Below are 72089 nucleotides of genomic sequence, written 5' to 3' on the forward strand. Positions count from 1 at the left end.
AATTTCTTAAGTTATAGTTTTTTCCAGTTGAACAGAACACTTGGCATCTTCTTTCTCAGTTGGAGCCGAGCTCACTCGACATCTATTATTGCCGAGCATTTCCTTTGGAGCCGAGCTTACTCGGTATCCATTGTTGCTGAGTATTATTTCTTTGAGTGCCGAGCTAACTTAGCACCTATTGCTTGACACTCGACACCTTCATGTGCCGAGCAAAACTGGCACTCAGCACCTTCCTGTGCTGAGCAATTTTTAAGTGCCGAGCAAATTGCCACTCGACACCTTCTTGTGCCGAGCATAATTGACACTTGACAAATAGCTTGTGCCAAGAAATTTTTTTAGGTTTAGGATTGTGAGTTTAAATTAAATTTTATATTTCTCACATGGTATCAGAGCTTTGAGTCCCCACATCCACAGTGAGTTAGGGCATTTGTTTTTTCTTGAGATATTTGACATGGTAGGAGATGCAGGAAAGATATGGCAGCAACCACCATCCTTTAATGGACAGAATTATGATACATGGGCAAAGAAGATGAAAACCATTATGGTTGTAAATGATTTGTAGGAGTTTGTAGTTAATGGGTTCAATGATGTGACTAATCCAACTTAGTATGCTGCCCTTACAAATGCACAAAAGACTCATTTGAAGGAGTCAAGGAGGAAAGATGCAAAGGCATTAAGTCTTATTGAAGCAGCAATGACAAAGAAAATTTTTCCAAAGATTGCAATAGCAAATTATGCAAAGGAAGCATGGGATATCCTTGAGACAAACTTCAAGGGGACTGATAAAGTTCGCACAGTAAAGCTACAAAATATAAGGAGGAAGTTTAAGAACCTTAGATGAAGGAAAATGAATCAGTTGCCGACTTCAGTTCAAGAACCTCCAATGTGATTAACCAACTGAAGTCAAATGGAGAAGATTATCAAGAGTAGAGGATAGTGGAGTAGATATTAAGAAGTTGACCTTATAAATATGACAATTTGGTCATGACTATAGAAGAGGCAAAATACCTCACTATTTTGACAATGGATGAGTTGATGGGTACATTTCAAACCCATGAGCATGGGATTAATAGATCCACATCTTCTTCTTCTCAAGAGCAAGAATTCAAGGCTCAGTCAAATCCAAGAGGAAGGGGGAGAGGAAAAAATGGCTCAGGCAGAAACTCCAGAGGCAGAGGCTGAGGAAATGGAGGACAAAGGAATGTTGCAGCAGAAAGCTCAGGAAGAGCAGATGGAGCAAGTAGCTCACAAAATACTTCAAGAGGAGGTAAGAAAAATTACAAATCAAATAAGAGTAATGTAGAATGTTACTACTGTCATAAATATGGGCATTATGCAAGTGAATGCTGGAAGAAGAAAAATGATCAATCAGGACAAGCAAATGTGGCTGATGTTAATATGGGAGATGGAAATAATGCCACTGCCTTCATCATGTGTAATGTTGGTGAAGAAGGAAGCCCTGAGGTTTGGTAACTTGACAGTGAATGTAGCAACCACATGAGTGGTAATGAAACTTTGTTTTCATTCATTGACAAGAGTTTCAAATCAGAAATTAAGATGGGTAACAATGGAACCCTACCAGTTGTGGGCAAAGGATCTATTATGGTCCGCACCAAGAAAGGTGAGAAGAAAGAAATACAAAATGTGTATTTCACCCCTGGTATGAAGCACAATTTGATGAGCATTGGTCAGCTCATTCAAAATGAATACAAGGTGTTGATGGAGAATGATAAGTGTGTCATCCATGAAAAAGATGGGAGCAAGAGCTTACTTGTAGCAGTTCAAATGATAAAGAACAGAATGTTTCCCTTGAAGATAGAGACATGTTTCTCATCTCAAGTTGGTGCTGCACCTCCTACACAATCCGCTCTAAGGAGTGTGATTGAAGAACTCTCACGGCTATGACACTTTAGGTATGGTCATCTTGGCTATGTTGGTTTAAATTTATTGTCAAATAAAAGAATGATAGAAGGTTTGCCATGCATAGGAAATTCATGTGACAAGTGTGAGGCTTGTATTTTGGGTAAGCAACATAGGCTTCCCTTTAATTTTGAAAATTCTAGGAGGGCTAGATATCTCTTAGAGTTAGTGTATACTGACCTAGTCGGTCCTATGCAAGTTACTTCCATTGGGGGAAGTACTTATTTCATGACATTTATTGATGATTTCAGTTGTAGGACATGGGTGTATTTCTTAAAGAATAAATCTGAAGCATTTGATAAATTTGTAGAATTTAAAGCCCAGGCTGAAAGAGAATGTGGACACTATATCAAGGTCCTCAGATCAGATAGAGGAGGGGAGTATACCTCCAATTCTTTTGTAAATTTTTGTAGGAAACATGGCATAAAGAAAGAGCTCACAGCCAGCTATACACCACAACAGAATGGAGTGGCTGAAAGAAAGAATAGGACCATTGTTGAAATGGCAAGGAACATGATGAAAGAGAAAGGTCTCCCAACTGAATTTTGGGGAGAGGCTATGGCAACAACAATTTATATAATTAATAGGTGTCCTACAAAGGTAGTCTGTGATAGAATTCCAATGGAAGCATGGTCACGAGGAAGATGGACAGTTGAACACCTAAGGGTGTTTGGATGTGTTGCATATGCACATGTGCCTAAAGAGAAAAGGCAAAAATTGGATGAAAAAGGTGTGAAGTGCATCTTCACAGGGTACAGCTCAGAATCAAAGGCATATAGATTGTATAACCCATTGAACAAAAAAATGACTCTTTCAAGAGATGTGGAATTTCTTGAAAATCAATCTTGGTATGGTTCAATTGATGAGTCACCAAGCACTTCAAGTAAAGTGCCAATTATGAATAAAGAAGATGTTGATGAATAGCAAGAAGAAGGAGCAAATAGAAGAAAAGACAAGTAGATTCAGACATTGCTGAGCTCCTCTAGGCATGACCGAGTGTCAGTGCCGAGTATTAGTGAAGACTGAGTTAGTCGACAAAGCATCAACAGTGAAGATTTCGATCCCACACTCTCCTCCCTATTACCAAGAATGACCAAGAGTCTTATGGAGATATACCAAGATGAAAGGTATGAAGATTATGATGAGAGCGTTAATTTTGCATTATTTTCTCATAGTGATCCAATATATTTTGAAGAAGCTATTAAGGAGAAGAAATGGTGTAAAGCTATGGATGAGGAAATAGATGCTATAGAAAGAAATGAGACATGGGAGCTAATTGAATTGCCTCCTAAGAAGCAAGTGATTGGAGTGAAATGGGTCTATAAGACCAAATGCAATGTTGAAGGCAAGATTGATAGGCATAAGGCAAAGTTGGTAGTCAAGGGCTACAAATAGTAGTATGGAAGAGACTATGATGAGACCTATGCCTCGGTTGCAAGAATGGAAACCGTGCGTGCTATCATAGCAATTGCAGCTCAGCACAAGTGGAAGGTATTTCAAATGGATGTGAAATTCGCCTTCCTAAATGGTGTATTAAAATAAGAAGTATATGTGGAGTAGCCACCTAGTTATGAAGTTGCAGGTGAAGAACACAAAGTATATAGATTGAAGCGAGCTCTTTATGGGCTTAAGCAAGCTCCATGGGCATGGTACAGTAGGATTGACTCATATTTGATGAGCAACAACTTTAGCAAGAGCAATGGTGAGCCCACTCTTTACATCAAGGCAACAGATGATAATGTATTGATTGTTGTATTGTATGTAGATGAATTAATTTTTACTAGAAATGACAAGGCTCTAATTGGTGAGTTTAAAGAGGTCATGAAAAGTGAATTTGAAATGACAGACCTAGGTCTCTCGAAATACTTTCTAGGCATAAAAGTAAAACAAATGTATAATGGCATCTTCATCTCTCAAGAAAAGTATGCAGGGCAGATCTTGGAGAGACTTAAAATGCAGAATAGTAAGGCAGCCCCCACACCAACAGTAGTAGATCTGAAATTGAGCAAGGCAGACTCTAGCAAGAGAGTGGATCCAACACTATACAAGAGTATGGTTGGAAGTTTAATGTATTTGATTGCAACTCGGCCAGACCTAATGCATGCAATAAGTCTGATTTCTATTTATGGAAACATCAAAGGATTCTCATTGGCAAGTAGGAAAGAGGATCCTAAGGTATGTGAAAGGTACCAAAGGATTTAGAATTTTGTATACTACAAATGATGATTTCAAGTTGGTTGGTTACACAGATAGTGATTGGGTTGGAAGTATAGATGATAGAAAGAGCACTTCTAGATACATGTTTCATATGGGATTGGGTGCAATTTCATGGGCATCCAAGAAGCAACCTATTGTTGCTCAATCTATAGCAGAGGCTGAATACATAGCAGCAAATGCAGCAGCATGTCAAGCAATTTGGCTAAGGAGGATCTTGATAGATTTGAATGAAAGACAAGAGTTTGGAACCACAATTTATTGTGACAACATCTCATCAATTGCATTGTCCAAGAATCTAGTCTTCCATGGGAGAAGCAAACACATAGAAATCAGATATCACTTCATCAAAGAGTTGGTGGAGAATGGGGATATCAAGATGGAATTCTGCATTCAGAGCAGTAGCTAGCAGATATTTTCACCAAGCCATTAGACAGTGGAACTTTTGTACACTTAAGAGAGAGTCTTGGTGTAGTTGATTTGGATTAGTTGTGATTCTTGCTTGTTTGGCTCAGGACAAAGGGGGAGTGTTAGAAATTTAAATGTCAAAAGCCTGCAGGTTGTCCTCGAGCCCCACATCCATCTACCTTGTCAGTTTGCTTCCTGCAGGCATTTATTTTTGGTAGGTAAGTTTGAAATTTGAACGTTGAGAGGGAAAGAAAGAATGTGACAAAAAGGAATGTTTCTACATTCATTTTGTAGAGATCAAGCAGATCAGAAGTTGCAGAGGAGAGCAGAGCAGAAGAAGGAAGAAGAAAACAAGTTTGTGGCTGTAGTTGCACATACTTCCCCTATTCACTCTGTGAGTTTATTGTTGTTTGGTTTTGTTCTGTTGAAGTAGTGATTGCTCCAGGCACCTTTGTATGCAGCCATTAGAGTTGCAGGCTTAAAGTTTTTAAAGTTTTAAAGTTGTTTGAAGTTTTACTAGTTTAGGGTTATTTTAGGGTTTTCTAGTTGAAGTCAAATGCTCCCAGATTTTGTAATAGTTTATATCAAAGATTGAATAGAAGGCAAGCATGCATACTTGAATCCATTGCTCTTCCCTTATATGTTGCATTTGACAAGTTTGTTTTTTAAAAGCTTAAAGCTTTGGCTCTCTGGTTTTAATGGTGAAAGCATTCACATTGGAATTTCTTAAGTTATAATTTTTTTTAGTTGAACAGAACACTCGGCATCCTCTTTCTCAGTTGGAGTCGAGCTCACTCGGCATCTATTGTTGCCAAGAATTTTCTTTGAAGCCAAGCTTACTCGGCATCTATTGTTGCCGAGTATTATTTCTTTGAGTGCCGAGCTAACTCGACACCTGTTGCCTAGCACTCGGTACCTTCATGTGCTGAGCAAAACTGGCACTCATCACCTTCTTGTGCCGAGCAGTTTTTAAGTGCCAAGCAAATTGCCACTCGACACCTTCTTGTGCCGAGCATAACTAGCACTCACAAATAGCTTGTGCCAAGCAAAATTTTTAGGTTTAGGATTGTGAGTTTAAATTGAATTTTATATTTCTCACAAGGTAGATCTGAAACTTTTGGCTGATTTGGGAGTTGATTCATATAGATTTTCAATTGCCTGGACTCGAATTTTCCTCAGTATGTTCTCTACCTCTCATGTCATTATATATATATATATATATATAAAATCTATAGCCGTTAAGAACCCAAAAAAACAAACCAAAAAAAAACTAACTATAGCCGTTAAGAATGATTATCTATTTTCTTTGGGCAGATGGAAAGAGGGAAGGTGAATAAAAAGGGAATAGCTTATTACAACAATCTTATTGATGAGCTTCTTAAGCATGGTATATCTATATTCATATTTTTGTTGTATCATGGGAGATTATATTTGATTATTTTAAAGATCCAGACCAATGTTTCAATGAAGCAGAGAAATAACAGTCATGTAAATAACAGTATAGTAAAAATACATTAGATAAGATCTATGTATATATTGTATGCTCAGAATCTCTATGCTAAAATTATAGGAATCCGCCCATTCGTGACAATATACCATTAGGATCTTCCACAAGTTCTACAAGATGAGTATGGAGGTTTCTTAAGTGAAAAATAGTGTAAGTTATTTTGGATTCAGTTTAATTAGAAACATGTTTTAAGTTTGGATCAGTCTAAGTGATTTCTGTGATATTGTGATATTATAATGAATAAACTTATTTATTCATTAATCAAAACTTAAAATGTATTATTTTTATTGTTAGACTTCTAATCTTGTTAGTATTAATTTAGTCATCTTATCTTGTTAGCAAGAGATTAGTTGTATTTTAAGTGCAATAGTTCTAAGCTCATTTTGCTTAAAATTAGTTAAAAACAAGTGCCAATAAACTTATGTAATTCTTTACAAAGCTTTAAAACTTTAAAGTTAATTACAATATAATTTTAGTTCTAAAATTAGTTACAAATTAATTTTAGAACTAAAACTATATTTTAATTCACTTTAAAGTATTATGACAAATACATGCAATTACATGACACTTATTTCTAATAATGCTTGAAAATAAGATTTAAAATGAATACATCTGAGATGAAATTTCTATGCAATGAAAGAAATGTACTTTATTAACATCAATGTGAGTCTTATCATATGATTAAGACTTTCTTTTAATTTGTTGAATTGAAAGAACCATTTATTTAAAACTTCTTTCAATCATTTGTACCAGTGTAATAAAAACTATTCCATGCTGATAGATTTTTTATCAATCTGTGTCCAGAAAAGACTTCGTTAACTATGCAGATGTATGTTTCAAAGCATTTGGTGATAGAGTTAAGGATTGAGTGACAATAAATGAGCTGATAAGCATAAGTGTGTATGGATACAACTATGGAAGCTTTGCTCCTGGCCGCTGCTCCAAATCAGTTGGAAACTGCAGTGCTGGAAAATTGTCATGAATTTTTCACTCCATTTGTAAGGAAAATTTTCACCAAATATTTTTCCAAGAAAATAAAAAAGATCTTCGAGAAAAATCAGACTAACCAATGAGAAAGCTTAAAATTAATAACACAAAGTTCAATTTAATAAATAGTAATTTGTCAACCTTAGTATATGGTGTATACTTTTCAATTGACCTTGAACTGGAAAAAGAAACTAATGAAAAACAAAGCATCCATAACTTTAGTCTCCTACCTTAATGGCAGGCACTAACAAGAAGAGCTCACAAAATCTTTGTAGAGAATGACTGAGAAAAGCGAGGAAGCCAAATGAGAAATTACTTTCTCTACATCGAGTGACAAATCATCGTCGCCTGAAAGACATCCATACATGAAAAGAACTTGGTATTGAGTCTATAAGAACGAATTCAACCCATTGTTTCAATGACAAGATACTGATAAAATCTATGCCGATTTGTGTCTCCCCTTGATATGCACAATCGTTTTCCTGGCTACATAGATACTACATCTAAAGAAAGCAAGCAGTGAAAAACGTGGAAACACGTTTTTTATGCTACCCAAGTAATACGTCACATAAAACTGAAATTTCAAACACACTTTTGTCACATGCTTCCAATGATTCATACATGGGTTGATTCATTACCAAAAAGGGGGAAAAAAAATACTTGATACATGGCAGACATCGTCTGAGCTAAAGCTACAATCCATTTTAAAATCCAATCACCAATCCATGTTGGATACTGTTTACCACACTTCAAAACCTTATCATATTGACTGGTGGTTACCATTGATTGAAACCAGAGAGGCCATAATTGAAAATGTCAGAAACCTAATTTATATAATGCAATGAGGAGCATTTTAATACAAATTACATCATAATTATTCTAGTTAAGATGCTTCTAGTATATGGATAGACATTGCAGGGAAACACATTATTTTCTCGGGAGAAATGGTATAAATAGGTGTTTGAGGTGAAGCGAAATATCATTGATCAAGATGAAGATATCTAGCCTTTGGGTGGTTATGTTTTTCTATGTAGGAGCTCTATCCATAGCCAATGGTTATACCCACTTTGGAAAAAAGTCCTTCCCATCAGACTTTATTTTTGGACTTGGATCTGCAGCTTATCAGGTTTATCATATATAAACAATGGTGTTATTTTGCTGCGCTTGAGAAAAATGTGTTCTACTCATAGATTTATAATCTGGTTTTTTAATCTTGTCTTCTATTTTTCATCTCTCATCATAATGAGATGTGTTTTTTTTCTTCATATAGTATGAAGGAGCAGCTCATGAGGATGGAAAGGGTCAAAGTATTTGGGATACATTTGCTCATATTCCAGGTGTTAATTGAGGATAGGGAGATTACCACTTGTTAATTGAGGATAGGGAGTGTTAGTTTTGTTAGCTTTGGACAACTGTTTGTCCATTTGCTATTATTTAGCAAGTAATTGTTTTGCTAACTAATTGGTTAGATTAGAAACAAATATTTGTTAATTAATTGACCACTTTTGGAAACAACTAGAAATCGACTTGGTTAGGGTTGTTAAGTTGTTTTAATCATTCGTCGATTGTAAATCAATCTCAGCTGTTGGTTTACCAATAGGAGTAGTATAAAAGGAGGTCAGGGGGGCATTTGGAGAACATGAAGTTTGGAGAAACGTTTGCAGTGTTAGCAAACAGTCTTGCAGTGTTAGCGTGGGGATAGCAGTGGGGAATATCAGCGGGAGAAATTAGGAGGATGTCGAAATTCTGCCAGTAAGAGGAAAAGAATTTTGTATCTCTTGATTTGTCAAAGTTTTATATAATTTCTCATTTGTAGAATTGGTTTTCCTTTAGGGGTTTTTCCAAGAACAATTTGTCCAAAAATATTGTGTCATTGTGTTGCGCATTTCTTTCCGTATTTTATAAGTGAAGTTGCACTTGTGTTATTTTTTGATATTAGCTGGGAATTTATTTTCAGTAGTTTAATAATCATTTATGATAGGAGATTAATAATCAGTGACTGCAATAGTTAAATTTTTTCACATGGTATCAGAGCATTGTTAAGGGTAGAAGAGTTTTGCCCTAGGAACAAAATTTTGATCTCTTTAGATTTATTATTGCTTTAAACCCTTGAGATGGCTTCAACTAGTTTGAGAGATCAGGATAGATTGGATGGTGCCTCAAATTTTGGTGTCTAGAAGGCCAAAATTTCTTTATTGTTGGAAGAGAATGGTATCAAGGATTATGCTACCAATGTTGTACCTGTACCAACGGATGCAAAACAGCTTTCAGCATATAGGAAGGACGATGCCAAAGTGAGGAGGATTATCCTTGATGGTGTCAAGGATCATATTGTTCCACATATCGTAGAGCTAGATACAACGAAGAAGATGTGGGATGCCATTCTAAATCTATACCAGAATGCTAGCACCAATAGGAAGTTGATTCTCAGAGAGAAGCTAAAGAATACCCAAATGAATCAGGGAGAAGATGTCACAAGTTACCTCACTAGACTCAGACTTGTCAAGGATGAGTTACTAGCTGTTGGAGATAGCCCTAGTGATGACGAGCTAGTGAGAATAGCCCTAAATGGGTTTACTAAACAATGGAGTGTCTTTGTTCAAGTTTTCAGTGGACGAGATACTTTACCGAGTTGGGATTGACTATGGACTAATTTCACTCAGGAGGAGTTTAGACTAAGTCTTGTTAATGGGGCCAACAAGAGTCAAAAAAATGAGGTGGAACAAGAGAACGTTGCCCTAGCGGGTAAAGGGAAAGCAAAGAAGGGATCTAGCAAAGGATCAAATTCACAAGGTGAGAAGAAGAAGGACCTTTCTAAGGTCAAGTGATTTGAATGTCATGAGTTTGGACACTATGTCAGTGATTTCCCAGAGAGGAAGAAGGGTAAGAAGTAGGTGGCAGCTTCAGCAAGTGCAGAAGAACTCTCCAGTAGAATAGCAGATGAGTTTGCACTCATAGCTTTTATGGTTAGCTCAACCTCACAGTGTGTTTGGTATATAGATAGTGGGGCATCATTTCATATGATAGGAGTTAGAGATTACTTCTCCAGTTACAAGGAGGAGGACACCAACATCTAGATTTCTATGGAAAACTTGTCCAAACTCAACCCTGTTGGGAAAGGGACTGTTCAGTTTTAAAGGGAGAATGGAAAGATAATTCCACTTCATGATGTGTTATATGTGCCAGGCTTAGGTATGAATTTGATTTTTGTATCTATTCTTCAGGATAGGGGGTATAATGTACTCTTTAGAGGGACAAATGTATTGATTAAGCACAAGGATTGGAAATCACCTATAACTATTGGAGTTAGGAGTGGTCGCCTTTATAGATTGTATTTTGATACTCCTAAGGCACTTATGAGAAACAGTAATCCTAGAGATCTTGGATAGCTATGGCATAGGAGGATGGGCCATATTCATCATGGAGAACTTAGATTGCTTCGTGAGATGGTGACAGGTGTTCCAGAGGTGAGCACAGAGCATGACGATGTATGTAAGGGATGTGTGTTGGGGAAGTTTGTGAAAGAATCTTTTCCAAGGAGTGACACCAGATCTAAGGGTGTTCTTGATCTAGTACATTCAGATGTTTTTGGACCAATGTCGACGAAATCTCTCAGAGGATATGAGTACTATGTTACTTTTATTGATGATTTCTCTAGAAAGACCTGGATATACTTCTTGAAGATCGAGGATGAGATTTTTAGTCGATTCTAAGAGTTCAAGGCTCTTGTGGAGAACTCAAGAGGCAAGAAGATAAAGGTTCTTCAGTCAGACAATGGAGGCGAGTATAAAGGAAATGTCTTCCAGGAGTTTTATACTAGAGAAGGAATCAAGAGAGAATGGACTGTTCCTTACAATCCATAGTAGAATGGAGTTGCTAAGAGGAAGAACCATTCTATATCAAAGGTAGCAAGAGCTATGCTACATGACCAGGACATGCCCCGTTACTTATGGGAAGAGGCATGTAATACAATAGTCTACATCCAGAATAGAGTTCCACACAAGGTGCTAGGGAAGATGACACCAAAGGAGGCTTTCATAGGGAAGAAGCCAGATGTTAGTCACTTCAGGATATTCGAGAGTTTGGCATATTGCCACATTCCTGGAGATACATGTACAAAGTTAGATCAGACTACAGAGAGGGGGTACTTTGTTGGTTATAGTGAGACCTCAAAGGCATATAGGATTTTCAACTCAGGGACTAAAAGAATTATTGTCAGACAGGATGTCAAGTTCATGGAGGACAAGGCATTCAAGAGATCTAGAGATTTGCCAGCAGATGATTAGAGTGAGTGACCAACAGAAGCTCAAGTATAGTTACTAGTACGAGTGTAGACTCAATTAGTGAAGATTCACAGAGTATGGAGCAACAGGTGCAACAGGAAATGCATCTAGAAGACTTAGAGGTTGACATTTCATCGTCTACAGTTGACAGCGGCTACCAAGTAGTTTCAGATACACAAAGGGATACTCAGGAGTTTGTGGGAGCTCTTAGGAAGAGTACTAGACATCGAAGACAACCAACCAAGTTCAATGACTATGTGGCATTAGTTAGTCAGTTGGTAGATAGTGAACCTTCTAGCTATCAGGAAGCTACAGAACATCAGGTATGGTGAGATGCTATGGTTGAGGAATATTCTTCAATAATGAAGAATGATGTGTGGGAGGTAGTACCCAGACCAACAGATAGGGCTGTAGTTGGATCATGCTGGATCTATAAGATAAAGCATGGTGCAGATGGTAGCATTGAGAAATACAAGGCGAGGTTCATGGCAAAGGGGTTCTCTTAGAAGGAGGGAATAAGACATTTTCTCCAATTACCAAGTATACTTCTATACGAGCTGTAATCTCACTTGCAACACAAATGGGATAGAAAATCCATCAAATGGATGTCAAGACAACATTCCTTAATGGTGAGTTGAAGGAAGAGGTATACATAGAACAACCATAAGGCTTTGTAGCACACAACAAAGAGACCCATGTGTGCAGATTGAAGAAAGCATTGTATGGACTCAAGCAAGCTCCTAGAGCGTGGTATGAGCGCATTAATACATACTTGTAGAAAATGGGCTTTGTGAAGAGTGAAGCAGATGCTAACCTCTACTACTTGATGGTTGGGGGTGAGATTATCATTCTTGTTTTTTATGTGGATGACCTATTTCTTACAAGTTCAATAGGGCTCATAGTGGATTGCAAGAGGAACCTTGTAGAAGAGTTCGAGATCAAGGATTTAGGACTTATGCACTACTTTCTAGACATGGAAGTGTGGCAGACAGATGGGGATATTTTCCTTGGTCAAGGGAAATATTGCATTGAAATCTTGAAGAAATTTGGGATGGAGGATTGTAAAGCCATGTCTACACCCATGATCATGAATTGGAGGAAGGTAGATACAACTAAGGAGAAAGATGTAGATCCCACTTTATATAGACAGTTGATTGGTTCACTTATGTATTTGGTCAACACTAGGCTAGATATAGCATTTGTAGTTAACTCTCTTAGTCAGTTCATGGTTGAACCAAAGAGAATGAATTGGATAGCGGCTAAGCATGTGCTACGTTACTTGCGTGGTACAGTCGAGTATGGATTAGATATGTTTGAGGTGAAGGTATCAGGTTGATAGGCTATACTGATGCAGATTGGGCAGGAAGTACAACAGACAAAAGGAGCACTTCAAGGTGTTGTTTCAGCTTGGGATCAGGAGTTGTATCTTGGTTCAGCAGGAAACAAAAGTCTGTGGCTCTAAGTTCAACAGAAGCAGAATACATAGCAACTAGCATGGCAAAATGTGAAGCTATATGGCTTCGAAAGTTGTTAGTAGCCTTGTTTGGTCAGAAGGTTGAGACTACTATGATACATTGTGACAATCAGAGTTCCATCAAGTTGTCTGAGAATCTAGTGTTTCATGATAGGTCTAAACATATAGATATCATATATCACTTCATCAGAGATTGTGTACAAAGGGAAGTTGTTCATCTACAATACATACCTACAGAGGAGTAGGTAGCAGACATTCCGACTAAGGCATTGGGGAAGGCAAAATTTATCTTCTTTAGAGATAAGTTAGGTGTCCTACAGAACAACTTCCTCGCTAAGAGGGAGTGTTAGTCTTGTTAGCTTTGGACAGTTGTTTGTCCATTTGCTATTATTTAACAAGTAATTGTTTTGCTAACTAATTGGTTAGATTAGACACAAATATTTTTTAATTAATTGACCACTTTTGGAAACAACTAGAAACCGACTTGGTTAGGGTTGTTAAGTTGTTTTAATCTCAACCGTTGATTGTAAATCAATCTCGGCCATCGATTTACCAACAGGAGTAGTATAAAAGGAGGTCAGGGGGGCATTTGGAGAACATGAAGTTTGGAGAAACGTTTGCAGTTTTAGCAAACAATCTTGCAGTGTTAGCAAGGGCGCAGTGTTAGCATGGGGATAGTAGTGGGGAATATCAGCGGGAGAAATTAGGAGGTTGTTGAAATTCTGCTAGTAAGAGGCAAGGAATTTTGTATCTCTTGATTTGTTGAAGTTTAATATAATTTCTCATCTGTAGAACTGGTTTTTCCTTAGGGGTTTTTCCAGGGACAATTTGTCTGAAAATATTGTGTTCATTGTGTTGCGCATTTCTTTTCGTATTTTATAAGTGAAGTTGCAGTTGTGTTATTTTTTGATATTAGCTGGGAATTTATTTTCAGCAGTTTAATAATCGTTTATGATAGGAGATTAATAATCAGTGACTGCAATAGTTAAATTTTTTCATAGGGAGATTACCACTTTTTATTATTTATATTGCATGTACTATTTCCATTATTAATAGCATTTATCATCATTATTTAGTTTATTTTCCTTGTATGTTTATGGATTTGCAGGGAAAATTGTTGATAATAGTACCAGTGATGTTACTGATGATCAGTACCATTGTTATAAGGTTTGTATCATTGTGGAATGTGACAAATCAGAGGAAGAATATTGAAATGTTGTACTATTGTCTCTTCTTATTTAATGGGTTAGATTAAAAATAAGACTTGAGTATTGATTCATCTAATTAATCTTCTCAAGAAGATGTGAAACTTTTGGCTGATTTGGGAGTTGATTCATATAGATTTTCAATTGCCTGGACTCGCATTTTCCCCAGTATGTTCTCTACCTTCGATGTTGTTTTATATATAGTCATTAAGATTAATAAAAAAACTATAGTCGTTAAGATTAATAAAAAAAACTATAGTCGTTAAGAATGATTATCTATTTTCTTTGGGCAGATGGAAGAGGGAAGGTGAATAATAAGGGAATAGCTTATTACAACAATCTTATTGACGAGCTTCTTAAGCATGGTATAGCTACATTCATATTTTTGTTGTATCATGGGAGATTAGATTTGATTATTTTAAAAATCCAAGCCAATGTTTCAATGAAGCAGAGAAATGACATTCATGTAAATAGCAGTATAGTAAAAATACACTAGATAAGATCTATGTATATATTCTATACTCAGAATCTCTATGGTAAAATTGTAGGAATCTGCCCATTCATGACAATATACCATTGGGATCTTCCATAAGTTCTTCAGGATGAATATGGAGGTTTCTTAAGTGAAAAAATAGTGTAAGTTATTTTGGATTTAGTTTAATTAGAAACATGTTTTAAGTTTTGATCGATCTAAGTGATTTCTGTGCTATTGTGATATTACAATGAATAGAACTTATTTACTCATTAATCAAAACTTAAAATGTATTATTTTTATTGCTAGACATCTTATCTTGTTAGCAAGAGATTAGATGTAAATTATCATAATTGTTGAATCGTGTGGTATTTTAAGCACAATAGTTCTAAGTTCATTTTGCTTAAAATTAGTTGAAAACAAGTGCCATTAGACTTATGTAATACTTTACAAAGCTTTAATAGTTTAAAGTGAATTAAAATATAATTTTAGTTCTAAAATTAATTACAAATTAATTTTAGAATTAAAACTATATTTTAATTCACTTTAAACTATTACAACAAATACATGCAATGAAAGAAATGTACTTTATTAACATCAATGCAAGTCTTATCATATGATTAAGATTTTCTTTTAATTTGTTGAATTGAAAGAACCATTTATTTAAAACTTCTTTCAATCATTGGTACCAGTGTAATAACAAGTGTTCCATGCTGATAGTGTTTTAAACAATGTGTATCTAGAAAAGAATTCGTGAACTATGCAGATGTATGCTTGAAAGCATTTGGTGATAGGGTGAAGGATTGGGTGACAATAAATGAGCTAATAAGAATAAGTGTGTATGGATACAACTATGGAAGGTTTGCTCCTGGCCGCTGCTCCAAATCAGTTGGAAATTGCAGCGCTGGATATTCAGCTATTGAATGCTACATGGTCACCCACAATTAACTTCTTTCACATGGTGCTACTATTAAACTATACAGAGACAAGTATCAAGTATATATGCTAATTCAATATTTTATCCTAGTTTTACTTAATACGTCCTTTTCATTCATCAAATGGGCTTTGTTGATGTGTGTTTTATGACTCACCAAACAGTAGAACAAAATACCGAAATATCTTATCCTCTCTTGAATAAAGTCTTGTGTATGCTAAGATTGCTAGAAGATCATACAATGAATTCAAGGTTCCTTTAATGCTAGGTCTTGACTGTGGATAAGATCGGTGGTTGATGTGATTTTCTGATGATCACAAGGGGCCTTACATGTTTATTCATATTCATTTCAAGCCATACTGGATGTGGGAGCTATCTTAAGGTTTTGCAATGAAGCGCTTTTTTTTTTTTTTTTTTTCGGATTTTTACAGAATATGCAGAAATTAAAAAGGATGGGGTTCAGGAATTCTATTCTAATCCTAAGGGTAGTGATAACAAAAAATAGTATTCTAGTGGACAAATTCCTCAATTTACTGAATTCCACTTCGCCAAGTTATACTACAACTAAGCATGAACCAGTGCAATCTTCAAGGGTTATGCCAAATATTGTCATATCACCACATACACCATCATAAAGAACAATGTATACAAATGATAGAAGTTGAGCATATGCATGAAAGGGGTTCAGGCTAACTTTACACAATGAATTAGAATCACTAAAATGTCAAAAGTATGAACCAAAGGAATTCATCAATACACCATCATATTCTCCATTGTAATCACCACACATTGACTATGCTAAACTTAATCTACCTGAAGAAATTTAGGAGAACAAGCAAGCACTAAGACACATCAAGTATTCACCAAACTTCAATGAAAACTTTATTATCTCAACAGCTCATAGCAACAATCTCATAAAAATCTCCCTTTACAAATGAGAAATGAGGCCTTTATATAGGTCCTCGATTACAACGGATGGCCCAGATGATCACAATAATCGATGGCTGAGATCATGCCACATCAGCCCTAATTAGGGTTAGGGCAATGGAAAGGAATTCACATTAATGCCATAAGAAATCTACTACTGTAGTGGGTAATAAATGCCCACCATGCATGCTAATTTAAGAAGGAGTGGGGTGTAATAAATGATCCCTATGCACACCCACTCTGCATTTAATGCATCTATCCTTGATTTCTTTGCCTAAAAGATCAAAATCGATCTAATACTATTTCCAACTCCTCTGTACTGATGCTTGGTGCAGATTCTTGCTTGAATTATAGAACTACAATTGCTCTTTTTGCTTTTCCCAAGCTTTCATCCGAATCTGGTAGTAAGTCCTTAGTAGTGTGAAGATGGAGAAGTTCTCAAAATCATCTCTTCCATATACATTTAGCTGAAAGAATTCCTCTAACTTGACTTTTAGATTATCAGTTGTCATTTCCTCTTTCCCTAATCTTTATGATAACAAGGATGCAACTGCATTTGATATTCCTTGCTTGATGTTATCAACAATCTTTTTCCATCGACTGGATTCCCTGGTAAAGCTCTCAAACATTTCCTTAGCCATGATCACTACACTATACCATTGAATAAAATCATTGAAATCCCCCTCCTTGATAACTCAACCATCAATCAATTCTTTCTTTGGGGTATCCATCAGACTCTGAATGTCGGCAATCACCTCTTCTTGGTAAATATGCTCATCCGCCCATGATTCCTCCATGCATTGAATCCTAGAGACTGTAGCCAATGCCCTATTGTGCACTTGCACTAATTCTTCTGCATGTTTTAAGGCTACCTCCTGAATTCCTTCGATCCAAATTTTTGCACCCTAAGCAATCCGCTTGATTTTGTCAATATCACCTACCACTTCACTGGCAACACCTGTTGGAGGGACAAATGATGGACCTTCCTCTCTTACTGGATGAGTCTATTTATTGATGTACTGACATAAGGCCCGAATTTCTCTTTTCTGCTTTTCATACCCTTCTTCTACTTTCTTCAGCCTATCCTTCAAAGCATGTGTGGAGTCATCAAATTCTTCCAATATTTGCTCTCGGAAGGCCCGACCAAGATTTACTTCTGTAACATGATATTTATCTGGAGCAATCTGATTTTTCCCTTTGTCAATTGTGGGAGTCGCAATCTGCAAGATTCTAGATCCTGATTCTCCTATGATGAATTTAGTATATCTTTTTGCTTTCCCTTGTTCTTCTGATCAGTTTGATCAGTCCAAAATTTCTTGTAATTCAATTGCTAGATCAACCTCCTTTTGTTGATGCAATTGAATTCATTGCCTCAACCATTCTGGAATAAGTATACTTTGGTCCCCCAGAATTACCAATTGTTCTTTCCTTTGGACTGCTCGAATGTCAATCTCTTCTTCACCTCCTGGACTATCCATTGTAACCTCAAGAACTATAGCTTCGACACTTGGAAGATGTATTGCTACCCCTAGAGTTTCTTCCTCTAGTGGACCATCTCCATCATTAATCATTTCTCGCTCTAAGATCATAGCAAGACTTTGTTTTGTAGCAATATCTTGATCTCTCCCTCTTTCTTGCATGGATTTTTCATAAGCATTTATACTCAACCTATCATGAATTGGCCTATCCAAATTCTCTTCTTGCTCAAATCTCCTTATAATTGTCCCTACATCCTGCCTTTCAAAAGTTTCTATCTCTTGGACACTTGAAGTTCGACTTGGAGAAGAGGGAGCATCTCCATGTTTCTGCTTCTTATTTTGAGATTCTTAGATGACTTCCTCAATCCTAGGATGCTTTTCTTGAGTTACCTCCTTCCCTTTCTTGGTTCCTACATCTTCGGATGGAGTTCCCCTTTCTTCAATAGTCCCTTCAGATATTTGTCTTGATCTTTCATCCTTGAGTGGTCTGTGGCCAAGCAACCTATATGTGAATCTATTAGCTGGTGCAACTACTTTTTCAAGCTTACGCTCGAGCCACCACTTTGTAAAATCTAAGACTAGTTTTGAAAGGGTTTTGAGATCTGTAATTTCTTTCTTCTTCCAATCAAATGGTTGAGCTATCATTTCTAGATTGAATCCTTTTCGCATCACATTTGGGTCCTCCTCCATTTGATCAGGAACCTTGAATATGTTACATGTTCTAATAATGTTCAATGGTAGTCTTGAATGCAATCTTTTTCTAATCTCGTTCTCATCTACTGCATTTACCCAAAAGTCTTCAAGGTGAACCTTGTGTTGGTACTTTGACCCTCTTGCTGATGAGATCTTGTTGAAAGGATCAAAATCATTCCTCTTTGGATAAAGTGGAAGGCAAAAGAAGTGGAGCTCATTTGATGATTTCTCTGCAGCTTTTAGACATGGGCATACGTCAGATTTCCCTTTTCCTATGGAAATTGGAAACTGCAATCCCAACTTTTTCTTTCCTTTTTGAATCTTGTAATAGGCAGTAAGTTGTCGAGTAAGATCTAACAAGACCATCTTATCCTTTGGATACCTAGGAATTTTGTATGGCTCCGTCGAGAATCCTTGAACTTAGATGTACGAAAAGGTAGGAAACTGAATGAACCAGGCACCATATTCTTCAACCAACTTCATTGCACCCATTGAAATTCTTATATGTGGCCTCTTTTGTAGTGTTCTTACTATGCGCATGGAAAATATATCATTAACCCTCATGTAATCATCCTTTGAATACAAATGCAACTGCGGGTAACATTCGTGGACTTTGAGGTGTTGGCTTCCACTTCCAATTGGTCCTTTGCATCGTAGTCCATCATAATTTTTCCTCCATGCTAGCATGTAGATGACATAGGGGCTCATGTAAAATTTCCTTGTATGCTCTAGATTCATCAACTGCTCATTTAGGTTATCACTTATGAGCCCAACCCAATCTATTCTGTCACCTTCCTCCATTACCTGCTCAACAAAATACGACATCCAAGATTCAAACCTATAAGAATAAGGCATGCCAAATATGTGACTCAACATCATGACCATATCACTATATTCCCTCTGCAAGTCGGGCCATACTATTTCTCTAGGAATCTTGGAATGATGTGGTCTATTCTTTTTCAACCATCTTTTGTTGATTATTTCTTCACAAAAATTGATTCCAGATGTATAGATTCTCAGTGCTTGCTTTTGTGTTTTTGTGACCATCCTTGGATTTGAAGGAATTCCAAATGCTTCAAAAATGGATGTCGGAGAAAAATCTGCCAGAATATTTCATTCAGAATCTCGGATGGTTTTTTCTTTAGGACTGTAATGCTTTGTACATTCCATGATTAACTCTAGATGCTGAAAAGAAGGAAGGAAACCAGCTTCAGTGAAAATTCCACTTCTCACAATATTTGTAGCCAGGTGTGTTGGGTGATAGTAGTTATATCCAAGCATTCTCTAGTTAAAATCTTTCAAATCAAGGCAGCCAAGACTTGTATCTCCAATTTCTGTCCACTTTGACACAATTTTGGATTCAGGATAGAATCCTCTCCTTTCATTCTTTATCAATTGTCCTCATGTTTCTCTTGTTCCCCTAGGCTCTGCCATTTTCCTTTCCTGCAAAATAGAAAATGTACATACATAAGACTATGCAAGGAAAGCATTAAAAACAACAGATATGACTTGTCCATAAGACAAAGATTTTGGATTTTCGCCAAAATTTCCATACTCCTTTCAAGATTCACTTTTAACACTTCCGCGAGAAATATGAAATTCCACAACTCACTGCAAAGAAAAAATCCTTTCTGATAGGATTCAAAATCTTCTGACGTGAATTCCTAGAAAAGTCCTCAACAATTTCAGAAAATTTCTCAAAAAATCTGCTTCCTTGAACTCCTCAAATCTTACTCCTATTCTCGATTTGCTCTTCAAATTTTTGTGTGAGCCTGAATGAATGAGAGGGTTTCTTATAGAAATCATCCTTCAAAAAAGATGCCTTTAAAGCTGTAGACTAAAATTAGGCAGCTGTTTTACTTAACCATTAAGGTTTCCATTTTTTGTGCCACTTGTCGCCTTTTTGCTGCTTGATTCAAAAAGTTTCTATCTTTAATGCTCTTAACTTCATGATGAAGCTAAGTATTTCTATTTTGATTTTTTTTTATTAATTAAATATCAATTAAAAAAAATCAATATTTAATTAACTTCCATTTTTTAATGAAAAATCAAATTTATTTGCAACTTTTTCTCTTTTTTTATTTTTTGGGTTATTATTAAAAAAAAAATCAAATTAAATATTAGTAAAACTAATATTTAATTTTTTAATGTAAATCCAAAAAAAATCTTTTGAAGGAAAATCATTTTTTCGCGTTTCCTCTCGGAATCCAACTTTCACTTCATAAGAAAATTCATCCTTCCTCTAAATTTTCTGATTTTTTTGCAAAATTTTCAATTTTTCGCTTTTCACAAATTTTTAACCAATTTACAAGAGCGGGCTTTTTCAGAATTGAGGATTTTTCTTTTGCATCATATTTCCTTCACTCCTACTGACTTGCGCTTGTTGTTTTATGAAAGCGGGATTTTCAAGGAATGAAGGATAGAATCCTTCATCAAAATATTCCTCCATTTCCTGAAAAATGCGCTCCAAAATTTTAGGGAGCAGGCTTTTTAAGGAATGAAGGATAAAATCCTTCATTTCTTTCCTTCATTTCCTGAAAATTGCGCTTCGAAATTTTAGGAGGCGAGCTTTTTAAGGAATGAAGGATAAAATCCTTCATTTCTTTTCTTCATTTCCTTCCTTCATTTCCTGAAAATTGCGCTCTGAGATTTTAGGGAGCGAGATTTTTAAGGAATGAAGGATAAAATCCTTCATTTCTTTCCTTCATTTCCTTCCTTCATTTCCTGAAAATTGCGCTCTGTAATTTTAGGGAGCGAGCTTTTTAAGGAATGAAGGATAAAATCCTTCATTTCTTTGCTTCATTTCCTTCCTTCATTTCCTGAAAATTGCGCTCCAAAATTTTAGGGAGCGTGCTTTTTAAGGAATGAAGGATAAAATCCTTCATTTCTTTCCTTCATTTCCTAAAAACTGCGCTCCAAAATTTTAGGAAGTGAGCTTTTTAAGGAATGAAGGATAAAATCCTTCATTTCCTGAAAACTGCGCTCCACATTTTCAGGAACAGCTGGCATATTTCCTAAATGGGATTAAATCCTTGTCTCCTTCAGTCTTGCGCTCCGCAAAAGTTGGCAAAAGTTTAAAAAAAAAATAGAAAGGGGGCCCCCAGCTGGGGCGATGGTGACTGGCAGTCACAACATCTGGTGACTCCATGAGTGAAATGTTACAAGCATTTCAAGGATAAGACTTAATCCGAACTCAAAATCTCTGGTTTCTCTATCTTACATCATCAATAAGAGAGAAAACAAGCTCAAAAGGGGAGAATAATCATATATTGGATCAAAAGCACATTTACTCTGCGACAACCTGAGTGTTTGCAATTTATATTAATTCCATCTCAACAAGACCACTCAGAAATCCTAGGATTAATCATGACAAGTTATTGATTCCTCTTGACTTCAAAAGCATCCTTGACATTGCCCCACTGCCAGTCAGGCGTCCATAGCCCTGACGGAGTTGTCATTGTAAAACCAACGGAGATTGCTCCACTTTTGGTGAATTATTCTTTAGAACACCTATGGAGATTTCTGCGTACCCCCAAAGCCAATCTCATTATTTCATCATTTTTCTCTTTTTCTTTTTCTTTCTTTCTTTTTGAATTTGTATTTCATTTGTTTCTTTTCTCTTGTCTTGTAAGCAATGAAGCTTACCATGGGTTTAGGAGTTACAGTGGCACTCAAGCAAGATTTTAAAAATTTCACAAGTCATGACCTTTCCAAAGACACATAAATGGACTTAGAGCAGTAGTTAAGAGTGTGAAATATGTGGCAACCTTAGAGTTCATGCGTCAAGACACAATGTATGATTAACCTTTTGAGTCAAGTATGTTTTCTAACCTATTGAAAATATATGAAGGATAGTCGAGATTTTAATGCTCTTCATAACAATTATCCAAGAAATGAAATAAACAAAACTCGGTGAAGTCTTCAAATGAAGTAACCAAATCATGACACCACTCCACTTGCAAAAAGGAGATTCTCACAGCTATGAGCCACCTAGCAAAAGCCAAAACTGAAGCCAAACCAAAAGAAGAGAGAAAATTGAACCACCGAAGGAAGACAACCTAGGGAAAAAGAAAAAAAAATAAACAAGGGAAAGAAACCTAAACTACGCAAAGCCAAAACTCCTAACCAAGAGAGGGGAGACAAACCAAAATGCCCACCTAACTAAAAAAAAGGAAAAAAAAAAACAAAAACAAAAACACACCACAAAGGAAAACCTAAACTAACTATGTTAGAGTCTTAAGCTTGAATGCATTATCTCCCAAAATTTTAGAAATCTGATAAGGACCTTTCCACAGATTATCAAACTTATCATGTCCACCTTTCTTTTCATGTGCCTTATCCCAGCGAAGTACCAGATCTGAAATTCAAAATTCTTTAACCTTTGCCATTTTGTCAAACCATCTCTTAACAACTCCTTGATGTTTAGCAAACTTTTCCAATGCTTCGTCCCTCTTCTCTTCCAAGTGCAATAATTAGATCAAACGTGTCTGCACTCTATCTTCTCCTTCCATAAAATCTTGCATGAATCGTAGTGTTGGAATCCTCAATTGGATAGGAAAAATTGGATCTTGTTCGTAGACCAAATGGTATGGAGATGTCCCCAAAGAACTCTTTATTTTGATCCTATCCACCCAAAGTACGAATCTCAGCTGTGTATGCCAATCTCTAGGGTTATTGTCTAATAACTTCTTCATTGCACTCAATAGATTTTTGTTTGTTGATTCTGCCAATCCATTCCCTTGCAGATAGTGGTTTGATGAAAAGTTTAGTGTGATCCCATAGTCAAATGCCCAGTTTGAGAACTTCAACGATCTAAATGCTGGCTCATTATCACATACGAATGCATGGGGACATCCAAACCTGGTAATGATATTTTCTTCAAGAAATTTGATAACAACCTCTGTTGTACAATTTTTTAGTGATTGAGCCTCGGTCCATCTGGTGCAATAGTCTGTAGCAGTCAGGATATACTGGTGGTGTCCTGATGATGGTGGATTGATGGGACCAATGAAATCTAACCCCCATTTTGCAAACAGTTTTACTTCAATAATAGGTTGTAATGGCATAGCAGGATTTCTTTCATGTGTCGCAACTATCTAACATGTGTGACAAGTCTTCATGTGTTCACAAGTGTCTTTAAACAAGGTTGGCCAATAATACCTTGCTCTTGATATTTGATGAGCCATAGCCAAACCACTTCCATGGCTGGTTCCATATTTACTATGAAAATGCTCAATGATGTGTCTAGCCTCTTCCCTTCCAACACATCTCAAATAAACCCCATCATGATTCTTTCTATATAGCACAGATCCTTGAAGCATAAAATTTTGACTCTTCATTCTCAATGAATGCTTTTGAACAGAATTCAAGTGTGATGGAGACTTATGGTTTAGCAAATAATGAACAATGTCATCATACCATTCATCTGGGGATACTTCTTCTAACACATATACTTGTTGTACTAACCCAGGACCAGTTGTAGATAGGGTTTGGGCTAGAGCTTGTCCTCGTACCAACTTCATTGGTTATATCTCCATGTCATATTCTTGAATAATTGCCATCCACTTTCCTCTTCTTTCTCCCAATTCATTCTGCATTAGAAAAGTCTTTACTGCTGCATCAGGAACTATTGCATAAACCTTGCTTCTTAGGATGTAGTGTTGGAATTTCTTTATTACTTTCACCAAAGCATAAGCTTGTTTTTCAATGTTCAGATATCTCAATTCTGCATCTTTCATGGTTGAATTCATGAATGCAATAGGATGTTCATCCTGATCATCTGCCTTCTGGGTGAGGATAGCTGCGCAAGTGTGTTCTGAGGCAAAAGAATATATATAAAAAGGCTTGGTGTAGTCAAGACTCAACAAAATAGGAGAATCCACAATTGCTTGCTTGATTTCTTCGAATGCCTTTTTTGTTGTAGGTGTCCAATCTATCCTTGATCCTTTCTTTAGCATTTCATTTAATGGCCTTACTATCTCTGCGAATCCAGTTATGAACTTCCTTACAAAGTTAATTTTCCTAAAGAATGACTTTAATTCTTTTTGACTAGCTGGGAATCCTATCTTTGATATTGCCTTAATGTGCTCAGGATCAATTGAGATTCCTCGTTTTGATATTACATGTCCTAACAATTTCCCTTTAGTGACAGCGAACATGCATTTCTTTGGATTCAAGGAAATCCCATATCTTCTAGATCTTTTGAAGATTCTCCTCAAATCACTGATGTGATCTTCCCTGCATCGAGAGAATACAATGAGATCATCCATGTAAATGATGATGCACTTCTTTACCAAGTCTCTGAAAGCATAATCTATGGCCCTTTGAAAAGTGGGTCCTGCATTGATCAAACCGAAAGGCATTCTTCTATAAGCAAATGTACCCCACTTAGTTGTGAACACCATCTTTAGTCTATCTTCTTCTTCTACCATCACTTGGTTATATCCAGAATAACCATCTAAAAATGACATCATTTTAGAACCATTAACAACTTGTATCACTTCATCTAATGATGATACTAGATAATTATCCTTCTCTAAAGCTCTATTGAGATTTCTAAAATCCACACACAACCTTATCTCTCTATTCTTCTTTCTAACAGGTACAAGGTTGGCGACCCACGTTGAGTGTCAAACTAGGAATATAATCCTTGCTAACAATAACTTCTTCACTTCTTGATGTATTAGTGGTTCTAACAATGGATTCATTGGTCTTTGCCTTTGTCTAAATGGTTTACTGTTTGGCTTTAATGGAATAGTATGTGTAATCAGATACATATCATATGTCTTCAGATCTTCATATCCCCAAGTAATCACATTAGGGAATTCCTTCATAAGCTTCAATATTTCCTCCTTTTCTATGGGGGTAAAAAATTTCCCGATAAATACATTCTTGACATTTTCTCTTGTTCCCAAGTTCACCTTTTCACATTCCCCTCCTTCAGTACTTTGGTACTTGAGGGAACTTAGTCTATCGGCATCAAAAATTCTCTCTAGTTCAATCATTCCTTTTGGAATGGTATTTGTCCTTAAACTCATAATCTCATCGATTTCAAATTGAGCTTGTTGTTTTTCTCCTTCATCTATGACTTGTGCTTCAAATACCCTTGAGCTTGTCAAAAAATCAAGAATATGCTTGTCATCTTCAAACACTTGAAAATTTGTGATGTTGTAAGGAACTGATGGTACTGAAGTCAGCTCAACTATAAATTTCTTCACACAATCCATGGCTAATGGTTCTAATGAACTTGTAGATTGATCCAAAGAGTTTGCTACTGGATTGCTTGTTCGACTTATCCTTTTAATATTGAAAGCATCAAAGCTTTCGATTAGGTCCCAAACTCTATTGCGATACTGACCCAATCTTTTATCATGGCATGTATATTTCTTGTGTACTTGTCCAATGACTATGTCTGAATCTCCATGTACATGTAGGATTTTGGCACCCTTTTGGATAGCGAGGAGCAATTCAGTGACCAATGATTCATACTCAGCCACATTATTAGTACAAGGGAACTACAACCTATGTGATGCCAAATATGTTTCTCTAGTTGGACTGATGAGTTCAACACCATCTCCACTACCTTTCTTTGATTTGGATCCATTAAAGGATAAAGTCCATACTTGATCATTTTCATATTCCATGGGTGATTTTATCTTTGAATCCTTGGATTCTTTTTGATGTTCTTCTTATCCTATTTCACCTTCTCGAACTCTTTCTTGTTGTGGGTCTAAAATTTTCATACAAGATGAGTTCATTTTGACCACATTTTCTACTATCCATGCTTGTGGAACCATTTTGTAAACTTGTGCAATTGCTTCTTTGCACATGGTGCATGATATCTCAGAATGAAAAGCATCATGTATTCTACACTAGTTGGGTAACAACAGATTTTGAATGGTTGCACCTTTTCCTAGTTCAACTTCCTGCTTAATGCTTTTTAGGACAAAATTCCTAAAACTCTCAAACATTCCTTCATTCAGCGATGGTTCTGAATTATCCATAACTGGTACCTTAGCAAAAGTTGGAGTCACATCAGGACATCCCCTTTGATTGTAACCGTGCAACATTAAAAACTCTCCAGTTTTGGGAATATATGATCCCAAAGTGGTTTCCATAAACAAGATCTTATTGTGTTCACCATACTCAGTGATCAACAACTAGAGCCTTAGAGTGCTCTCTATCCTTATTTGATTGGGAATTCCCTTCCATGGGAGCCACATGTGTGAAAAGTCCATTGCAATATAACCATTCAATTTCCTTGCCCAATCTCTACTAAGAAGCATGCCATACCCTTCAGGAATATCCACAATAGATATGTCAATACAACTTTGAACACGTGGATTAGAGGCCAATTGCATGTGAATATTATTCAACTCTCCCAGGACTGAGACTTCAGTTTTATCCAATTGTGTGACTTTCTTGTCAGTCTGAAGTGGAATCAATCCCAACTTTCTACATATGTCCAATGGCATTACATTACTTGATGCACCAGAGTCAATTAAACAATTATGTAACATTTTTTCAAAAATTCTAACAAATACTAGGAAAGGTGCAGGTTCCTCCTTCCCTTGATAAAAAACCACTGTCTTCTGCCCTTTTGAATCAAATGTCTCATTGTTATGTATAGAATTTCTCCCATTTTGAGTTGTCATGGAACTTTCCACTATAGGAGAATTATCTTTGATCATTTCTAGTGATGGATCCTTTGAAGATACTTGTCCATTTGATGTAACCTTCGGATCATCCTGAGAGTTTTGCACCATTCCAATGAAACTTGAAGGATTCTCAACAAGCTTAGATGCATATGGTGATACATCATCTGCAACATTAGTGTTTTGCACAAAATTATATTGTTGGACATTGGATACCCCTCTTGGAGGATGCGATACATTTTGAGAAACAATCTTTGTGGGGGCGTCATTGAAACTTTCCAATAATGTATCTCTAATTTATGAAATCTTCATCAATTCATATGGTGGAAGACTCACTTTAATTTTCTTGAATTCCTCTAGTACATAAGAACTCAACCTTTTCAATTCCTCTCTAGAAGGACTTCCTTTCTATTTTTGTCCTAGATTTTCACATTGCCTTTGTTCTCCTTGTTGAGCAGAGGATTGAAGATTATTCTTTTCTTTATCACTTTGTGAAGAATTTGTCATGGGAGATTGGCCTCTATCTCCTTGAGAGCTTGTGAGTTGTTGATATTCAGGGGAGTCTCTGAGAGGCTCCAGATTATTGTTTACATTTGGATGCAGGGGAGTTGAAAAGTTATTTGGAGGAACTAATGATGTAGCTCACAGTTCCTATAATTCCTCAGATATGTCTTTATTGGAGTATTACCAGATGTTTGTTGATAAGCTTGCACTTCACTTGTCCCTTCCACCAAGGCACTATTATATAGAGGAGGGAATAAAAATCCATCCTTATGTAGTGATTCATTCGGGGATATTGGTGGAGGTTGATTTTCTGGTGGGACTTGATAACGTGGCATCTCTATAGGACCATTTGCTGAAGCTAGTGGGAATTTTTGATTAGCTTGTATTGGCATGTAATCTTGAGAATCAGGAGGAGGAAACTTAAAATCATCAAAAATCAATGCTTGGTCATATCTTGGTGAGTGTACCATCTCATATCCCGTAGGAGGAGGATTCTCAAATGTGGTAGTGTTCCTCACTTCTCCCTTGAAAATATCTGTTGCTCTTTGAAATTTGTGACACTGTAACTTAGAATGTTGACTAGTCTCATGTAATCTACACCATCCAGATAGTGCAGCTTTTGCTAAGAAAACTTTATCAGGTGGGTGATTCTTAGATGGAGGATTATCCAATGGTGATGGTACACCCCCATTATTTGGATTAATGTTCCATGATCTTCTTTGATGACCTTGGTTATTATTACGATATCCTTGACTACCTTCATTGAATCCTTGATTGTGCCCTTGATTACCATCATGATGTGGAGGGGGATTCCCTTGATAACCTTGGTTGCTGCCTTGATATGACTGATAATTCCTTTGTGCATTTTGCAACTGATTATTTTGATTTCTAAGGTAAGTGACCTTAGTGGACAAATTTTTCACTTGTTTAATCAAATCTCTCATCTCATCCTTTTCTTCTTGGGTCCTTGTAGAATTTGTTGTGTTTTGGAGATAAATTGGCTATGTGGGCATTGCCTATGACATAGGTGCTCTAGGGTGCAACACCAACTAGCTCGGAGGGGCAAGAATTGGATTGATAGTTGGAGCATAATTCAAAGCTCCTTGATTCAATGCATTTGCATTTCCAAAATAGCTAGGTGCTCCATTCATAGTTTCCGGTGATTGTAAACTAACTTTCTCTGCCTCAGCATATGCTTGGATCAAACTTGCAGGAGCCGAATGAGTTTTTTGAACAAAAATAGATGTGAAACAGTCTAGGGCTGCATAGTAGATAGGTCATGCTGCATCATCTCCTATGTGATATGGATCATGCAATCTTGAATAAGCCCTTTGAAATTGATTATTGAAAGCACCAATTGATTCACGTTCTTGTCTCCTTATCTCGATAAACTGTCTATACAATTCTGCAGGGGTGATAGGCAATCTGAACTTCCCGAGGAATGCATCCTTCAATTGTTGCCAAGTCTATATTGAATTTGAAGGTAGGTTGATATACCAGTAAAATGCTTCCTCACCCAATGAATAAGGGAATAGTCTACATGCAACATCTTCATCTTGCACGTTTCTATTCTGGAGGACATCCTCAAAAAATTTAATGTGCTCATTAGTAGTGCGATTCACATCATTCACAAAGAATTTAGAACAAAAGTGTTTAGGATTATTTGGCATATTATTGTATGCGGCAAACATTGCAAGGGGTGATGCATTTTGCGGATGCCATTGCTGGGCCATTGCTGGAACTTGTTGTTGGACAGTTGCAGGTGAAACAACTTGTATAGGTATTTTCACAAATAACTGTTGAATTTGTGTAGCTCCTAGTGGAACTCCTCCTTGGATTGATCCTTGTGCTTGATGTTGAGGTGGTGGAGTTTGGAATATCCTTGTGAGATCATATACACTTGGTGAATTCTGGCTCGTAGATAGTTCTTTATTTCCTTGCCTAGGCTTTGGATCAAAACTCAACTCTTGTAATTCGTGCACTCCCGGGGTGAATCTCAAGGATCTTTGATGTACCTCGGGTGAGGAGGAATTAATGTTGTCCAATATGTGAAACTGCTATGAAATCTTTTAGTCAGGCCCTCCTTCTAGCGCTAGTTTCTGTTGATGTGTGTTTTATGACTCACCAAATAGTAGAACAAAATACCAAAATATCTTATCCTCTCTTGAATAAAGTCTTGTGTATGCTAAGATTGCTAGAAGATCATACAACGACTTCAAGGTTCCTTTAATACCAAGTCTTGACTGTGGATAAGATCGGTGGTTGATGTGATTTTTTGATGATCACAAGGGGCCTTACGTGTTTATTCATATTCATTTCAAGCCATACTGGATGTGGGAGCTATCTTAAGGTTTTGCAATGAAGCACTTTTTTTTTTTTGGATTTTTACAGAATATGCAAAAATTAAATAGGATGGGGTTTAGGAATTTTATTCTAATCCTAAGGGTAGTGATAACAATAAATAGTATTCTAGTGGACAAATTTCTCAATTTACTGAATTTCACTTCGCCAAGTTATACTACAACTAAGCATGAACTAGTGCAATTTTCAAGGGTTATGCCAAAGATTTTCATATCACCGCATACACCATCATAAAGAACAATGTATACAAATGATAGAAGTTGAGCATATGTATGAAAGGGGTTCAAGCTAACTTTACACAATGAATTAGAATCGCTAAAATGTCAAAAGTATGAACCAAAGGAATTCATCAATACACCATCATATTCTCCCTTGTAATCACCACACATTGACTATGCTAAAGTTAATCTACTTGAAGAAATTTAGGAGAACAAGCAAGCACTAAGACACATCAAGTATTCACCAAAATTCAATGAAAACTTTATTATCTCAACAGCTCATAGCAACAATCTCATAAAAATCTCCCATTACAAATGAGAAATGAGGCCTTTATATAGGTCCTTGATTACAACGGGTGGCCCGGATGATCACAATAACCGATGGTCAAGATCATGCCACATCAGCCCCAATTAGGGTTAGGGCAATGGAAAGGAATCTACATTAATGCCATAAGGAATCTACTACTATAGTGGGTAATAAATGCCCACCATGCATGCTAATTTAAGAAGGAGTTGGGTGTAATAAATGATCCCTATGCACACCCACTCTGCATTTAATGCATCTATCCTTGATTTCTTTGCCTAAAAGATCAAAATCAATCTAATATTATTTCCAACTCCTCTGTACTGATGCTTGGTGTAGATTCTTGCTTGAATTCTAGAACTACAATTGCTCTTTTTGCTTTTCGCAAGCTTTCATCCCAATCTGGTAGTAAGTCCTTAGTAGTGTGCATTGTATTTGAGAAGATGGAGAAGTTCTCAAAATCATCTCTTCCATATACATATAGCTGAAATAATTCTTCTAACTTGACTTTTAGATTATCAGTTGTCATTTCCTCTTCCCCTAATCTTTGTGATAACAAGGATGCAACTGCATTTGATATTCCTTGCTTGATGTTATCAACAATCTTTTTCCATCGACTGGATTCCCTTGTAAAGCTCTTGAACATTTCCTTAGCCATGATCACTGCACTGTACCATCGAATAAAATCAAAAAAATACCCCTCGCTGATAACTCGACCATCAATCAATTCTTGCTTTGGGGTGTCCATCAGACTCTAAATGTCGGCAATCACCTCTTGTTGGTAAATATGCTCATGCACCCATGATTCCTCCATGCATTGAATCCTAGAGACTATAGCCAATGACCTATTGTGCACTTGCACTAATTCTTCTACATGTTTGAAGGCTACCTCCTGAAATCCTTCGATCCAAATCTTTGCACCTTGAGCAATCCGCTTGATTTTGTCAATATCACCTACCACTTCATTGGCAACACCTGTTGGAGGGACAAATGACCAACCTTCCTCTCTTACTGGATGAGGCAAGTTATTGATGTACTGACATAAGGCCCAAATTTCTCTTTTTTTCTTTTCATACCCTTCTTCTACTTTCTTCAGTCTATCCTTCAAAGCCTATGTGGAGTCATCAAATTCTTCCAATATTTGCTCTCAGGAGGCCCGACCAAGATTTACTTCTGTAACATGATATTCATCTTGAGCAATCTAATTTTTCCCTTTGTCAACTATGGGAGTCACAATCTGCAGGATTCTGGATCCCAATTCTCCTCTGATGAATTTAGTATATCTTTTTGCTTTCCCTTTTTCTTCTGATCGGTTTAATTGGTCCAAAATTTCCTATAATTCAATTGCTGGATCAACCTCCTTTTGTTGATGCAATTGAATTCGTTGCCTCAACCATTCCGGAATGGGTATACTTTGGTCCCCTTGAATTACCAATTTTTCTTTCCTTTGGACCACTCGAATTTCAATCTCTTCTTCACCTCCTGGACTATCCATTGTAACCGCAGGAACTATAGCTTCGACACTTGGAAGATGTATTGCTACCCCTGGAGTTTCTTCCTCTAGTGGACCATCTCCATCATTAATCATTTATCGCTCTAAGATCATATCAAGACTTTCTTCTATAGCAATATCTTGATCTCTCCCTCTTTCCTGCATGTATTTTTATAAGCATTTATACTAAACCTATCATGAATTTGCCTATCCAAATTCTCTTCTTACTCAAATCTCCTTATAATTGTCCCTACATCCTGCCTTTCAAAAGTTTCTATCTCTTGGACACTTGGAGTTCAACTTGGAGAAGAGGGAGCATCTCCATGTTTCTGCTTCTTATTTTGAGATTCCTGGATGACTTCCTCAATCCTAGGACACTTTTCTCGAGGTACCTCCTTCTGTTTCTTGGTTCCTACATCTTCGGATGGAGTTCCCCTTTCTTCAACAGTCCCTTCAGATATTTGTCTTGATCTTTCATCCTTGAGTGTTCTGTGGCCAAGCAACCTATATGTGAATCCATTAGCTGGTGCAACTGATTTTTCAATCTTACGCTCAATCCACCACTTTATAAAATCTAAGACTAGTTTTGAAAGGGTTTTGAGATCTGTAATTTCTTTCTTCTTCCAATCAAATGGTTGAGATATCATTTCTGGATTGAATCCTTTTCGCATCACATTTGGGTCCTCCTCCATTTGATCAGGAACCTTGAATATGTTACATGTTCTAATAATGTTCAATGGTAGTCTTGAATGCAATCTTTTTCTAATCTCATTCTCATCTACTGCATTTGCCCAAAAGTCTTCAAGGTGAACCTTGTGTTGGTACTTTGACCCTCTTGCTGATGAGATCTTGTTGAAAGGATCCAAATCATTCCTCTTTGGATAAAGCGGAAGGCGAAAGAAGTGGAGCTCATCTGATGATTTCTCTGCAGCTTTTAGACATGGGCATACATCAGTTTTCCCTTCTCCTATGGAAATTGGAAACTACAATCCCAACTTCTTCTTCCCTTTCTGAATCTTGTCATAGGCAGTAAGTTGTTGAGTAAGCTCTAACAAGACCATCTTATCCGTTGGATACCTAGGAAGTTTGTATGGCTCCGTGGAGAATCCTTGAACTCAGATGTATGAAAAGGTAGGAAACTGAATGAACCAGGCACCATATTCTTCAACCAACTTCATTGCACCCATTGACATTCTTATATGTGGCCTCTTTTGTAGTTTTCTTACTATGCACATGGAAAATATATCATTAACCCTCATGTAATCATCCTTTGAATACAAATGCAACTGCGAGTAAAATTCGTGGCCTTTGAGGTGTTGGCTTCCAGTTCCAATTGGTCCTTTGCATTGTAGTCCATCATAATTTGTCCTCTATGCTAGCATGTAGATGGCATAGGAGCTCATGCAAAATTTCCTTGTATGCTCTAGATTCATCAACTGCTCATTTAGGTTATCACTTATGAGCCTAGCCCAATCTATTCTGTCACCTTCCTCCATTACCTGCTCAACAAAATACCACATCCAAGATTCAAACCTATAAGAATAAGGCATGCCAAATATGTGACTCAAAATCATGACCATATCACTATATTCCCTCTACAAGTCGGGCCATACTATTTCTTTAGGAATCTTGGAATGATGTGGTCTATTCTTTTTCAACCATCTTTTGTTGATTATTTCTTCACAAAAATTGATTCCAAATGTATAGATTCTTAGTGCTTGCTCTTGTGTTTTTGTGACCATCCTTGGATTTGAAGAAATTCCAAATGCTTCAGAAATGGATGTCGGAGAAAAATCTGCCAGAATATTTCATTCAAAATCTCAGATGGTTTTTTCTTTAGGACTATAATGCTTTGTACATTCCATGATTAACTCTAGATGCTGAAAAGAAGGAAGGAAACCAGCTTCAGTGAAAATTCCACTTCTCACAATATTTGTAGCCAGGTGTGTTGGGTGATAGTAGTTATATCCAAGCATTCTCCAGTTAAAATCTTTCAAATCAAGGCAGCCAAGACTTGTATCTCCTATTTCTGTCCACTTTGACACGATTTTGGATTCAGGATAGAATCCTCTCCTTTCATTCTTTATCAATTGTCCTCATGTTTCTCTTGTTCCCCTGGGCTCTGCCATTTTCCTTTCCTGCAAAATAGAAAATGTACATACATAAGACTATGCAAGGAAAGCATTTAAAACAACAGATATGACTTGTCCATAAGACAAAGATTTTGGATTTTTGCCAAAATTTCCATACTCCTTTCAAGATTCACTTTTAACACTTCCACGAGAAATATGAAATTCCACAACTCACTGCAAAGAAAAAATCCTTTCTGATAGGATTCAAAATCTTCTAACATGAATTCCTTGAAAACTCCTCAACAATTTCAGAAAATTTCTCAAAAAATCTGCTTCCTTGAACTCCTCAAATCTTACTCCTATTCTCGATTTGCTCTTCAAATTTTTGTGTGAGCCTGAATGAATGAGAGGGTTTCTTATAGAAATCATCCTTCAAAAAAGATGCCTTTAAAGCTGTAGACTAAAATTAGGCAGCTGTTTTACTTAACCATTAAGGTTTCCATTTTTTGTGCCACTTGTCGCCTTTTTGCTGCTTGATTCAAAAATTTTCTATCTTTAATGCTCTTAACTTCATGATGAAGCTAAGTATTTCTATTTTGATTTTTTTTTATTAATTAAATATCAATTAAAAAAAATCAATATTTAATTAACTTCCATTTTTAAATGAAAAATCAAATTTATTTGCAACTTTTACTCCATTTTTATTTTTTGGGTTATTATTAAAAAAAAATCAAATTAAATATTAGGAAAACTAATATTTAATTTTTTAATGTAAATCCAAAAAAAATCTTTTGAAGGAAAATCATTTTTTCGCTTTTCCTCTCTGAATCCAACTTTCACTTCATAATAAAATTCATCCTTCCTCTAAATTTTCTGATTTTTTCGCAAAATTTTCAATTTTTTGCTTTTCACAAATTTTTAACCAATTTACAAGAGCGAGCTTTTTCAAAATTGAGGATTTTTCTTTTGCATAATATTTCCTTCACTCCTATTGACTTGTGCTTGTTGTTTTATGAAAGTGAGATTTTCAAGGAATGAAGGATAGAATCCTTCATCAAAACATTCCTCCATTTCCTGAAAACTGCGCTCTAGAATTTCAGGGAGCAGGCTTTTTAAGGAATGAAGGATAAAATCCTTCATTTCTTTCCTTCATTTCCTTCCTTCATTTCTTGAAAATTGCGCTCCAAAATTTTAGGGATCGAGCTTTTTAAGGAATGAAGGATAAAATCCTTCATTTCTTTCCTTCATTTCCTTCCTTCATTTCCTGAAAATTGCGCTCCAAAATTTTAGTGAGTGAGTTTTTTAAGGAATGAGGGATAAAATCCTTCATTTCCTAAAAACTGTGCTGCAAAATTTTAGGAAGCGAGCTTTTTAAGGAATGAAGGATAAAATCCTTCATTTCTTTCCTTCATTTCCTTAAAACTGCGCTCCACATTTTCAGGAACAGCTGGCATATTTCCTAGATGGGATTAAATCCTTGTCTCCTTCAGTCTTGCACTCTGCAAAAGCTGGCAAAAGTTTTTATAAAAAACAAAAAGGGGGCCCCTGGCTGGGGCGATGGTGACTGCCGATCACAACAGGTTTTACTTTTATTTGATCAATCACATAGATATTGAAAATGGGTTTTACTTTTATCTTACACAATAGAATTCACAAATAAATTGCATATTTCAAAATAGATTGTAAAAAACTTAATAAGATCAAATAGATTTTACTTAGTATTTGATCAATCACATAGATATTGAAAATGGGTTATCTATACTATTGCAAAAAATACAAAAGGGAAAGATTGGCATCACACTTGTAACACACTAGTTTTTGCCTCACAGTGATTCATAGGAAGATGCAAAAGCCAGTAAATGGACATTTGATTTCTTCTTTGGATGGTCAGTACAGATCCTTATCTACTCTCTCTCATAAAAAATTAGTGTCCAATTATTTTTATACAATCTTTTACAATTTATATAATTTATTGTAGGTTGTTTCTTATAAATAATCTTTTATATTTTATATGATTTATTATATATTGTTTTTGTATTAATAATTTGGATCATATTCTATAATTCATCATTATCTATTTTGAACTTTCTAACATGGATAAATAGGAGATATCTTCTTAGATATGTCAAATTATGATATTACTGGCAGAATTCAACCATATAATTTTTAGTAAAACTTTTTTTTTCAAAACTAAAAGAGGGGTAAAATTTTTATTGAATATCAAAGAGAGCTGAACAACACAAGAAACAAAGAGAACTACATAGCTTTAGCCTGGTTCACAAGTTGAACCAACATCTGAGATAAATCAAAGGGAAGCATCCTAAGATCAAGAATGTTCCAAGCCGGCCCCTACTCAGAGGCCCATTTAGCCAGACAATCAGCCACACAGTTCCACTCACGAGGGATATGCATAAAGGACATAGAATCTAGAGAATTGCATAACTGAATGATTTGCTGAATAACCAGAGCCAAATGCCAATCCACATGCACAAGATTCCTATTATGCAATAAGTTCACAACCACCTGCGATTCAATCTCATAGATGATTCTTTTTCAGCCACATAGACAACACTATTCCACTGCAACCAAGATAGCCAAGGCTTCCATGAGGTTATTAGTATGGTAACCCTTGTATATAAAAAGCAAAAATTGGATAGCACTAGAACTATCATGCCAAACTCCTCCAACACCAACCGAACTAGGATTTTCTCGATAAGAACCATCAATTTTGATTTTAAGAGTGCCTGCCTTAGGAGGAGACCAACGTCCTTGATGATTAACATGCTGCGAGTGTTGCTTAGCTCTATTCATAGAGCGGGTGTGGGGGATCAAGGGAGTGCAACCTTGAAGAGGAAAGGAGAGGCGAGAGTAAATAGCAGCATCAATAGGATCCAAAACCCCACCGATGTCACATTTAGCAAGGAGTGTTTCTTGAAGAGAATTAACAATTCACCCCCACAGGTTCTTGAACTCAAATTGAAAATCATGAAAGATCCTCCTATTCCTCTCAAGACAAACATGCCATAAAATAAGGGAAGGGCTGATAGTCCAAGCAACTTGAAGAAAATAACTCTTGGAAGGGGAATGGCCCAAACTATCCCAGAATTTAGACAAAGAGGACACATGCCAGCACATACATCCCCACACACTCCACCATAGGTGCCAAATCTGTTTGGTAAAGGGGAATTGGAAAAAAAGGTGAGATATAGTCTCTTCACTATTGCGGCAGAGAACACAGATGGAAGACCCCTGGAAGCCTCACTTGCAGAGATTATCCCAAGTGAGACAATGATTGTAAACCAAAATCCAGAGGAAAAAGTTACAGTTAGGCCATGAAAAACTATTCCAAACTTTCTTCCACCAAGATAACTCCACCTCACCAAAAAGTTTCTTTGTCAGCACAAGGTATCCAGAAGAAATAGAATACTTGCCAGAAGAAGCACCTCCCCAAGCCAAAACATTAGGTTCTTGCAACGAGCTACAATCCCTAGAAGCCAATATCTGAGATAGTTCCAGCCGATCTCCCAATAAGCCACCCAGAGGCCAATCAGAAGAATTCTTCCATCTATAACCCATAGCAAGGCCCAGGTTAAAATCCTCCTTATAATGAGCCACCTTATTCCATCCAGTAGAAAGGAAAGAATCAAAAAGAGCCTCCAAGTGAGGATGAGAGGAAAGGAGAGGAGGATGCCTATTCCAAGAATCACTCCAAAATAGAGCCTCAATGCCTCTATTGCAGATCCAAAATAAAATTCTCTTCACCAGGTGAGCACCAATCTTGAGGGTATTCCACACCATAAAGCCTCTTCCCTCAAGAGAAAAACTGGAAACTTGTGAGGGTTCAACACCAGGTAAATACTTGTGTGATAGGATACGGGCCCAAAGCTAAGACTGACTAGTACACGAACACCAATAGAGCTTGGTAGAAAGAGCTTGACTGCACAAGATAGTAGACTAAAGGCCAAGGCCTCCTTCCTTTTTTGGCCTACATAGAGTATCCCAATTGATGAGGCTCCATTTGGTATGTTACAAATTGCCATTCCAAAGAAATTGGGGAGAGAGGGCATCAAATTCTTTAAGAAAATACACCGAGGCAGCTTGAACCATGCTTCTATTTATGGGAAGAGCTTGAATTATAGATTGACAGAGTGTCACCCTACCAATAGTAGAGAGCCACCTATGAGTCCAATTATTGACCCTTGGTCAAATTTTGTCAAGCAGGCTTTGCCAGAAAAGCCTAGGCTATCTACCCATCACAATAGGGACCCCCAAGTATGTCAGAGGGAGAGACGCAATTTGAAATCTCAAGATATTAGCAATCCTCCGCTAGATCAGCTCAGGACTGTTGAAGAAAAAAATAGAGGACTTGTGGTCATTAATTTTTTGCCCAGAGACAGCCAAATAAGTATCCAAAGTGAGCCTAAAGGCTTTAGCTTCCCAAATCTGAGCTCTCCAACAAGGGTAGTATCATCAACAAACTGAAGGTGAGAAAGAGCAGGCACACAATATTCCCCATTTCCATCCTTGAATCAAATTTTGGGAAACATGAAACTTGAGAAGTCTACCAAGTCCCTCAGCCATAATGATAAAAAAATAAGGGTAGATGGGATCTCCTTGACGAAGACCTCTAGAAGTCCCAAAAAGCTCTGTTTGTTCACCATTAAGAAGGATTGAGAAGGAAGGAGTATTAACATAGCTAAGAACCCATCTAACCCAATCCTAACTGAAGCCAAAAGCAAGAAGAACTTTCTGGAAGAAATCCTAATTGACTTTGTCATAAGCCTTAGCCATATCAAGCTTAATAAACATAGCACATTCCCTGGAAGTACACATAGAGTGAATAGCTTCAGAAGCAGTAACCACCCCATCCAAAATTTGTTTTCCTACCACAAAACCTCCTTGTTCCTCAGAGATAACCATATGAAGACAAAATTTAAGCCTCTCTGCTAGGAGATTAGTGATGATTTTATAGACCACATTACAAAGAGAAATGGGCCTAAAAAAAGTCCAGCTGATTAGCCTCTTCCTTCTTCGAAATAAGGACTAAGAAAGTAGCATTCAAGGCCCGAAGCATTTCTTTGTTAGAAAAGGACTCTTGAACCAAACCCAAAAGGTCATGATTGATAAAATCCCAAAATTCTTGAAAGAATTCAATAGGGAAACCATATGGCCTTGGAGCTTTGCCCTTCCACAAGCTAAAGACCACCCCCTCCAATTCAGACATACTAAGTGGCCTCATAAGAGAATTATTCATCTCCCTAGTCATAATAGAGGGAATACAAGACAAGATAGTATTCTCCTCAATCTCTATTGGAGGTAAATCATTTGAAAAAAGAGCAGAGTAAAATTGAATAGCTTCCCTAGAAATAGCTTGAGAGGAAGTCAGATGCATCCCATCAGAAGTGACAAGAGAAGAAATGTAACTCTTGTTACGTCGAGCCTGGACAAATTTATGGAAAAATGCAGTGTTCTTGTCCCCTTCTTGAAGCCAGTCAACTCGAGCCTTCTGTTTCCAATAAATTTCTTCTCTAAGATCCCACTCAGCTAAATCAGCAGAAGCTCAAGACTCAGCAATGCCAAGAGCTTCTGAAAAACCCAGATCTTGAATCTGCCTAGTAATAACATCAAGATGATCTTGAGCCCTCTTCTTCATAATATGGAGATTACCAAAACAATTCCCCAATGCTTCAACTTCCTTTTAACAAATTGAAGTTTTTTAGAGAAGGAGAACATAGTAGTGCCATAGGTAGGGCCTCCCTATCTCCACTAGTGAACCATTAAGTCATGAAGAGAAGAGTCTCAAAGCCACATCAGCTGGAACTTAAAGGGAGGGTTCTTGGGGACATCAACATAACTAGCTATGACCTTAATAGGCCAGTGGTCAGAACCTCTCCAATCAAGAATTTTAGAAGAGAGCAAAAGAGAACTAGAATTCCAAAACTAGGAAACAAGGAACCTATCCAAGCGTTATGAGATAGCATCATTTCCAACCCTTTGATTGTTCCAAGTAAAGAGCCCATTGAGAGGTTTGACATTAGAGAGATGTAAAAGATTAATATTTTGTCGAAGAAGCTTAGAAGAATGACCCAAACGAGCTAGCCCACCCCTCTTCTCCTCTAAACTGAGAACAAAGTTGAAGTCTCCAGCCACAATCCAAGGCAATAAAGGATGATAGCTTCTGATATGCTTAATATGATCCCAGAGCTTAGACTTGCTAGGGAGATCAATATGAGAATATACATTACTAACAAGAATCATCTCTCCAATCTTTAGAGAGGAAGAAACCATTGAAAGAGCCGAGAGGCAAGAGATGCAGTAAAGTGGCATAACTTTCCTAGGATCCCAACTGATGGCAAGACCACCAAAGCTCCCCAAAGTGCCAATACACTGACATTGGCCTAGAAACCAAATGTTAGGAGCACATCTAAACATGGATTCCACTGAAAGCTTGGTCTCCTGGATACAAAGGATATTTGGAGAATGCTCGACCACAAGATCGTGAATAGCTTTTTTTCTGGGGATGCTATTCAACCCCCTCACATTCCATGAGAGAATAATCATTGAGTAGAGTGGGGAAAATGCTCATCCAAGGTCTTGACAACCCCAGACTCTACCAATAAATCTCCTGTAAGTTTAATTTTTTCCTGATCCTGCTTTTGCCCAACTCTTGAGGGAGTAGTAAAAGACACTTTCTTAAATGGTCTTTGCATCAGGCCCAAAGCAAGAGAAGTTCCCTTTCCTTTACCAGAGGCAAACACATCTTTAACCAAATTTGCCCGAAGAACATCCTTTTCTTGTGGAGTAGGAGAAACCACAAGGGCACTAGACTTAGGGCCAATAGAAGTCTCCGAGATATGCTAAACTACAACATCCCGATTGCTACTAAGAGTAGAATTCCTCCCCTTTGAACTAGTAGCTGCACCTTGAGCCTCTGCAAGAATACCTTCTTCTATAACCATATTTTCAAGAACCTCAAAACAATTAAACCCTGAGTTAACTTGCCGATCTGGATGAGATCATTTTTGACCCCACCCCTTAGCATGGTTTCGAGCTGGGATAAAACCATCCTTATTAGGACTAGTAGAACTGGATGACCCTAGCCCTTGACTTGAAGTGTTCATATGAGCTTTTCCTTTACCTGCATTATCAGACTGAGCATTTCCTTTTCCACTAACATTTTGACCATTCCCCTTACCATCATTTGCCATCCTTGGGCTAAAAAACCCAACAGGGGTACCATTTCCTTTGGAGGCTTGAGGGCATTGATGTTGTAAATGACCATACACATGACAAAGGCATCAATAGAAGGGAATAGATTCATAGTCTAGCTGTTGGATTCAAGAAGAAGAGCCAAGACAAATTTCTAGAGAATCTGGCAAAGGATTATTTAAATCAATTTCAACACAAATAAGGGTGCATAGGAAATAACCTTTTTGTCTAGAGATTGGTGGGCTATAGCAATCAGCTTTTTGAGCACATCAGCAATTTGTCGCAAGATATCCTCACGCCAGAACTCCAAAGGAAGTTGCGGTAGGTGGACCCAAACAGGAACTCTCAAAGGAAGATCCTCCATGGAATCAAAACCTGGATGCCAGCGTTTGACAAAAAGATCTACTCTGTCATAAAAATATGGGCCTCCCTCAAAGACCCGATTTCAATCTAACATGTAAGAGAAATTCACCAAAAAGTAGCTATTCCTAGCCAACATAATGTCCATATCACCTTCCACCTTCCATGAATGGCGAATTCAAGCTTCCAAAGCTGTCAGGGAAATCTAAATACCAAGAAACTTGCATATCAATGCATGTGTGGCCAAATAGTCCACATCCTCCATTACTGCTTCTGGAGGAATAACTAGCATAGGTCGATCCTGGCTACGCAAAAAAAAACCATTAACTTTATTTAACTTCTGGCACTCACTAACATAAAATGGCTCGTTCTCCTATGACCTCACCCTGAGAGAAGATCCATCTCAACCAGAGGCTCCAACAAGAATGAGACTTGTGGAAACCCCACTCGCAGCCATAATAGCCAGGCAAACAAACTTTGAAAAAGATCTTAAAATTTGTTTTCCACATTAAACTCAAACCCTGCACAACAATAATCGGCCAATATTGAATCTACAAAAGGTTTCACTAGATAGAAGAGAAATGGGGCACTCTCTCTATGCATACATAGCCCAACTACAGCAAAACAAGCTTCTAAAACCCTCACACTCAGCCGCTTCCCAACTTCAACATCATAACTTGAGAGTGTAGTAGTAAAACTTATTGACTAATGATAAAGTTATTAGTTTTCTACAATTTATATGATTTATTATAAATCATTTTTTATATTAATGATTGAAACCATATTCTATAATCTATCATTATTCTATCTAACATTTCAATGATTAAATTATCATTTGTGTACTATTAATACGATTTGTTATAGATTCTTTTAAATTTTTAATAGTTAATAGTTCCTCCCATACTCTATAATCCATCCTTATCTACTTTTAAATTCTCTATCATGTGAATGGTAAAATACAAAATCCCATCTAAAAGCTAAAAACATAATACAATCTAATTCAAACACAATAATTTGTTATAAAATTTACCTTTTTTCCTACTAAAATTTTAATACCAATAGTGATGTTATGGGTTTAAACAGGTATATAAATCCCTTGACAAGAGGAGAATATCCAGCTACAATGTGAGCAATGTTGGGTGCTCGTCTACCCAAATTTACAAAAGCGTAGTCTAATATGTTGAAAGGGTCCTTTTGTAACAAGCCCAAAGAATGTGAAACTAAAAATATAAATTGTTGAAACTATTGATTTTGATTTTCTAGATACATTTGGAAACATATAGAATTGAAACTAACAATGATATTGAAATGATACTGAATATTGGAATGATATGAATAATATTGCATAATACTGAATCATTACATTAATGTCTGGGCATGTTTATATAGTTTTATTTACGGGAATAACTTCCTGGCAACTATATATTGAATTAATTTCATTTATCTAACCTAAACACAAAAACTAACCTAATTAATGTAATAAACCTAACATTCCCCCCTTATTACATTAATTCAACAATCATTCTCGCTTATTTAGAAACTAACCTAATTAATGTAATAAGTCCAACATTCCTAACCTAATTAATGTAATAAGTTCAACATTTCCCCCCTTATTACATTAATCCAATAAAATTGAAAAGCCTTCACCAAGATGATAAACTTTGATGAAGCTCCTTCACCAAACTTTGAAAGTAGTCTGCAACTTCAGATTGCAAATCTTATGTTGGAAATATTCAAGATATGACAAGTTACTGAGAGGGGAGGGGTGAATCAGTAACTTTTAAAATTTCAAACAATAAAACTGCATACTGATATATTCACCATTCATCCAAGTAACCTACTGTAAGCATGAAACAAAATCATTTGTAACACTTGAACACACAGATTTGGTGACCCAGAAACCTTCCAAATAGAAAGTAAAACTGGGGTGGGGATGAAACCCACAAAGCTTCGTTACTGCAGTATGAAGTTGGCCGGTTAAGGCTTACAATGACCACTTCTGGTGATCTGCCCTGTTAGGAGCACAAAGGATTGCTAGATCCACCTTGTTAGAGGATTTACAAACATACAATAAAGTATGCACTCTGTTAAGAGATTTACAAAAGACTGTTAAGTCTACCTTGTTAAAGGATTTACAAAAACTGATTCACCTGTTAGAATGAAATAGTGGATCTGATTACAACTGATTGCTGATAAGATCCGCTGTGCTCTGATTCACCTTGATGTGATAGATAAAACTTTTCTTCTCCAAAACTTGACCTTGCTGAATACCTTCACAACTCAGCACACATACTTTCGCACGCATGTATTTCTTTCACACTTTCACATTTTCATTCATTACCATTACTATTTTTCATTTGAATGATACAATACATTGCATATATATACCATCCAAATAAACAATACATGCAAGGTCAGCCAAAACAACAAGTGCAAATCTCTATACAAAGTCGGCCCAAGGTAAAAAACTCGGGTTCACTGAACTGACTCGGTGTCCTTCTGATACTCAGCATCCACTGCGTTACTTGGCATCGTCATGCACTCGATAGAAGTGAAGGCACGGTCCATACTAAACACTTCGAGTAGTTCTGAACTCGGTAACCACTGGAGACTCCGTAGAAGAGATGTCACTCGGTGAACACTTCTATCTGAACTGTAGCTCGGTGATCAAAGGAAACACTCGATAGAACCTTGTGACTCGGTGATAGTTAGTTTCCTTGATAACCATCTGAGCTCGGTAAAATTAATTTCCTTGATAACCTCAGGAGCTCGGTTATCACGAAGTTCTCGGTCAATACTAAGTACATCTTCACTCGGTCAAAATTGATTCCTTTCTTTACCTTGAACACTCGGTAAATACTGGCTGCTTTGTTCACCTCGATCACTCGGTAAACACTGACTTCTTTGTTCACCTCGATCACTCGGTAAACACTGAGAACTAGGTAAAGCTTGGCTTACAAAGGAATGTCCGGTGAGAGCTCGGTAAGCATTTAGAATCCAATAAGTGTTGTAACTAATGACAAAAATGTATCATAATGCCAACATCTTAATCTTGAAGTTGAGCTCTTTCACCAATCTTTGTAAATAGTCTGCAACTTCAGATTGCAATTCCTAATCTAAAGTTGCCCTCATATCCCAGCTTCAGATTGTAAATCCTAAAGTTGGCCTCATAAAAACATTATTTCTACCTCTTTTACACAACAAGACATAGTTCCTCCACAATTTCACATCTCCATGGAGTGTGTAGGATGCCTCCTTTGGTGCTGCACATGAGACACCTTTCCTCCGAAAGTCCACATCTCCTTCGAGTGTGTCTAAACCTCCTTAAGTGCCATAGAAACAATCACCACTAATATGTTTGGACATCTTTCCTTTGAAAGTTGACATCTCCTCCGAGTGTCTCAAACAACATTGTTGAAATCCTACCCCCCCTCACTCAATAGAAGGACAATCATGTAGCCAAGCCCCCTCTTTTCTTCAGGGATACAAATCTATCAATTTGCCTCTTATCTTTAGGGAGGAATTGGCCAAGCCCCAACTTTATAGGAACACAAATAGGTGCTTCTCATGTAGTAATCATCTCTAAGTGAGAAGCTAGCTTGAGATGATAAAAATCCTCCAACCTCCATTTCCTCCAGCCTCCTATTTTATTCACAAAAAATAGGGTCTGGTCATCCAAAATCTATTAAAAGCACTCTTCTCCCCATTGATTAACCCACTCTGATACCACTGTAATAGGCCCAAAGAATGTGAAATTGAAAATATAAAATGAAAGAGCAAAAATATAAAATGCTGAAACTATTGATTCAGATTTTCTAGATACATTTGGAAACATATAGAATTGAAACTAACAATGATATTGAAATGATACTAAATATTGGATTGATATGAATAATATTGCATAATACCGAATCATTACATTGATGTTTGGGCATGTTTATATAGTTTTACTTTCCCTTACAACAACTGCTTATGGGAATAACTTCCTAGCAACTATATATTGAACTAATTTTATTTATCTAACCTAAACACAAAAACTAACCTAATTAATGTAATAAACCTAACACCTTTGATTTCTTGGGCATCAATTATTACACTGGAATGTATGTCATTCATGACAGTTCTGTCCAAAACCCTATGAACAACAATTTCACACAGGATACCCATGCCATACTAGTCTGTATGTCTGATATATTATTAATTTTACAACATTCTACCAGAAGATGCCATGTTTGATTAGTTAGAGCAAGCTTGGGTCTCAATTAAAAGGTGGGGACTTAATAATTTATCAAGTTCATTGTATTGATCAACACTTTTTTTGAATGTTTATGCAGATGAACGCAATGGTGCCCTGATTGGACCTCAGGTAAAATGAAGATCTCTATAAAAATGGAGATTTTAAGGTTTTAAAAGCAAGCTGTTGGGCTTAAGCATTATACATTAAGACTTGAATTTTAGGATGTTAAATAGGGAAGAGATTCATTAGTCATTTCTACACTTAGATACCCTAAGCTGTAAGTTGAATTATGCCAATTTTTTGGTGTGTAGTGTCATTTTAAAACACTCATCAGATATCATTATATTCACCCCCCACTAGTCTCTTATCTGTTATTAAGTGTCTAAAAAAGACTTGTGGTAAAATGTCCTAGTAGATATTATGTAGTGTCCAATAGTGGAACCCGTCAATCACCAACTAAGCTAGAAAATGATCAATGATTCATAAATGTCTGATGGACTATTCCCTTGGGATTTGTGACAAGGGCTTAACCTACAAGTTGAGTGGTTGTATCGGGTAGTCTTTTACCACAAGTTGAGTGGTTGTATCAGGCATTGAAAGATTAGTCTTTTGGTGCAACGACAACCCCATTCTAACACTATTGAAAGGTATCTATGGCATCCACATGGCATCCACTTGTGATAGTCATTAGATCCCTAACGGCTACTAGGTCTCTTCCCTAGTCAAAATTGATTTATTGCTTTTAAATTTATGTTTTTCTTAATGTATAATATTTAAAAATCACCAATACTAATAAAATTATATAAAATATAAATAATTTTATGTATAATGTATCAGGGAGGAGCAGATTGGATACATGTTTATCCACGTGGGATTAGAGAGTTGCTCAACTACATCAAAAGAGAGTATAACAATCCTACTGTTTTCATCATGGAGAATGGTATACAATATGAAACATTTTGTGCCTAATCATCTTAATACTTGGTTTTATAAAAAGTTAAAAATCTTGGATTCTTTTTAGCAGATAATGTGATTACTTGTGTCTTTTAGTAGATAACAATGTTAAATTTGTTTGTATTGTGTAGGGATTGATGATTCACACAACTCAAGCGTGACTATGCAGGAGAGATTGAATGATATGTGGAAAATTAACTACCATTCCAAGCATTTGTTAAACCTTGCATTGGCTATAAAGTACAGCCTCTGCCCTCTCTACATCTATTTAATGCCATACTTTCTTTACCTCCCTCATAATTTGATTCATAATTTTATTGTAATTTTGCAGGGATGGATAAGTAAGTAAAAAGTAAGTGGGTTTTATAGTCCATGACACTATGCCATAGTTTTTGGGTTTACATATGGTGACAGTGATATGGGACTACCGCGTACTCCTTTTTGAGAGGCGCTTGGCACTACAAATGAGGCATACATACCCTACCCCCTAGTGGGATTTGAACTTGTGACCTCTCTTTCAAGAGTACCTAGGCCAAATCGTGATGTAACGTGAAGGGTTATTTTGGATGGACGTTCATGGATACATTTGAGTGGAATGGAGGATACGAAAGCAAAATGGACTTTTATTATGTTGACTGGGCTAACAACTTGACTAGACATGCAAGAGAATCTACTCACTGGTTCAAGGACTTCTTGCATAACTATAGGATTGACAATCTACTTTAGATTGACTGACACCTATCTATCTATTCATCTATCTATTTGCACTATCATATCATCTTATTATAGTATTACTGGTATTCTGCCACATTGTAAAATTCTTTGGGACTCAACAATTAATTTAATAAATAAAATTAAAATAATTATTTAGAATTTTGTAACAATCATAATCTAGTATTCTAGTTCTTATTATTAAATTCATTTGTGATTTTGTAGAAATATTATAATTTTCTTAGTCTCCACTCAATGTGTATCATAGAGTCAAACAATACCTTTAAAAATTTTGATTCATTTTTGCTTTGTTGTTTGATGATATCATTTTCCACTTTTTCAATCTTTTTTTTCATGTATCTTAAAGATCTTTCAAGACTCTAATTCTCCTCATGTATTTTGAAATTATTCTTTCAAGACTCTAATTCGAAAATATCTTTGATGACCTACTTAACACTAATCAACCTTTGCCTCTTATTTCTAAAAGATCTCCAATTGGGTTCCAAGGAAACTTCAAAATGTTTGTGATTTTTATTTTCTTCACCCAGTTGTGAATGGATATACTTATAGTGATCTGTAATTTTGATCGTTATGAGCTCCCCTAAAAAAATATGATTCAAAACTTCTCCATAAGATTTTGATTCTTCTTTTAGAATATCTTTGATCTCTATAGAAACCAAGCATCAAGAAAGTCAGGGTTTTGTCCAACTCCATATTCTTCCAAGAGCTTTTGTTCCTTAATAATTGAATTATTTTGCAAAGCTAGAACATTAATATATGATGTTAATCACTAGTAAGGAATGATATCTCGATGCTACTGGTGAACTAATAGTTTCCTATAAAAAAACAAGGATTCTTCCTTGAAAAAAACTACAACTAAAGTCTTTAGATAGATTAAGTCCCTTGATGTTTTCTAGTCAACTCTGATCCAATCCTTGAAAAGTAGGAGTCCCTCCTAAAATTTAAAAGACTATACCAAACTGCCCAAGGAAGATTATAAAAACCCTTCATACCTCCACAAATTCTCAAATGGATGCCCTATTCACACTGTTAACCTATAAAAGCTTAGCCAAGATGTCAACGTTTCTAAAAGCTAAATTATCTAGGTAAGGGACATTACAAAACTAAGTTATCGAAGGGACATTACAATCTCATTCCTCCTTTTTTAAGTTTCCTTTTATTTACTTTTCTATGTTCTATGTACAACACCAATTGAGTATTGATCCTTTAGTTCTTTTGAACCATGAGATTCGTTAAAATTAAAATTTGAAGAAAATAATTTGGTGAGGTTATACAAGTGTAAAAAACTATAAGATACTGAATATAGCAATCTCTTTATAGAGTACACATAGAGGTAATAGAAAAGTTGAAAACTGTAGAAATATGACATGTTTAATGTTCTAAAATAGGATCCAATAGAATGTGATACTCATATGAGTCTATGAGCTGGACCTATATATAAGATATAAGAAGATACACTTTTAGTCGGGCTTCATTGTCTCTCTTCTTCTTATTATTCAAGGGGGAACCCTTTCCTTACATTAGCTTCTAGTTTTATTAGTCATCTAAGAGAGTTATTTGTACATGAAAACCTACATAGGCTAACTTATGTATCTATCCTAGCAACCTAAACTATACTTATGGTTATGTTGGTATATTTTGTTTCTCCTTCAATTAGTTGATTGCATTAAATGTACCTAAGATATGATATTCTTATTGAGGCATGTACACACTTAGGTAGGTTGTTTATGTGTCTTGTACTTTCTTTCTTTTGTAGAAATATACTACACATGTGATTGCATCTCATATTATTACGCATAACCTTTTTTTGTCATATCTCCTTGTAGAGTGAACCCACAATAATGGGATGAAGGAATGAATTTTTTTTGCAAAAAATGAAGTCGGATCTTACGTACGCTCACGCGAACACTTAAAATATGTTCGCTGCGAACATATTTGAAAAGTGTTCATTGCGAATACATTTAACAAATTTAAGGAATGTTTGCACGAACATTCTTAATTAAGAATGTTCGCAAGAACATGTTAAAGTCAAATTCTGATATAAAAACGTCATTTTTACCCCCACTGTTCATTTTTACAGCATTAAATAGTGGTTGGAGTGAACGTACGATATTGGTGAGTGCCCCCTTGTCATTTTCCTTCAGATTCTCATCCTCGTGCTATTTAGGTATGTTTATATATTATTATATTAATGTTTTTTTTACATTTTTAATGTTTTCAAAGCATATTTTAATTTTTTTACGTTGTTAATGTTTTCAAAGCATATTTTAATGTTAATTTAATATTTTTATTGTTTATTTATGTTAAACTTAATTATATTAATTTAGAAAATAGTAGAAAAAATATTAGAAAACAAATTTAGAAAACATCAAAAAAAAAAATTAGAAAAACATTAGAAAATTTATAATAATATAAAATTTAGAAAACAAATTTAGAAAACATATTAGAAAAATATTAGAAACTTTATAATAATATAAAATTTAGAAAATTTTAAAGAAAAACATTAGAAAAATATTAAGAAATTTATAATAATATAAAATTTAGAAAAACATTAGAAAAAATAGTAGAAAATTTATAATAATATAACATTAGAAAAACATTAGAAAAAACATTACATTTAAATATTAGAAAAACATTAGAAAATATATTTTAAAAAAAAGTAGTTTAGAAAATATTAGAAAACTATGAAAAAATATTAGGATTTAAACATTAGAAAATATTTTTAAAAATGTTAGTCTTGAAAATTAGAAAACATTAGAAATATATTAAAAAAATATTTTTAAAAATAGTGTAGAAAATAAAATTTAGAAAAATATTAGATTTATTAGAAAAACATTAGGAAAAAATTACATTTTTAGATATTAGAAAAACATTAGAAAATATATTTAAAAATATCAATTTGAAAAATATTCGAAAATAGTGAGAAAATATTAGAAAAAATATCAAAAAATATTAGAAACATATTTTCAATATTCATATAAATTTATTAATGTTTATGTAAATGTTATTGATCTTTTAATGTCTTAATATTTTATGTTTACATATATGTTTTATTCATGTTGCTGTATACATTTTATTCATCTTAATGCCTTAAATTCATCTTAATCTAAACTGTGTAATTAGCTATATTTAATGACATACATCTTAAAGGGAGATCCTAAATTATACATAAGAATGCAGATTAAAATGTACATATTTTATTTCATAGATATATGTATATATGTTCATGTTAAATGTTTATGTATATGTTAAATTTATGTTTATGTATATGTTAAATTCATCTTAATGCCTTAATCTAAGTGTAATTAAATGACACATGTCTTAAGGGTCCAAATCCTAAATTATACATAAGAATGTAGATTAAAATGTATTTTTTATTTTGAACATAGATGTATGTATATTTGTTCATGTTAAAAATAGATATGTATGTTTTCAATATTCATATTTTTATGTGTATATGTTATTGATTTTAATGTCTTTATCTAAGTGTAATTGACTATATTTAATGACATGTCTTAAGGGGAGATCCTAAATTATACATAACAATGTAGAGTAGTGTATATTTTATTTCATAAATGTACATGTAAATATGTTCATGTTAAATGTAGACACATGTATGTTTTCAATATTCATGTTTATGTATATGTTATTATTTTTAATGCCTTAATCTAAGTATACAATTAACAATATTCAATGACGTGTCTTAAGGAGAGATCCTAAATTATACATATATAAGAATGTAGATTAATGCATAGGTAAGTATATAACATACATGTATGTAAGAACATATAAAGAGTATGACCTATTTAGAATACATGTTACAACATTTAATTAATAAAAGTTAATTATAAGAACATAACTTGATTATATACAAACATAAAGAATGCACATCATATAAGAACATAAAGATTATATACATAAATACATAACAACATTAAAAATTTCATAAGAAAACATAAACAATGTCTGCACATAACCCTAAAACTAACTATAACCAGGCTAAAAGATAACACTTACCATAACCCTAACCCTAACTCAAACTCTAAACCTAATTTCTAACCCTAACTTGAAAAATATAACCCTAATTTCAAACTCCTACATATATTTACACTTTCTTAAGACCAATTATATATACATCCACACTAGTAGCTCAAAAACAAAGAGAGGTACCTATATCTACTTCTATTAAATATGTTAACAAAGAGAAGGAAGACATATAAATTTATAGAAGAAGTTCATGCAAGGTTCACAACATTGTCTATACATTTTAATTCTTTTGTATCTACCTAACTTAGTCATCACCATCATACCCATGGTTCTGAATCATCTCTAATTCTAAAGTTACTAGTGTTACATTGCCCCTAGAAAAATAATATTCAAAATGGAGTATGCACATGAATTGTATTTGATATACCTGATCATTCGCCAAAGACCATAATGAACACAATTCCTTACTAAAAGTTTCTTCAATCCTCAACTAGATTCAATAAACATGCTAAATGATACCAAATGAGAGAGCTATAGAAATGTTCTGAATTGCACTTCTTAGAAAATTATAAAACAATATTACTTAAATAGAATAAGATGAACCCAAGTTATATTTCTTATACAATTAGTAATCAAACTAGAGAAAATAGGAAAACTATATATATTTTAGAGTTTAACTACTCCAAATATTTGATCTAGGCTCGATAAAATAAGATCTAATATCCTTAGATCATTCTTATTTTATATATATTTTAAATGATGGATTATGAACCAATGTGTTCAAATTAATAATTAATGACATGTTTAGACTAAATTTAGAAGGATGATCAAATTCAAGTTATGAAAATTACAAACATAAATAATCCCCCAAGATTTTGGGAGTGTATAATTTCTCCTAGTCAGTAATAAATAACCTTTTCTTGAATCTTTAACTCCTAGCCAAAGGAATATCATTTTTATTCCCTCAAGCTTGTTGAACCACATGTCAAGTATATGTAAGAGATACATGATATAGATAGCTAGGTAATTTTAATTAACCTCGTGAGTATTTTGAGTTACTTGCATTACTAAGAAGATACCATTTCTAGGCTTAGATAAGGCTCTAGAGTCTAGAACAAATAAAATTTTCCACTTTACCAATAAAAAAGGGCATACCTAGAGATAAGAAGAAGTCCAAGATTGAAAATGTGGCTATGCGAGCTCCTAAAATGTTAACACCCATTATTAGAGGCTCTAATAACTATTAGACCCCATTTTGGTTATTTCAAGGTGTGGATGTCTTTAATGTGTATTTCTTGAATATATCTTTTGATGTCACTCCCTTCTTTTTATAACAATGCCAAGACTTGGTTGACTAGGTCTACATTTAGGTAATATTTGAGCCCAATGTGAGGGATCAAGTCTTCCCAATCTTTATGTTCTATCATGCTGACAATGTTCAATCCAAAATTTATATAAAAGGGGCTTTCCTCCTTTCACTTTAGATAACATGAAATCAATAGATCAATAAATTTAAATCTTCCATGATTTTTTCAAGTTTTTTTTGTAATTGAGGACTTGTACTCAACATTTGAAGGAAAATGCCCAATTAAAGAACTCAAAGTCTTCATTTTTTTAAGATCCATTCAAAATATAGAAATATTCTATGTATTTGATGTACATTTTTCTTCATACATGATTACCAATTAGAATAATTCTCAAGAAATAAAGAAGATCCAAATTTATCCATTCTTCTTATCTCTTCTTTTCCATTGATGACCATAAAGAACACCAATTTATTGCAGATCTAAGATTGGAAAGTGTATATATAAACATGCATTTAAAAATGAATCCTTGATTCAAAAATAAATTTCAAGCACATGCATTCAACCATACTTATGGATTCTAGTATTTATTTCTTATTACTAAGAAGAAACCATTTCTAAGTTCAAATCATGAAATTACGAAGAAATTGTCTATACCAAATTTCTAGGTTGAAATCATGAAATTTTTTCTAGGACTAGGTTGATTAGACATGATCCATCTCAAGGTAAGTTTACTCTTTCTATCTCACCTCTTGTGCCTACTTTTATACATTAGATGTAATATCATGTACCTTGCTATTTTCCAATTTCCTTTGTAGTATCATAGAATACTTTAATAATTTTATCTATCATAAGCACACATTTATCTTGAAAGGAATACATCCTTGACTCCCCCATGATCTTTGAATCTATGTCTTGCACTAGAATGGGCCTCTATTCATTTTGGGTTGTGATAATTTACTTTTGGTTTGAGGGTGAGCCTAAGATTGAGGTTATTAGGTTTTTATCATACCTAAAATTTGGTGAGTGATCATCACCATTTCATACTTCTCAAACATTCTTAGTTTTTATCATTTTCATCCTCAAATAATTAATATTTTCACAAAATATACAATGGTTATTTAAGCATCAAATATACCCCTTGGTACTTGACTTAGATGGATGATGATACTATTGCACAAGCGTAACACCATCTATTGTCACAAAATTCACAAGTAGGATAACCAACCTTTGTGACATGACACGTGATGTCTCAACAAAATGAAAGTATATTATGTTGAAATTGGGAAATATTTTGAATTGTTCAAACTTTTAATTGCATATTAGAAAGTTTTGATGAACCATTCACTAGCTACTTTAAATCTTCATTAAAAATGACAAGTCTTAAAAATAATTTGTTTGCATGCAATTACTTTGAACCCTAATCTAAGTCATGTTGAACCATTTAAGTCATTTGCCTACTCATAGTAATCTTTAATTCCTAAAGTTATTAAAACCCAAGAACTGGACCTAAATAACTCTAACTCTCATGTATGTATATGTGATCATATTTAAATTTTATTAGATATGTACATGTTACAGATTATCTAGACATGTGATGTACGTTCAATTACATGTATAATTTTTAATTTTTAAATAAAAATTTACGTAGTAGACTTAGCTCTTGATATGTATTTGTATAGATATGAATTCACGTGATCAGCTTGTTGTGGCTCTTGCTGCAGCTCCTACTGTGCCTTCTGCTATAGCTCTTGCTATGGCACCTGATGCGATTCTTATTGCGACAATTGATGCAGTTCCTATTCTAGCTCCTCATGTAGCTCATCGTGTTGCTCATAGTGGGACATGTGCTACAACTCCTGGTGGGGCTCGTGGTGTAACTCTTCTTAGGGCTCATCGTGAGGCTCATGTTATGGCTCCTGGTGTGGCTCTAGGTGGTGTAGGTCCTGGCATGGCTCTTGGTGCAGCTCCTATTGGAGGCTAGGCTACACCTACAACTCCTGCTAATGGTCCTACTACACAACCTCCATGCATTGATATCAATGCATTATTTTCATTTTTAGAGCAGGAGGTTGCTAGACTACAACAGTCTATATTGTCCTTTGATGATGGTCTTTATAGAGACATATGTGCTACTATATGTAAGTGTAGACACCTAAATTTTATTACACTATTTTAGTAATCCTATTTAGTTATCTAAAAAGGCATTATTAATTAAATTTCTATTTAATTAATCCTTTGTCATCCCCTAGTTGATTAATTTAATTAATCATCTATAGTCCTAATTGATAAATCAAATAATCTATTATTTATCAATTAAATCCTATTCTTCTATCTAATTCCAAAAATCCCCATTTATTAAATAAATCTATTTGATAAATGAAATCCTCAAATTCAAAAACCCCTAACCTATCTCTAATCCTCCATTTAGCCTAATCCACCCCATCCACCCATACTAACCAAGCTTAGCCACTAACTCACCCACCCTCATTAATGCCATCCACTTGCACATCTCTAACATCCCTAATCTAATCCTAAACCCAAGCCTAATCCACCCCCTAATTTTGTCACATTCCTTAAACAAGTTTAAGACTTTCCTAATCCAAACCAAAGTCTCCCCTCAAAAAAACCCAACCACTAAGTCATGAGTGCTCTTACAAAACATAAAGACTCTTACAAGCCCACTCATGACTCTTACACCCATCTTCCACACTCTTCCCTCTTCCACACTCATTCCTCTTACATCCCTCTTACATACTCAACCCCACTCATCATGACTTTAACCAACCCTTTACCCTACCCTCTCACACTCATCCTCCTTGTGACAAGTGTCACCTTCCCATTGGTGCTAAACAAGCACAATCCATGTGCTCCCCTTTGAGTGCATCTTAGCCCTCCTTAAGCCTTCATCCATCCTTGCATCTAAGCCCTCCATCTCTCTACCCCTTAGCCTATAAATTGAATCCCATCCCAAGCCATTTCATCAACAATCTTTGAGCTAAAGTTACCATGCTATTTTGAGAACCAAAGCCATCAACCATACCCTTATAATGCCAAATTGAGAGCTCACAAAGCTACCAATTTGTTATTACCCATCTCCATTGAAACAGCTTTTGAGCATCTTGAGCATACATCCACAGCAAAAGGACACATCTACAGAATCAAGAAAGCATGGAGTGTTTTCTCTTGTGAGGTTTGCACTTCTTGTTCTCTTTCTTTGTCTAAGCATATATGTGAATTTAGTTTTTGGTTTGTGAATGTTTACTTTATTTGTTAATGTTCTTTGCATACTGATTCTAGTTGTACATTTTGGCACGCCCGGTGGGACCCCACTATGGGTCATTTAATCATCTATTTTCATCTATATGTCATTTTTCTAACCATCTAATGTTTTTTGTTGTTTGAGTGTGTTGTGAGGGTGTTTTGCTTGTTTTTGCAGGTTAAAGAACGCACTTAGGAAGAAGAAATACCATCTAAAAAAAAATAAATCGCATTTTTCAGCTTTTTTGGCGCAGTTTTGGCGTCTGCAACCTGTTCTGTCTGCGAAAATCGACGTCTGCGAAAATCCGCATCTGCGCAAATCGACATCTGCAAAAATACGCATCTGCAAAAATTGACGTTTGCAAAAATCGACATCTGCAAAAATTGACATCTGCGAAAATCCGTGTCTGCGAAAATCGTCGTCTGCAAAAATCCGCATGTGCACAAATTGGCGTCTCACCTATGTTCTGTGCTGCAAATCTATTTTGTCCTCTTCGTATTTTGGCGTCTCTGTATTTCAGCGTCTTCGTATTTTGACAGACTATCTTCTCTGCTTGCTTATGTTCCATTTCTACTTTATTATTTCTGCACTTTGTAGCTTTAAAAAAAAAAAGTTTTAGTGGTTCCATAGGATTTAGACCATTTTAAGCATTTTTACGCATAGAAAAAACAACAAAAAAAGTTAAATTTTTTTTTCCCATAGTTAAGCTCTCATTTTTGAAGATTTTGGCTAACTAACTAAATTGCTTTTTTTTTTGTCTCATTGCAGGTTGGAGCACATATGGAACCACTAACCATGTTTCTTGCAAGTTTTCATGTTGCTAAAAAATGAACTTGAATGTTTAACCATTTGTCTTTGAATGCATGTTGCTAAAAAAAAAAAAATATGAACTTGAATGGTTAAACACATTTTTCATTGAATGAATGTTGCTCAAAAACACACTCTTGAATGTCATGGATTAAAATTAACTTTCTTTGGAATGTATGCTTAAAACAAAAAAATCCAATCTTGAATGCCAAGGATCAATTAACCATTACAAATCTCTTTTTCACATGCAATCTAGGTAAAGTTTGATTTTTGGACATTTAAGAAACTTTGTTAAGTTAAAATACAAATTTACAAAAATCAATTTGAGTAGTTCCTTGGACTCACCTCTTTTCTAATCACCCATCAAATATTAACCATTGGTTGCAATCTCAGCGCCATTTATGGGGATGGGTCTACTTGAAAAAGGTGTTAAATGTTCCACAATCTAACTCACTCACTTGGTCTTTGAACGTTTGCTTTAACTTTATCAAAATTTTTAAATGGCCAAAACTCTAGATTAAATCGATCACACTTCAAGTTTGGGCACTAAAATTGAACAACAACTGACGTGGAGAGCCTCCAGGCGCACGCTTGAAATTGAATCTCACACACTTTTGTTTTGGGCTTAAAACAAACTCACACTCAATCTTGAATGCCTTAAAGAAAATTAATCGATACTTGACGTGGAGGGCCTCCGGGCGCGTGAGTTTGCTTTTGTTGACCCTAACTCTTCTTATTGTTTGCATTCTTCGATCGATTTACTTTTGTTGGCGCTTCAAGTTGGAATTGAACATTGTCTCTTAAACATGAGTGCTTGCACAGTCTAGATTAGCACACATAAGAGTCAGTTGGTAAAAGAACAAGCGTGTTTTTTAGCCCAAGGTCATCCGAGTCTTCTCTCCCCTTGTCGTCTTTCGAGGCCATCTTGGGTGCATAAGATTAGGATCCAAAACCTTGTTTCTTTTTAGGAGGCCTGCTTGGGGATTTCATCACCCCTTGGACAACCTCAACTCCAGCGCTCTGGCGGAGTATAAGAATCGGGAGGTGAATCGAAAGACACCTCTCTTGGGATCAAGATTTTGTCATTCGGGCTAAGCCTCAAGGAACTTTATACCCTTGAGAAGTGAAAGAGGAGAAGTGGGTTACCGCTCCTCTCGGCTGTGTGACATCCTTTTGGTCTCATCTACGGATTTGGGCCTCACGTACCTTGCGTATATCGAGGACTCCCTAGCTAAACCAATTGTCAGCCTTGCAGAAAACCATCTAGGATGTTAATGTGTTTGGAGTGACTGATCAAAACATTTGTAGAACATACACACTCCTTAGCGCAAGTATCAAATTCTGAGAACCACAAACTTCTATCTAGGTGTTCCTATCTATTACTTGTTTTTATTTTACTTGTTGAATGAATGTTTGCCAAACTTGGTCAATCCTAGCTTAGGGCACACTTAGCGTAGTCACTGCCTATTTTGGAAGTTGAACAAGTTGAAGCAAAACAACTGAGATTTTTCCCAAAGCCAAGTAGATTCAGGAATTTATGTCGGAACAACCCAAACCCAAACAGAAGTTTCACAAGGTCAAACTCAAGCCATCTCTAGCATACCAAGAACTTTCAGCCAAGAGAAAAGAAATAACACCAAGCCCACGAATTTCCAAACTCCACAAAGCAGAGGACAAAGCTACCGACAAAGCACTTCAAGAGGCCTGGTTAGAGCGCACCATCAAATTTAGCCAACATCCAGGAGTTAATCCTGCTTATGCCTTACCAACTAGGCATGATTTCTATGATTAGACACCCTTGTTTCTCCACATCTTCTTGGATAAGCTTCACTCTAGAGTTATCTTTGTAGAAAATCCAGCCATCTTAGGTTATCCCCTTAAGCATTATTAGCTCATCCATCTCATTTAGAATCATACCATCTAGCCAGTAATCAAAAATCTGCACATCTAAGCTTTCAAAATTGTTGTCACCTTGCTAAAAGTTTTCCATTCCTAAAATCTTCCAAATCCACCAATCTCACCAAGGTTATCCCTTTGAAAGAGCTTTGTCTAGGGTAATCTAGCTTTGTCACTTGTTATCCCTCATCACCTTGAGCTAAAGGTTGGGATCCACAAGTGGTCAATCTCGTGTTCTTCCTAAAGGATCATCAGTCTATCCTTAAGTTGACACAATCACCACCAAGGTTGCACATAGAAAATCAGACTTTTTGTGCTTTGACAACATATCTTTGAAGTTAGAATCCCCAACCCAATCCTCCTTAGGTTTTGTCATATAGCTTTGCCTCAACCTAGGAAATCATTTGCATAGAAAAGCCTTCCCCCTTTTGCATCCATCAACATTATTGCATCTCATCCCTAGGAGCATTTTTCATGCCACCCGTCACTCACTTAGCCAAGAAGAAAGAAGCAATGGAGCCCTATCATTTGGATCAAACAGCCTCACCCCCCTTGAGCACTCAGCCATTCTTCAGCCTAGAGCAAGCTATGCCATCACCTACTGACATTGAAGCTTACATGAACCAACCAGGAAATGTAGTATTGGTAAACACCATTATAGACAAAAACAAAGAGACAATCATGGCTAATTTTCGAAGGGACAATGTAGGAACCTTTGACTTTGGAAGACCCCCTCCATTATCAGATCCATCTCACCCATTGTTTGGGCAGCTGCCACCACCCATAGGCTCTTATGATCCAAATTATCCTTAATATATTCCAAAAGAAGAGCCTCCAGCCAATCCATATGACCCAACAGACCCAAACATACCATCATCCACCCAAGTTGAAATCTCCATGCCGCAAGCCAACCCAGCCACCACCACTCCATCCTTGGTTCATACCTCTCTGATCCAAACCCCCTTTACTCAAAATACCTCACTGTTCACCCCCTTCACTATTGCTGCTACTCCCCAACCCAGCCTTCCAAATCCACCCATCTCCCAAATCAGTGCTAGCATCTTTGGCCAACCTCAACAATATATAACAGGGATGTCACCCATGGGGCCAAGTAATCAACCTTTCATCACCCCCAGCTTGTTCACTGCAGCCCAAAACACAATCCCATCATTTCCATTAGGTCTTGCGAGCTCAATACCATTAGCCACAAATCTACAAGCTACTACCCTCACTCCACAAAGCTATCAAAACCCACAAGCTACTGCCAATCTTCTACCAAGCTCCCAAGTGACCCCAGCTCCCACCACCACTCTACCAAGCTTCCAAATCCAGCCACAAAGCTATCAAACCCCATCAGTTCCATTCCCAAGCTTTCAATTCCCACCACCTCCACCACCAACTAATCCATTACCTCCAATTACCAACTACTTTTCAATGCCACTTCTAGGAGGTAATCCATCACCCCAGCCAACCACCAATTATTTGCAGATACCATCCCAAATGGGGGCACAACCCACATACATTGGTCAAACCCCACAAGCCCTTCGATCCTTTCCCCAAGCCTCACAACCATCTTATACCTTACCTCCACAAAGCAATCCATTTATCCCATAGCCAGCTTATGTTCCTCAATCCCAACCTCAAATCCCATATCAACAGCAAGCCTCGCAGCACATGCAGCAATATGTGCCACCTCCCCCTCAACAACCCGTTATCCACCATGCAGCTGCCCAAACAATGTACAATCCCTATCAGCAAATCCCTCATAGCCATCCATATTCAGTGGCCCCATCTAGCACATACCTACCTCAAGGCACTCCTACATTGGGGGCACCCCAACCATCACCTATCAATTCAGAGTGGGAGCAAATGAAGACAGCTCTGAAAGCCATCCAAGAAGGGAATGATCCAAAGACATTCAAGTTTGAGAATGTGTGTCCTTACCCATTTGACAGAGCCATTACCACGACACCATTTCCCAAACACTTTGAGGTACCTAAATTTGACAAATTCAGAGGAAAAGGAGACCCTGTCACACATATCAAAGAATTTTACATGCATTGCCAAGACGTGGCATACAATGATTTCTTCCTCTTGCGCCTTTTTCCCAAAAGCTTGGTTGGACCAGCTCTTGAATGGTTTTATAGAATCCCCTATGGCACAATTAAAAACTTTGCTGAATTATCCGAGGCATTTGTAGCCCAATATGCCCATCTTGTTGAAACAGAGCTATCAATAGTTGATCTTGTCCACACCAAGCAAAAAGGTGGAGAAAGCCTTGCCGAATACTTGCAAAGATGGCAAACCCTTACCACCCGCATATCCTACACCTTGCAAGAAAACCATGTGGTGAAAATGTTTATTGATAATGCACATCCAAGCTTGGCTCACCACATGACCATGAACTATTTGCAGACCTATAAGGATATCAAAGAGAAAGGAATGATCCTCGAGCAAGGACTCATAAAAGATGGTGTGGTAAAGATTTACAAAGAGGCCAACCAAAATCAATCACATTCCAATGACAAGTCTAGGTATTGGAACAAAAACAAGCATGTTGCAACAGATGGGGTTACTGACACCAGACATGTGAATATCATTGGTCCTTCTCAAAACCAGTCTAACTCGCCATATCAAACAAACAACCAACAAGCTATTAATTACCAACAACGAAATAACCAAAGCTATCAAAACCACAATACAAGACCAAACTTTCAAGGGTCTAACAATCAAGCTAATGCCATCAATGTAGCTGCAGGGCAAAAGCCCAGATTCCAACCTGCACCTAGAAACTATACACCCCTTGGTGAGCCATTGGATGTCATTTTTGAGAAATTGGCTAAGGAAAACCTCATCAAATTTCCTCCTACCCAGCAAATTGATCCAAGCCAATCCAAAGCTGCATGGTACAAGGACAATGAGTATTGCAAGTTCCATAGAGTAAATGGTCACACCACCCTCAGATGCATGAAACTAAAAGACTATGTGCAAGACCTCATTGATTGGAAGGAAATCACTGTTGGTGCCCAAACCTCTCCCAATGCAGGCTTACAGATTTATCAAAATGCTTTTCCTCCACACAACAACCAAAATCCTGGAAAAGCACCTATCCAAAACAACACCAACAACCGCTAGCCAAACCAACAACATGGGAAGAACAATGACCACACTTCATCCTATATAGACTATGGTAGCCTTATAGGTTGTATATCTGAGAAAGAGCCTTCTGTCAATGTTATCAATATCCAAGGACCAGACAATGAGTGTGCAATCACCACTCGAAGAGCGCAATTTAACATCGCAGGCCCACCAGTTTCATCAACACCATCAGCTCTATCAAAAAGCCAATACAATATCTTGGAACACCTTGGGAACATGCCAGCCCAAATATCCATTTTAGACCTTCTCCGCACTAGTCCTGTGTACAAAGACATCCTTGACAGTGCTCTCATAGAATCCCGTGTCCCTTCTGATATCAATGCTACTAATTTTTGTAATCTTGTTGGACACCTTTCATCCTCATGTGCCCTATCTTTCAAACCCATCGGCATACCCACAGTTGAGCCAGATCACACCCTTCCGCTTTGCATAGCCATCATGGTATCCAATTTTGCCGTGAAAAGAGTAATGATAGATAATGGATCAGCCTTGAACATTTGCACCCTAAAATTCATAAAACAAGCTGGGTATACTGAGGCAGATATGATCAGTGAGGTTATCACCATCAAAGCTTATGACAACTTGGAAAGGACCACAAAAGGGACTATTTTGCTACCAATCAAGGTTGGGCCAGTCATTCAAGAGACAGTTTCCCATGTTGTTGATCTAAACCTACCATTTAACATCCTCCTCGGTCACCCATGGATTCATGCTATGAAGGCCGTTCCATCCACCTACCATCAGTGCATCAAATTTCCGCATCAAGGCACTGAGGTAACCATCCATGCCAATCCAGAACCCTTTGCTTACTGCAATGCGGTTGAAGCTTCATATATAAAACATTGCCCTAGAATAGACATCGACATAGCCATCACCAGCTCATCCCACACTTGTAATGACGTAGAAACCATCCTTGCCTCCACCCTATCTATTGTAAAGATCAACAACAAAGGATGTGGAGAATATAGTCTATCAGATGCATTTGCTGTCGGGGCAATCCCACTTGATCCACATACCCATGGACGGCCAACATATCATAAAGCTAAGGAGATTCCACCTCCTCGATACAAACAGTTTGGCCCAACCACCTTTGTGTCCTCAAAAACCCCTCTTCATGAGGAGCTCACTCCAGATATCAACAATTGGCTACATAAAGATGCACCTCCAAGAAATCAAGCACACCTTGATCACTTCAGCCAGAAGTATCCCCAACAACATAAGCTCGTCACTGAAAAATGGAACTATCAAGGAGGTGGACTAGGACCAGAAGAAAGGGGCATGCAATGTCCCATCGAAGCACATGATTGGGAAATAAAGTCAGGTCTTGGCTTTGGCATACCCACAACTGGGGGCACCAACGAGAATGGTTACGCTTTTTCGAACATCCACCGCGACCTTGTCGAAATCAAAGACATTCCTGAGGAAGTTGAAAAGAGATCCTACGACGATATCCCAGACCAAATCTTCCTAGGAGACTCTGTTCTCCGAGAACTATCCATCCATCTCATTGACCTACCACTTGCTCATCCACAACTCATAGATTGGGACCAACCAAGTGTCATACATATTGATGAGTTCGCATCAGAGGAAGCGCTTCTAAGATTCATGGGAGCTGAAACTCCTCATAAGAAGACAAAGCCAGATTCTGCCTACATCTACAAGCTAGATCCCAAGGGGTATTTTGGAGAAAATCCCCAACCTAGTTTCGATACACCCAAAACTGGAACTAAGGTAAATCTGGGACTAGCTAAGGCAGCGAAGAGAACCCCTCAGCAAGAAAATCCAGAGCCACAAGTAGAACATGAGGATTTAGTATTGCCTCCTCAAGATAATCGACCAGAGGTGTCTTCTATTCTAATAGAGGATACTAGAGAAGTCAACATTGGTTCTTCAGAGATCCCTAGAATTGTTCACATTGCTGCATCCCTATCACAAGACCAAGCTGACCTCCTCTTTGAGGTTTTACGAGAGAACATTGGCCGATTTGCATGGTCATATCAGGACATGCCAGGACTTGATCCAAAGCTTGTAGTTCATCATCTTGCAGTCGATCCAAAGATCAAGCCCGTTAGACAAAAGCTTAGGAAAATGCACCCCAAGGTGGCATTACTAGTCAAAGCTGAACTAGAAAGAATGTTAGCTGCTAAGGTTATCTGACCTATCGACTACTCAGAATGGATCTCCAACATGGTCCCTATCACTAAGCCTTTCGGTGACATCAAAATCTATACTAATTTTAGAGATCTTAACAAAGCTTGTCCAAAGGATGATTTTCCCTTGCCCAACATAGATATGATTGTAGATCTTACAGCTGGACATGAAATCCTGTCCCTTATGGATGGATTTTTTGGGTATAATCAGATAAAGATTGCAGAAGAGGATCAGCATAAGACAACATTCACTACCCCCTGGGGAACCTTTTGCTACACCATGATTCCTTTTGGCCTAAAGAATGCTGGGGCTACCTATCAAAGAGCTATGACAGCCATTTTCCATGATCTTATCAATAGCATTTTGGAAGATTATGTGGACGATATCCTGGTCAAATCTCACACCTTCATGGATCATCTTGCTGACCTGGAAAAAGTCTTTGATAGGTTGGCCCAATATTATCTCATGCTAAATCCCAAGAAGTGTGTCTTTGGGGTCACATCTGGCAAGCTTCTAGGCTTCATGGTTTCTAAACGGGGTATAGAGATCGACCCCAAAAAGGTCAAGGCTATCTTAGACATGCCTCCTCCCTAGACACTGCCACAGCTTCGCTCTCTTCAGGGAAAAATTGAATCTGTCCGGTGCTTCATCTCCCAACTTGCAAATAAGTGTACACCATTTTCACACTTGCTAAAGAAGAATGAGAACTTCAAGTGGGATCTTTTATGTCAGTGCAACTTCGATCAGCTCAAGCAGTATCTCACCAATCCCCCTATCTTGGTTCCACCAGTTCCTGGTCATCCCTTGATCTTGTATATATCAGCAACACCTACTGCTCTAGGGGCACTTCTAGCACAACATGATGATTATAGTAGAGAGAGAGCCATCTACTATATCAGTAGAACCCTAGTTGGTTATGAACTCAATTACACTCCTATGGAAAAAGCTTGTTTGGCAGTTGTTTTCTCAACTCAAAAGCTTCGCCACTACATGTTAAGTCATACCATCCAACTAGTCTCCAAGATTGACCCTCTCAAGTATATGCTCTCCAAAACAACACTTACAGGTCGTTTGGCCAAATGGGTTATGCTACTAAGTGAGTTTGACATCCAGTATGTGGACAGAAAGGCAATCAAAGGGCAAGCTATAGCAGATCACCTAGCTGATGCACCTCTAGTAGATGCATATCCTTTGCTCACAGAATTTCCAGATGAGCATATCTACCTAATTGAAGAACAGCCCCCATGGAAGCTTTATTTTGATGGCTCATACACCTCTCATGGATCAGGGGCAGGAATATTATTAGTTACACCTCAAGGAGATTACATTCCAAAAGCCTTCAAGCTACAATTCCCTAGCACCAAAAATATAGCAGAATATGAAGCTCTTGTAGCAGGATTAAAGATAGCTGCAGAATGGAATATCACTGAGTTACAAGTCTTTGGTGATTCCCAACTCATTATCAAACAAGTCTTAAATGAATATCAAACCAAAGATGAAAAGCTATTACCCTACAAAGAGCTAGTTGATCAGCTGACCTAGCATTTTACAAAGCTTCAGTTTACACAAGTGCCTTGAATGCAGAACAAGGCAGCAGATGCCATGGCCACTATCGGCTCGCTCTTGGAAATTCCCCAAGATGCTACGTAGTATGAATTTTTAGTTGAGCAGCTCCTCACACCCGCTTATGCGAATGAGGATTCAAACCATGTTTGTATCTTGGTTGGTCCCCAATCCCCTTGGTACCATGAAATTCACGCTTACCTTAACGATGGTATCATATCCCCTCACCTCACACATACCCAACACCAGAACCTCATCCAAAAATCATCCTGCTATGTTATCATAGCCAATACCCTATATCGTTGGGGTTATCACGATACTCTCTCTCGATGTTTAGATGAAAATGAGGCCGCAAAGGCATTAAAAGAAGTACATTCCAGACTTTGCGGTGCCCACACGAGTGGTATTGTCCTAGCACGACAAATCCTTAGAGGAGGCTACTATTGGCCTACCATTGAAGAAGACTCTTGTGACTTTGTCAAAAAGTGTCTCCCATGTCAGCAGCATGCAAATCTTGTGCACGCTCCAGCACAAGATCTACAGCCTATTGCACCACCTTGGCCTTTCGCTTGTTGGGGCCTTGATCTAGTTGGAACTATCACCCCTCTCTCATCTGATGGACATAAATGGATAATAATAGCTACAGACTATTTCACTAACTGGGTGGAAGCAGTCTCCCTAGTCTCAGCTACAGGAGTTCAAGTCTCCAAGTTCATCTTGTACCACATTGTTTGCCGCTTCGGCATCCCATCCACCATCTTCACTGACCACGGAGGTAACTTTGAAAATCTCAACATGGAAGAATTATGCACTTCCCTCCGCATCCATCACCGCTTTTCTAGCCCATATTTCCCACAAGGTAACGGCCAGGCAGAGGCAACTAATAAAACCCTCCTCAAAATCCTAAAGAAAGTTGTCAATGATTCCGGCCATGATTGGCACCTTCAAATAAATCCGGCTCTATGGGCCTATCAAACTTCCTTCCGTACATCCACAGGCACAACTCCATACTCCCTAGTCTATGGTGCCGAAGCGGTATTACCTATAGAAGTTGAACTTCCCTCACTACGCATATCTTTGCGAGGGCAAATCTCAGATGAAGAATACAGAGTAGCTCGACTCACCCAGCTAGATCTCTTAGACAAGAAGAGACAACAATCCTATGACCATCTCACAGTCTATCAAACTCGTCTCAAAAGGAATTTCAACAAGAAGGTGCTCCCACGACACTTTCAGCCAGGTGACATGGTCCTCAAAGAAAATATGAAAGTCCAAGCAGATCAAGAAAAGAAAGGCAAGTTTGAACCTACATGGCTTGGTCCCTATGTGGTTACTGCCTCCTTTGGCTCCGGAGCCTATAAATTATCTACACCAGAAGGAGAACTCTTGAATGATCCCACTAACATCATTCATCTCAAGAAGTTCTATGCTTGAAGATCCTTGGTATACCCAGCTTTTGAAAAAATACAAAAAAAAAAAATATAGTAAAGAGAAATAAGCGTCCAATGGTGAAAACTTGGCAATTCAAGCGCCTTGGATAGGTACCTTGGTGAAAAGCTGGTAATTCAGGCACCTTGTGTGCTAAAGATTAATCCATTATCTATCACTATCCTATCCCTCATCCATCCACCCACCATCCCATAAAACACCTGCTTGTTCCCTTGGTGTTCCAATCAAATATCCAAAATCTAATGGAGCTTGTCAATACCTCCTGTACAACTTGTAAATCTTGTACCATACCTTGTATATATTCGAATCTTGTCCAAAGCTTGTACCATATTCCATCTTGTAAATGATCTTGTATCCTAGCTTGTATCCTATCACATGCACACACAGAATCCCATTTTCCTTAAGCTTTTCACAAACCATCTACCTATCCACCTATCAACTATTATAGACACCCCATCCTTCACAAACATTTCCATCTCACAAAAAACCAAAACATGAACAAAATTGTACATTTATAACATATCTTGGTCTGTCAGCTTGTACATCCTCTTTAGCTTAGTATCATTGTATCTATCCGGCTTTCGTGTTAGTTCATCCTTGGTCAACATCTTGCAGACATTGCACACCTTGGTTAGATATTCCAATGCATCCTTTAGCTAGATCTCCTGTCACCAAAGTGTTATCCTTCTTAGTTCAGCTTGCCAGACGCATCACTCATCCTGATCCATCAGCTTAGGTGCTCTTCGAAAGGTCCTTGCAGGATATAGCTTTCCTCATGTCTAATCTTGGTCCGTTAGTACCTCGTCCTACCCATCTCGTTGGCAAATAGTTCTCTTTTGGATTTTCACTTTCTTTTGATTTGGGATCTTCCCTTTTGGGTCTTGAAATATCTTTTCCAAGAAATCTCCTTGTTCCCTCCTTAAGGTTGCCATGATCTTCCATATCATGGTATGCTGCGAATGGGGCGATTAGAGCGTAAGGTCTTGATCAGGTCTTTTGCTTGTTTTCTTTTTCTACTTGTGGGTTACCTAGTGTCGTTTCCATGCTGCTTCCTCTGGGATTCATGTGTGATACTGGGGCAATCCTTGTGTGTTTGTTTTGAGTCAGTTCGTCAGTCCTCTGGACGGTTGGTAAAAAGGCCTTGATGTTCTTGGTAACCCTGGCAATTAACCAACAGTCTTATAGCAAATCTAGTGCTCAACTACATGGTGGTACTTCTCTTTGAAGTATCCCCCCGCTCAAAAAGCTTCAATGGATTCCCTTCATCTCCATTATCCCCCCATCCATATGCTACATCTGTCGCTCCTACCCCAGCTTATGCATCAGTATCTCTTTGAATCACTCCTCACGCTTAGCTTTAGGGATCCACCAATCAAATCAATCCACCAAGCCTCATCTTTCGAGATCCACAATCCTAGTCCTAGGGATCCCCGAAACCCATCTTCCGCCAATTTGACTCTTTGAAATCTTGTTGCATCAGCTTTATCATTCTATCATCCATCTCCCTACCATGGATTCCTTTTATAGCGCTCCGCTCCTCCATCTCCCCCCCCCAATCCTGGAAAGTCTTAAGCTTGCTTTACTATTGTGCCTCTGATTTCCCTTTATCATTCTCCTGTAGTGAGAGTTTGAGCTAATTCAGCCCCTTCTCTTTGCCAACCTGCATCTCAACTCGCCTCAATTTCCTGTACTTTTCAAGAATTCGTCGAGCCTCATTTCTCTCCCCGTCGCCTTCTTGAGGGGGCATCATCTAAGTCTAGTCTCTCCTCTTCTTATCCGAGACTGGGGCAACCTTGTTGCTAAAACATCTTCCTCATGTCGTCTTCATTCAAACTTCTTTGAATTAGTGTTGTCTCAACACTATGTCAAAGAGGGGAAAAATTTAGACACCTAAATTTGATTACACTATTTTAGTAATCCTATTTAGTTATCTAAAAAGGTATTATTAATTAAATTTCTATTTAATTAATCCTTTGTCATCCCCTAGTTGATTAATTTAATTAATCATCTATAGTCCTAATTGATAAATCAAATAATCTATTATTTATCAATTAAATCCTATTCTTCTATCTAATTCTAAAAATCCCCATTTATTAAATAAATCTATTTGATAAATGAAATCCTCAAATTCAAAAACCCCTAACCTATCTCTAATCCTCCATTTAGCCTAATCCACCCCATCCACCCATACTAACCAAGATTAGCCACTAACTCACCCACCCTCATTAATGCCATCCACTTGCACATCTCTAACATCCCTAATCTAATCCTAAACCCAAGCCTAATCCACCCCCTAATGTTGTCACATTCCTTAAACAAGTTTAAGACTTTCCTAATCCAAACCAAAGTCTCCCCTCAAAAAAACCCAACCACTAAGTCATGAGTGCTCTTACAAAACATAAAGACTCTTACAAGCCCACTCATGACTCTTACACCCATCTTCCACACTCTTCCCTCTTCCACACTCATTCCTCTTACATCCCTCTTACATACTCAACCCCACTCATCATGACTTTAACCAACCCTTTACCCTACCCTCTCACACTCATCCTCCTTGTGACAAGTGTCACCTTCCCATTGGTGCTAAACAAGCACAATCCATGTGCTCCCCTTTGAGTGCATCTTAGCCCTCCTTAAGCCTTCATCCATCCTTGCATCTAAGCCCTCCATCTCTCTACCCCTTAGCCTATAAATTGAATCCCATCCCAAGCCATTTCATCAACAATCTTTGAGCTAAAGTTACCATGCTATTTTGAGAACCAAAGCCATCAACCATACCCTTATGATGCCAAATTGAGAGCTCACAAAGCTACCAATTTTTCATTATCCATCTCCATTGAAGCAGCTTTTGAGCATCTTGAGCATACATCCACAGCAAAAGGACACATCTACAAAATCAAGAAAGCATGGAGTGTTTTCTCTTGTGAGGTTTGCACTTCTTGTTCTCTTTCTTTGTCTAAGCATATATGTGAATTTAGTTTTTGGTTTGTGAATGTTTACTTTATTTGTTAATGTTCTTTGCATACTGATTCTGGTTCTACAGTAAGAGTTTATAGGATTTGACTACTAGATTTAGAGCTCACCATTCATTTACTCCTGACATATTAGCTTCCATATCTAGGGAGCTTAGGGCTAAGATTTCAGGAGATTAATCTTTTGATGACATCAAGAGGGTGACCCCAAAAGATGTCATCAAAAGAGATCTCTTTCCATTAGTAGGGTGAGAGGCTACTGAGTCACATGATGCATAGATCTTGTTATTTCTAGCATGATCTATCCTCATTTTCTAGCTGCACATGGTCATTATCCTAATAACAACCATACATCTCTTTATTTTGAACTGTAGTTGTATGATGAGTTTCACATGGGGATCAATGTCAACTACTTAGACATTCTAGATTATTATAGATAGGGGTGTGGTCGGATCACAGATTGTGACTAGTATCATAGTGCACAACATCTGCCACCTCTAGATGTCAGACAGTTTGTTGGATAGAGACTACCTCGAGTGACTCCAACACTGGCACCTATTGCAGATAGAGTTGTCATTGCTTCCCAAAGGGGATCAATTGACACTATTGAAGACATTGCATCTATGGCCACTAGTATCACATCTAATTCTCTTAGTCATTATATTCATAGTCGACATCCTTATCCACCTAGTCGACCATCTTCAGAGGCATCTAGTAGCACTTTAGGCACCTCCCCTAATGAGGCATATAGAGCTACTGGGCTACCACTACCAAGTGATGTTTGTGCTCTTTTAGGACATCAAACACATATGGATTTAGCACTGTATTTTTTAAAGGATCTATTGCAGAGTATCAGTTATATTTTTGATACACAGGGGATGCTAGTTCACTTAGTGATGGATGCCATTAGACAACATTAGAGGCCTGTAGTTCTATAGACATAGGCCACCACACCAATGACAGATGATACACTTGTGTGTAGATCAAAACATTTGGCACTAGGCTCACAAAACTCTATAGATGACTCAGGCATATGATTTGGAGATGTTAGGATCACAACTAAGGGTCTTGATGATTTTGGTGAGAAATTGTGAGGCATGTCTAAGATTGATACTAGTTCGAGCATGGGCATTTCATCATACATGGAGATGTTATTCTGACTTGACAACCATGATTCCACACCATTACTCAACTAGTTACATAGTCCACTTCACTCATAATTACTAGTAGTTGGACATGGTGCTGAGGGTGGTTTAGTAGGTGTTAGAGTTTCAGAAGGTGCATTGATATACAATACAATGGAGTATGCTGATCATCGTCCACCTCTAGAGACCTAGGTACATATATATATAATTTATTTTTAAATTTAAATATACATGAAATTAAAAAATATGAATTTATTTAAAAATTCAATTTAGATAGATATTTAATTTAATCTTTAACTATAATAAATCATGCAGGCACAGGTTGCTGAGCACATGGTTACATCTAGTGTTGGTTCAGGGCATCATGTACATGAGAGAGATGATTCTATTGAGGCACTTGGTAGTGCTCAAGTACAAGTTTTAAATAGTTTTTTAAAAGTTATTTATGTTTCAAACTAGATATATGTATGCACTCATATTTAATTTGAATGTACACAGATGTATATATGTTTAGATCTAGAACTCTAATATATATATATATATATATATATATATATATATATATATATATATATTTGCAGGGCTCAGTTGATGCGCCTCGGAGAGAGGATGTATAGGACACTTGATTAGAGGATTGTTCTCTTTATATGTGTCTTGAGGGGTCCCTCTAGTAGTAGTAGATCTTTATATATTTTTTGATGCATTTATATATTGAAGATAGTTTACATACACATATATGTGTATTTTAGTACCTTGACATGACACATGTATACATATGTTTCACTATTTATTTGA

General features: G+C 36.8%; 1 pseudogene; it reads left to right on the forward strand.

Moving 5' to 3' along the window:
- Positions 1-8027: 8027 nt before the first annotated feature.
- On the forward strand, positions 8028-47593 carry LOC149553954 (beta-glucosidase 12-like; annotated as a pseudogene).
- The last annotated feature ends 24496 nt before the right edge of the window (positions 47594-72089 follow it).

The sequence above is a fragment of the Cupressus sempervirens genome, chromosome 6, assembly GCF_028749045.1.
Source record: "Cupressus sempervirens isolate cs-2001-9-10 chromosome 6, ASM2874904v1, whole genome shotgun sequence".
In the NCBI taxonomy this organism is placed as follows: Eukaryota; Viridiplantae; Streptophyta; class Pinopsida; order Cupressales; family Cupressaceae; genus Cupressus; species Cupressus sempervirens.